This window comes from Pinus tabuliformis, chromosome 6, assembly GCF_031772625.1.
Source record: "Pinus tabuliformis cultivar Carrire ecotype Pingquan chromosome 6, CPIR1, whole genome shotgun sequence".
In the NCBI taxonomy this organism is placed as follows: domain Eukaryota; kingdom Viridiplantae; phylum Streptophyta; class Pinopsida; order Pinales; family Pinaceae; genus Pinus; species Pinus tabuliformis.
The window spans coordinates 524,944,612-525,016,700 of NC_142292.1; positions in this window are offsets into that span (position 1 = coordinate 524,944,612).

The window sequence follows — 72,089 nt, forward strand, 5'->3', positions numbered from 1 at the left end:
GCATGTGCTTTTGTTTTATCGCTATCAAATTCAAGAGGCTCAAGTATTTTTGTTGCCTTCATTGGTGGTATTGGGAAATTAAATCTGCAATTAGAATTTCTATGCTTCCTACAACTTTTTGTGTGACAATGGTGTTGTAGGGCTCTAAGTTCCTTTGCAATGAGCGATGAATTAGTTGACAAGTATTTATCAATGAAATTTTTTATTTCAATGTTTGTATTTTGACCATAGATTGGTGCAGATTTTATCCAAAATAAGTTGTGTTCATGTTCACTGCCCCGATTTTGGAATTTTGTTACATAGAAGTAGTCATTGATCTCTCCATAGTACTTGTGGTCATGAGATATCAATTGATGTAGTGCGTCTCTCCTAGACCTATAGTAACGTACACAAGTAACGAGGTCGTTTCTTATTAATGAGCAAGGCTCATTTTCATCTAGTTCATTTGTGCTTGGTTTTCTAGTGTTTTGTTTTATGTGTCTCAACGCACTCATTAGAGGATCCCAAAGATGCTTTGCACTACTAAAGGACACAAAGAAAGTGGGTGGGCCTAGTTGTCAGATCATTTCATAAAGTTTGTTGCACATTTTCTGGTGGTAGTCAGGGGAAGTACGAATTGTTTTCAAGTCCATGTACCCAATTTTAGACTTTAAAATGCGATCTAGATTCGGTTTTGACTTAATGTCTTTCGCGACTAGTTTTCTGCCCTTTAACTAGCCTTTTCTAATTCTAATCCACATTGTATTCAATACCTGATTTATGATAATGTGAATTGCTTTATAGAAGACGTTAGTTGTATGATAAGAAAAATCATGGTTTTTATGAAGGAATTCCCACTGAGAAATCTTTTGATACATAAAGTTTTTGGAGATATCGCTTGGGCATTTGTTACCATAGAAAAGTGATGGAAAACTCATCTCATCTGAGTACTTATCTTTGAAAATCCCTAATGGCATGTATCCTCAAGTAGGTGCAATATTAATTTCTTTATTTACAAGGTCATGGATAGTATGTGCATCAATGAATCCATGAACTAATGTTTTTGTTATCGGTTCATCATTTTCTAGCTTATCATGTTCATTATCTTCAGCTTCACTTGAACTTTCATATGCTTCTTGGTTTTGTAGGAACGCTTCCTTACAATTGTCATCTATGGTAGCATTATCCAACTTGTAAAGCATTCTTTTGCAAAATTGTTTTAATGGTTTCATTACTTTGTGAACCCAAACTCTGCCAAATGCAATTAAGCACTTTTGAATCTTAAACTCTTTTTGACAACAATGGCCACTGTGTCAGTGTATTTTGTAGTTCAAGGCAATGCAGATTGAATTCTAGAAATATTAGTGGGGAAATTGATGACACCTCCAGTTAAGCCTAGTTACGGCTTTTTATGTCGATGGCCCATTTCATTTATTTGCAAGAAGGGCAATCTTAATGCAACTAGTCTTTCTTCTAGTTCAGTGAGTTGTGTGAGTGTCCTAGTAGCATTGTTTCTTCTTATCTATTCAGGAACTACATATTTATTGATTGTGTCATCTTCAAATGCTTTTTTGTAATGTTTACAAATATAGGCATTTGCAACACTAGGTCTGACATTGTTGAAACTAGTCAATAGTTTCGTAATCTTATTTCCTTGTGTTGTTTGATTTACTTGTTTCACCAAGAAAATGTCTCTTTTGAAAAAATTTCTTTCACATGGCGAACAATTGAAAATAGGTGTGTCAGTTATTTTTTTTCGATATTTATGTTCAAACTTTGACAATTCTACTGGTTTGTTCATTAATCTTGATTGAATCAATGGATCAGATTTTCTTGATCTCTTTGTCTGTCTTGAAATATCCTTTGATGTTGTTGCAGATGCACTGCAGTCCAAATTTTCTATGACTACGTCTTGTTTCATTGTTGTTGTGTTGTATGCAAGTTTTATTTTCTGTGTTTTCAATTTTTTCTAAATAACGCCTTTAAGCAAATGTAGAGATAACCTTTTTGTCTGTTTTCTTGAGGCACAAGAAGTTACAATTTATGTTTGTGCTTTGTTTCTAATGTGTTTTTTCAAGTGTCCAAGTGACTGAAATCTCATTGTGTCACTAACATGTTCTAGGTTTTCTAGAACTACTTCTTGTTTCATTGTGATTTTGTTATATCCAAGGCCTACTTTTTGCCTTTTCAAATTTTTCGAGCAATGTCCTTAAGCACATGCAAAGATAAACTTCTCTTGTGCTTGTTTAAGTCACAAGATGGTTTTAATTGACTTCTGACAAGTTGAAATTTTGTTTCAGGTTGTGTTTTAGTATTGTTCTTTGAAGAATGTGTTGAATGAAACATCACAATGTCCTCAGTATTTGTCTCGATTGTTGCATCAGATGTTTCAGCCTCAGCATGAGATATCTTTATTTCACTTGTATCTTTTTTACTTCGAAGACGACATGTTTCTATGTTATCTTGTTTACTGGATAAGTTCATTTGTTCATATGAGGTGTTTCTTTGTTGTTGGAAGGTACAATCCATTATAGAGTCTGGCCTACGAACCAAAGGTTCAAAGTGCCCATTTAGAGGATCCTCGTCATGGAATAATATGCCATGAGTATTTGTTCCAACACTTGAATTGAAGTGTAAATAAATTCTCATGTTCGTTTTGGACCAAACATTAATTGGAATTTTCAGCCAATTTGACAGTCAATGGATACAAAAAATATCTCCCCATAGACCTCTAGATTCTAGTGGTATATTGGTTGACGTCGATCTAGATATTTTGTTTAAATACAATTCACAGTTGCAAATGTTGTGCATTTATTTTAGTGACTCTTCATGCAGTTCATGTTTGTAAGACAAAATTGCTTCTCTATCTTGTTTTTCTAAACCGTTTCTAAAATACTTTATTTTTCATTTTCTTAGCTCTACTGATGTGTATCTAAAATCTAGTAAAAGTTATAAACTACCGAATAAACAATCTCCAATCAGATATAAGAAATTGTTCACGCGAAATAAGTGATGCTCTTCCAAGACTAGTTCCAATTTGTCTTTTTAAGATAAAGCAGAAATGATGACCACTAATTGTTTAGTACAATTATATATTTAGTAATGCAATGCAATTATAAGTCACAGAATCATAACAGTAAGTTAAACAATGAAACTCAATGTAGAAAAGGAAGTAATTGTTGTGTACCTTTCATATTGCAAGTGGAAATGTCTACTCAGCTGCTCAAATTTCCAATGTGAGCATTAACAAAACTCGATGTAGAACAGGAAGTAATTGTTGTGTACCTTTGGAAGTGGAAATGTGTACTGAGTTGTTCAAATTACCAATGTGGACATCCAATGAATAGGTTCAGTAAAAGACATTCAAGAAAAAATGTATTGATGATTAGTGCATAAATTGATGATGAGTGTGCTAGATTAATGAAATAGTGAATTGCTTTAAAACTGTAATTAATGAGAACTATTCTAATAGGATATTTCTGAGGAAACCTGCACTGCAGAATTCAACACAGTAACTAAAGAACTCCCTTATAAATAAAGATGTGTAATTCTTGATGTAAATCCAAGCTCCTATAGCTACATGAACTACCAGCTAATATGACCTAAGAAATCACCACCTAAACCAATCCTAAGCATCTTATAGTGCACTAATTAGTCAGTAATCATCATATTGATAGGTTTTTCATATTGCAAACAATCAGAGTTATGGCCAACCACTGAAATGAGTGTCCATAGCACTGAGAAATTGAAGATAGCATAAGCCTGAGTTAAACCGGTATAAGAAAGGTTGTAGAAAGAGAATCAATTAGTTAGACCAAGTGTATGAAAGGTTATAGTTTAGCCCAAATATTAGAGCATTAGAGGTAGGATATTGTGCAAATTGGATAGCAGTAATACCCGGAAAAATGTCAAAACCACTAGCTAAGAATTTTCCTAGAATTTGTAGTAATGCAATGCACAGATCAAAGTTGCATGTGGCATTGCGATGTATAGGGTTTTCATTTCTGTATACACAATCCATCTAAGATTTCATTAAGGGAAGAAAATCTAATATAAGGAAGGAAATACTTACCAGGGCATCACATCAATCTGGTAATTGTATTGAGGTCCATATTGTAAGTGACAAGATACTTATAGCTCATTTATGCAATTCAGATGGGGCAGAAATAATAGGGTGGATAGTCTTGTATCCACTCCTATCAATAGTGTGTAGCATCCACCGATTCGTTGAGTAGTAGAAGTATATTGATTGGGGAGAGAATTTTAGTATACATGGTCAGTTGAGTATTGGATTCAAAAGCCATTTCTAATTTCTTTTTATTGTATTTTGTCCAACATTAAACCAGGAAAGATAGTATAATAACACGATATTTCTAAGGAAACCTACGTTGCAGAATTCAACACAGCAACTAAAGAACTCCCTTATAAAGAAAAATGCATAATTCTTGATGTAAATCCAAGCTCCTATAGCTACGTGAACTACCAGCTAATATGACCTAAGCACTCACTAGCTAAACCAATCCTAACTATCCTATATTGCGCTAATTAGTCAATAATCATCATATTGCTAGGTTTTTCATATTGAAAACAATCAGAGCTATGGCCGACCACCGAAATGAGTGTCCATAGCGCTGAGAAAGTGAAGATGGCATAAGCTTGAGTTAAACTGGTATAAGAAAGGTTGTAGAAAGAAAGTCAATCAGTTAGACCAAGTGTATGAAAGGTTATAGTTTAGCCCAAATATTATAGCATTAGAGGTAGGTTATTACACAGATTGGATAGCAGTAATACCTGGAAAAATGTCAAAACCACTAGCTAATAATTTTCCTAGAATTTCCAGTAATGCAGTGCACAAATCAAAGTTGCCTATGGCATTGCGATGTATAGGGTTTTCGTTTCTGTATACACAATGAATATAAGATTTAATTGAGGGAACAAAATCTGATATAAGGAAGGAAATACTTACCAGGGCATCACATCAATTGGGTAATTGTATTAAGGTCCATACTATAAGTGAAAAAATACTTATAGCTCATTTATGAAATTCATAGGGGGCAGAAATAATAGGGTGGAGAATCTTATATCCACTCCTATCAATAGTGTGTGGAATCCACCGATTCGATGAGTATTAGAAGTATATTGATTGGAGAGTGAATTTCAGTATACACAGTCAACTAATTATTGGATTCAAAAACCATTTCTAATTGATTTTTATTGTATTTTGTCCAATAGTAAACCCAGAAAGATAGTATAATCACAAATGAAAGCGAGCAAGCTCTAACTTCTCACTATTGAATTCAAGTTGTCATTATCAAGGCAGCTCTGAATTCAGAGTTTGACTTTCCACTATGCATTAGATAAATGAAAAAGTACTCAAGACAATGCATGCAAGGGAACGGATTCCACTTAACAAGCTATAATATTGTAAGTGACAGAATACTTATATTTCATTTATGCAAGCAATAATGATAACAAGAAATATCATATAAGAATTAGAAGAAGAATCTCTTCATGTTGCTTGTTTCCTCAACCAAAGGAGATAATCAGGCTACATCTTGCCTCAATCAAATGTGAAGAATGCAAGAGATCATGGTGCACCTAACTTTATTGCAATTGTCGAAACTAGAAAGCAGAGAGAATATGTTGCATTTGCTTGGCTCTTCTAATTATTTCCACTTGGACTCGCTACTATAACTAAATATATATCCAAATATAGGAGATTGAGAGCTTCTCTTCTTAAAAAAAATGAGTTAGACCATGGGTGAAGGAGCAACCCTATTAAGCCATGTCTTCTTTGAGGTCCTAATTTGAGCCTCTAGATTTTGACCTTAATCAGAGGTCAAACCTATTTACATAGTAACGCTTAACCTGATATGTATATCTCCATATTTTATTACACTTAATTGAACCCGTCCTATGTAGTATGGAAACAATGATCTTCTGAAATTTTTGAAATCTCATAATGGTGTTTTTTCCCTAAGCCTCCCCAACATAAAGATCTTCTCTGGAGCATCTGAAAAGTGACCTCCCAAGAGCGAGCATAGAGAATAAGCAAGACGATCACCCTACAATTTTGCTTGGCCTAGAGCCCTTGGAACACAGGAAGAAAAGCACAATTTCGGTTAGGTCCAAGTAGTCATAACTAAGCCATATGATAACCACCTCACTCGGTAAGCAAACCTTCCCCAAAATTGGCTTTGTTCCAGGATATAGAATCCATGTTGAACCATCACTTAGCAAGGTAATAAATATGCAAAATAGTAGTGAGGAAAGTCTTCAAAATGCCAATGTCTCTAGAGATCTTGGCCATGAACAAAAAGAACAGGTCGAGGGTTAAGAGCAACAACCAAAAAATTTGGATTCCATTTAGCCAAAATGATAATAAGTAGGGCCTCAAAAACTAGAGAAACTCCACCCTCAAAGATTCGGTTTTCCATTGAGCCAAAATGATAATAAGTAGGGCCTGATTGGGTTTCACGAGCTTTCGGTTCAGTCACCAATGGGGCAACCCACTGATGGGTACACAAACAAAAACAGTAACAAAAGGCCCTTTTCACTGTAGTTATTAGGTACTTGTTACATAAGTCATGGCAACGCTCACGTTCCAAGCACCCTCTGGCTGGGGAAAAACCATATGACTTCCAAAGAAGATACGACGTTCCAATGGGAGTGTGAAAGCAAAAGCAATAGAGTGGCTGGTTAAAAAATGTCCTGCAAAAATCACATATTTAGAGTTTAATCAGTAATTCTTTTACTTACTTGATATACACCAATGGAGTCAAGCCCAAGCAAAAACAAAAGTGGAAGCGTTCAGGTCACTACTGATTGATTTTTAGACAATAGAACTTTATTGATAGTAACCTTATTATATAACGATAACAGTAACTTACATGTATCACATGTATCACGACTCTGCATGGATAATGTTGAATTGAATGAAATGTGTTCACAATGAATTATTAGCAAGGAACACATATAAATGATCTGATTTGTGTTAACCTCTGTCAAATCAGCCTAACCAGCTTAACCAGTACAGATGTCATAGGTTCCCAAACAAATGTCATATTACCTCATTATTCAGTTCTGATAATAAGCCTTGTTGCTCCGCTTTCTTTTCCTTCGCTCGTCATTCCTCGCATAGATAAGAAAATCCTAGCCTATAAAATATTACTAGGGACGTGGCAAGGCTAGAAGCCCCATAAATCAAGTGATCTTTCCCCTGCCTGGAGGAACTAAATAAACCCAGGCTTATATGGATAGAACGGGAGTCGGGACATGCGAAACCTAACTCCGGAAGGTAAGGTACCTAGCTTCCGATTTCTTTTGATTCAACTGGAAAGAAAGAGCAAAACCCCCTGGCCTCCTAGATGTCCTTAGTATGAGAAGCGATAGAATCTTTCTCTTCTGCCTGGACAGACCAATTCCTGCCTGAAGGTATATAAGAGAGACAGGTATCAAGAGATAGCAGTGGATAATGATCAAATGTTCCATAGCGCTTAGTGAGTTTGAGGTCTCTGGTTCTGTCGAGGGTATAGATATATTTATCTAGCTTTGTTTTTGTAGCAGATCCAGTTACGACGGAGGCCGGAGATAGGGAAACTCACATCTCACTAAAAACAATCCAGTCCTAATAGCCAGAAGTTTTTGAATCATGCCCTGACTTTGTCAATTCACCATGTCAATTCAGTGATGTTGATATGCACCTTCGTGTCGAAGAAGAAAAAGTAGCAACCATCTAAATATACCTGACCTTAATGTGCTTTAAGGTTATTCCTGCAGTATGGGTGTGCCCTCCCTATGATTAGGCCCCTCCCTATGTAAACCTCTTGGTCAGTTGGGTAATGAGGGTTTACTTCGCCTTCCTCCACCAATCCAATTATTCTCAATCCAATAATCCCAATCAAGTTGTTTAGGTGAATCTTTGCCTTTCTTTCTGGTGAGGTGGGCTAGGTTGACCAAGAGTTATGATAGTTATAAAAGTAGAGAGAGAAGGGAATGGATTCTCACCCAATAGTTAGCCAAAGGCAGGAGGAAGGCCTCTGACCTAACCATAGAGTGCGTAGAAGGCCAGTTGAGTGTGTGGAAAGAAAGCCAGTTGAATACAGTCTATGATTGAGTCTCAGATGGCCCAAAATGTCGATACAATCTCAGCAAGAGTCCCAGAGCATCCATCCACCTGGATTTGCATGCATACATACACCTGCAATCCCTACACCTGTAATCTTGTAGGGGTTCCATGCAACTACTTATGACTACCTGCAACATAGAAAATAAACAAAATAAACCTTAATAAGCTCCATGCAACTACCTGCAACCATAGAAACTCAAATTAATGTTAACATTAGTTCCCTAGTGCAAAAAATTTCAAAAAAATGAACTGCCTAAACCCAGAATATCATATAGTCCAGCCTCTTCTGCCTCAGGAAGAGGCCAAATAAGACAGTGAAGTTGAATGAGAAGGGATTAATCTCAAAATAACAAACATGAAAGAAAAAAACTTCGGAAACATGAAGACCAACTAATTTCAAATGCATCAAACTAATTACTATAGTCCCATACCATTGCCATATGGAAGGGACTAATAAGGCAAAATTAATTATTGATTTTGTTATATTTTTGTTGGATGATTAAATGTATGTAAGGGTTCGCAGCAAACATCACAGAGATCACCTATTGTGAACCAGGAAATTTTCAACCCCTTGTTGGTACAAATTATGCATAAAAAATAGCATTGCACCTTCCGACATCCATTAGCTAGGGCTATAAATTTGACATTCTGGAAGCAAACTAAGTAAAGTAGGGAGAAAACCATGCATAATGAATTTTATAATTCATTCCGGCACCCATTTGCTAGGGCTATAAATTTGACATTCTGGCAGCAAACTAAGTAAAGTAGGGAGAAAACCATGCACAATGAATTTCATAATTCATTCCAACATCCATTTGTTAGGGCTATAAATTTGAAATTATGCCAGCAAACTAAGTAAAGTAGGGAGAAAACCATGTAGAATGAATTTTATAATTCATATTTTAATTTTCAATTTGACTAGTAATGGTCCCTACAAAATATATGAGGTTATATCTTTCCCATCAGCATTGTCATTACTGGGGAAGTTTATTGTGTTGATATCCTTCACATAATGAACTTCAGCACAATAAACCTCCACACTAGCATTCATGGCAGCGTTATGCATCTATGCTCATAAGGTTACAATATTTTGAAATCTATATGTATGAATTAACAATCCATACTTAATAACTTAATAACAGTCATGAATTATGTGGTGCGGGGGTTAAACTTAATAACTTCCTACCCATTGACAACAAAAATTCTAGAACACAATGCAAGCTGCTCATTATGCTTTAATCCACGAAATATCGTGATTGAATGAAACTTGAATCTCTACCTATCGACTCAAACGTGCATCAAATTGGATCGCTTAGATCTAAGAAATTGTAAATAAAGCTCAATCTCTCTTGTCAGTAGTTTTTACAAGCATCAAATTTGATCAGTTATATCTATGGAATTTTCGATAGCTTCTATCTTTCTTGTCAATAATGTGTGCCAACATCAAATTTGATGACTTAAATATAATTAAATATGTCATGTTTGGGTGAGTCGTTGTTATGAAACCAGCTCAAGAAAAGATAACAAAGATAGATCGACGCCTTAGAATTCTGCCTCTTCGAGGGGGCAACCTCCTTTACATTACACAAATGAACAATTCTTCGATGATTCAAATGAAGAAACCTCCTTTCTATATATAGGAGTCTAAGGAGTCACAATATAAACCAGCTGACCTAACAATAATAATATAAAGCCACAAAAATAACAATAGAGGGATTCTATGGGGCACAGTAATAACAATATGGGGACAATAGGGGCACAACAATATTAATAAGGGATACAACTACAATAGTAATAGGGTAATCACTAGTATTATAGGGACCCAACATGCCCCTCTCCTTCAAAAAAGTGTTGTCCTCAACGCTTGAGTAGTTCAGGATGCTTTTGTATTAAATTCTCATCCTCCCATGTGGAATCTTCAGCGGATAAGTTCTTCCACTTGATAAGATACTCCGAAATTGATCGATTTCGTAACTGTCGAGTTCTTGTTTCTGTGACTGCTTCTGGTTCCAATATAATTTTTCCTTCCTCATCAAGTTCTGGCAATATTGTTTGAACTGGGAGCTTGTCACCTATAACCTTCTTTAAACATGAAACATGGAAAATTGGGTGCAATCGAGAAGCTACAGGAAGCTCCAATTTGTATGCCATAGTACCAATCTTTTGCAACACTTTGTACGGACCATAATACTTTGGTGATAATTTATTATCATTCTTAGCTTGCTTGAGGGATGTTTTCTTATATGGTTGTAGCCATAGGAATACCCAATCACCTACATCAAAACTTCTTTCGTTGTGATGTTGATTTGCCTGTTGTTTCATTCTATTCTATGCCAACACGAGGTTATCCTTTAAGAGTTGGAGGACTTGTTGTTGATGTTCGATGTGATGTTCCACTACTTGAACCTTAGAATTTTCTCTTAAATATGATGTGATGGATGGTGGCTGATATCCATAAAGTGCCATAAATGGGGTCATTTTTGTTGCTGTATGGAAGGAAGTGTTATACCACCATTCAGCTAGAGGCAACCATTTGACCCATTGTGTCTGTTTATCATATACAAAGCAACGAAGATATCCTTCCAAACATTTGTTTACTATCTCAGTTTTCCCATCAGATTGAGGATGATAAGATGAGCTATGAGCTAACTGAGTACCAAGACAATAAAATAATTCTGTCCAAAAATTTCCAGTGAAAATGGGATCTCTGTCACTTACAATAATCTTTGGGTTTCCATGTAGCTTTTGAATTGTTTCCATAAATGCAGTAGAAACTGTACTAGCTTTAAATGGATGTGATAATGCACAAAAGTGTGCATACTTGGTAAGTCTGTCAACTACCACCATGATGACACTCTTTCCCTCAGACTTGGGTAAACATGTGATAAAATCCATTGAAACCTCCTCCCAATGTTGGCTTGGAATGGATAAAGGTTGTAATAGACCCGGTGTCTTAATTGTTTCAACTTTATTTTGTTGGAAAACCAAACATTCTACCACAAACTTTTGAAAATCTGATTTAAGGCCCTCCCAAAAAAAATCCTTCTTAACCCTGTGGTAAGTTTTTAAAAATCCTGAGTGCCCTCCTAAGGGAGAAGTGTGCAATTCTGTTGTTGGGAAAAGTATCCAATACGGAATGACCCTATCCCACTCTAAGGGTGATAGTACCTCAGCAACAACCGAATCCAAAGCTATTCAAGATTACTTCTTTATGAGATGTAAGAGAGAGGAGGAAGAGATCCACTAACCGTTATCTTCCGCTAATGATTGATCCAATCTTCCCTCTTTGCTGCTTGCTCCCAGCTCCTTGCTCTTTCACTGGCCCAGCTACACAAAGATCCTGCAAAAGCACAAGAAAGGGAAACTACAAGAAGCATACATCCATAATTGATTCAAGGATTAGAATAAATCAAATATACAAGCATCAATACACCATTGAGACACATGCATATAGAAGAACCTCAAATGCTTTATTAATGGAAGAAGTAAAGTTCTGAGAGTGTTACAACCGTAAGAGGCCCAATCCAGCAACACCTCCCAGCAGAAAGAAATCTCCTCTTCACCTCCTTCAAAGCAATCACCCAATAGTTCTATGCACAAACCAACAGCACTTCCTTACATTCACCAAATTCCAGCCTCCCTAGACCTCATGAGAGAGCTCTATATATAGGAGTTTTGGAGAAAGGATGAGTCAGCTTGAGGTTGGCATGAAGCTGACTAGTGTCCTCTCCCACTTCAGTTATACTTCCGTTCTTGAGTCCACTTGGAGTTTCTTGCTTCCACTTGGAGATCTAGATCCTCTTACTCATCACAAGGCGAATTCCTTGATCCAAGTGTCATTTTGGAAGCTTCCTGGGCATTTGACACCTTGCAGAATGATTGTGCCACTTGGCCAATCTCGCCCAGCGCAGGTAGCCTTCATTAGATTTGACATTCAGCGCAGGTACAGAGTGGAGCAGTTGACATTCAGCGCAGATGCTCAGTGGAGCAGTTGACATGATCCAAAATTAGCTTGTTTTTGAGTGTTTTCAGGTGGAGAACTGATTTTCAGTGTTGTGGTTTGCTGACCTTGTTCCTCTAGGGGTAGGAACAACATGTTTAGGGACTTTGGATCCCTTAGCTTATCGACATTTCATGCTTCATGCTGTAAGGCACAAAAATGTCTATAACAGTTGCCCCCTAAAGTATGAGGTCGTTTATCGGGTGAAATGCTTTATCAGGAGGATCCAAAGTTCATTCAATCGCTGAGAGGTGCCCTGTAATAAAATACAATACAATACATTATTTTTCATTCTGCTTTCATGATCTAGCTGAGGCGGGCATTCCCATGCTCAGCTTTATAAATTCATTTTGGTACATAGAACAGACGATCGTCTGATGGTAGACTGATAATTCTCTGCTGAAATTATCATCCTTTGAGTAGGATGATCATCTGCTGCAATGATGTACATAACAAATGTCTTTATATTTCCTGAATATATATCGCAGCCCGGATGGATGAAACTAGATCTGGGGTCTTCAAAACTCGTTCGATCTTCACTCTAAGTACAAGTCGATCCATGTGAGAATTGCGCTGAAGTCGAACATGGAAAGACATCGCTTGATTACCGGTCAATAATGTAAACCGTTAACAAGCGCGAGAGGAATCACCAATAATGACAATGACCCTCAAGGTACTGCAGTACAATTCACGTGGTGTGAATAAAGGACTTGGTGTCGAACACCACGCAAAATCTTCTGGTCGAAGGTCATTGATGTATACCTGTCGCCGGAAGTGAGAAACTTGCCATTGAGGCATGCAAGCTTCAAAGTACTGGGGGGTTTGTTCCTAGATCAACTTCCTGGATAATGAGCTGAAGTCGACAAGAAGCGATCCGTCAAAGGAGGGCCTTAATGAATCCCACATCAATGACACGGAACAGAGCTAATGATTTTAGTGGAGGTGAAAACAATTTGTGAGATATGATTCAGGGTGGCGATCATGGGTGGATGAAGGATAATGTATGGCAGTGGATGGGACACGGTTGACTCTTTCTGAACACATCTCTTGAACATGTAACGACACTGATGTGATGGATTGGTAGCATTACCCCAAATGTGGATGGTTTGGCGAGGACCATGGTGATGAGACCGGTGAATGAAACAACCCAACCCGATGTGATACGGAGGACAAAGTGTCATGTTCAAGAGCGACTTGCTACCATTAAAGCTTTGAGGTTCTCCCAATTTTTCCCCAGTCATTTCTGACCAGTACCTCTTTATTTTTGTCAAGATTGAGGAGGATAACATATGCTTGTTCTATAACCTGCCCTTTGGGCAAGCCCATCGCTATGTTTTAACGAGCCTAGCGATAGGGAAACTCGTTCTTGTCTAAAGACAAGTTTGTCGCTATTTAATCATTTTAACGAGTCTAATGACAAGGAAAACTCGGTCCTTTTCATTTTTAGAGAGTCTGAAAAGGTACAGAAAGTTAACTCCAAAATTCCTTTTTCGTCATCTAATCCCTTAAGTCCGAAAAAGTATAAAACAATACAGAAGGGATGAGTTTTCGATAACTTTAACGAGCCGAATAAAACAAGCGCTCGACCTTTTTGTGCAATAATCCCTCAGGTCCAAAAAGATTAAAATCTAGAGGAGGGATAGCTCTTCCGGTCATTTTAACGAGCTGGAAGGCCAAAACTCGGCAAAATTTTCATATTTTACGAGTCAGATGAAAAGAGCTCAAAGAAGACTCGTCTTTTGAGGAACGAGTGATAAACAAGGATAGCGGCAGATTCTAGGTACAGGTTGGAATTTTCCAATCACGGCAGTGTCACAAGGATGGCTAGGTGAAATCACTCTTCACAGCTGTTCCTCAAAATAGGTAAACAATCATATGGAGGTGAACGATTGGCCAAATGGAATGGAGGTGGTGGGTGCAAACACGACCAAGGCTTTTTATGGCTAATAATTTTACGATCACAAATGGTTATTTACTGGTACTGGGTTCATTTTTTAAAGAGCTTGAATGCGCCAAAACACTGCTCAATCTTATGTTTATTTTTTAACAAGCATGAACTATGTGCTAAAACTGCTCGGATCTCGATTTTCTATTTTTTAACGAGCATAAATTCCGCGGTAAAACTGCTCGATTATACTAGTCGTAAGATAAGAATGTCTCCTGTGAGATAGCTATTTTTTATGGAGCTTTATCTCACGAAGCTATGCTCCTAATTTGGCAAATTTTGACCTTTGCCCCACATCCTTTCTTTATGCAAGTTAGGAAATGACTAATCCAAAAAACAGATAAATAACCGCTCTTTGCTTGCACTCCAAAAGGTTTGCATGCCCCTAGGTATAAAATACAATTTCAAGGCTGCCCCTACTTATCCGATAAAACATTTGTTTTAAAGGGTGAGGCTTACCTCTTTCAGGTTACCCAAAGATTGTTCTGTTAATCTTTCAAACTGAACACTTCTTCAGCGATGTCTACCGAAATAGACAAAGGTGGGTGAAAAACAGATTATTCCACTCACATAACTTTGACAAAAGAATCTTATTCCAGAACAACCCCTCTTCCTAGACGGACGGGGTACAGACTAGTCATATTCTCCCGCAGAAATCTACTCTATACTCAAGGTTTTCTCTGCCCAAAGCAGACCAGGATGCATGCCCCCTGGGTTCCAGTCCCGTCTTTCCGAATCACTCGCACTCGTCAGGAAGGAGGATTGGGGGTGGAGACATTTCTTGGGTGAATAGACCATTGAGGGTTGGTATGTGACTATTTGCGATGCGTGATCCCGGAAATGAAAGTTGGTCTACGAGCTTGACCATTCTTCCTTCGTGTGGAAAACACATTACTCTAAAGAGTGAGGAGACTATAGCTCCCATGCAATATATATAGTCTCGTCCAAGGAGTAGGTTATAATCCAAGGGTCCTTGAACAACCATCACGTTCATCTGAACGGTCTTCCCTTTCAACGTAACAGGTACATTGGGGAGGATCCCTAATGGTCGACTGGTTCCTTTATCAAAACCTGAGAGATTTCTTATCTCAGGCAAAAGCTCCGGGGAACCCAGTGCTTTCCAAGCAATAGAGGAAAGGATACTCACAGATGCCCCTTCATCAATGATAGTTCCAGCCATTACCATCCTATAAATTTGGACTATGATTCTGAATGGTATACTGGCTGGTAACCGGGGTCTGCCTAGTTGGTTCCAATCAAAGGACACAACCAGGTTGCTTGGTGGTGGGACCGAATACACGGCCGGATACGATCCTGACGATGTTCCTTCCTGCGATAAAGGAATGGGCGCATTGCCCTGATGCTCATCAGAATCTGTGTTGATGAAAAGTTTCTGAATGGTGTTGTTATCACAAAATCAAGCACTGAAGGCTACCAATCAGCAAGATTCTGTGTAACTATTTCAAACCAGGTTTTGGACTAAGGCTTAGCCTCCTTAGTCTGAGAGGGCTCTCTCACAGATTATGAATATTGACTAATGACAAGAAAGATGGCTAACTCTTATAAGACACATGAAAAATAAGCTGGCTGGACAACATTGAACTGATTCCCATTGGGCTTATGGAGTCTCTCATATCTCAGCAAACAAAAACACTATCTTTTCATAGAAGTCAGGGCACTTTACATCTATATGTTCAAACATAACTTTGAAACGATAGTTTGCCAAGGCATACAGGAAGTCAGAGCATGATTCATGAGTTCTGAGTGATTATGCATTAACAAAACTGTAAAAGAAACTTAAAGAAAGAATACCATCACACATTTGAACAAGAAGATCCATTGTGGATCCTGAGAAGAAAACACAGTCATTTGCAATACTGAAATTTGTTTATACATAAACCAAAAACAGTCTTCTCCAAAACATCCAACCCTCATTACATCAAAGTCTGATCTATATATAGAGATATAATCTTAACCACTATGAGCTTCCTCCTCCAGCATGAGGGGAGCTCGAAGACTATCACTAATTACCCCTATCTATCAATTAACTAATTCATTAAATACATCAAGTGCTGACTGTAATTACAAAGAGTGCTAATTAAACTACATATCTAATTCTATCTTCCTCGTATCATGATCCTTCTTTGCTCTTGGACACCTGTCTCCTTTCAGTTTGGCCGAGATAACTGAGAAGTGGATGCAATGAACAAGGTTAGCATTGGATACTGAATGCGTTGATGGTTCATTGATCATAAGAACAAACCCCTGTTTTTCCGGTCCTTGTCTCCCACCATCCTTCGAAAGTTAAGCAACATGTTCCCAGCTCTTTAATACCCCAAAATTTATGAGCATCACCATATTTCAGATGTGTTGGAGGCTTCGTTGGTGGACATGTGTATAAACCAAAACAATACTCCTCGTATGCCATTTCTGCCAAACCCTAACTGGTCATAAAGTACCTTTATAAAAGTTTTAACTTGAGACAAAATATTTCACCTTTACAAAAAGGCACACTTGTCATTATCTGAATGGCTAGGATAGCCTCATGTGGTCTCCCTTATGCTCCTTAGGTGTTTCCTTCAAAAATTTGCTGATCTTACCATTGAACTGTTTGTCTTCATCCAAAAACAGCACCTACAGCAGTTTCGTAGCGCGCTACGAAACTGCTGTTTTTGCTAAAACAGAGTGTATTTGCAGTAAGGAAATTTTTGCTTGAACTTCTAATTTTTTAAATCTTCTTTACAGGTGACAGAGACCTATATGTCTTCAAAACAATGGAGCTTTAACAAAATTTGCCAAAATTTAAAAAAAAAAATGACCTCTCTCATCATCAATGAGCAGCTAGTTAACCTAGCTGTGCTTTTAAATTTGCAATCTCCCTCCTCAGGGCTTTGTTTTCAGCTCTTAGAGTCATGTTCATTTTTCTGATGAATTTAGCTTGTTTAATAGCTGGAACTGTCCATGTATACACATCAGCCACTGAATCCACTTGACTCACTAGGTTTTTACTACCCTTTAACACAGCTCTTCGATAGTTGGCATACCTGACTGCACGCTCTCTAATGACATTCTTTGCTTTGGCAATTTCATCTTTTGCTGTCCCCGCTTGATTCTTTATGGCTATAACATTTCCTCCTTGGGAAATAATAACTTTTCTGTTCTTGTCTTTATGCTTGACTGCCTCCACTGTTTTGGACAATACTTCAATTACCTCTGTTCTGGGCATCTTTACAACTTTCTCTCCTTTATGCACTTTCTCAGCTTCTCTAACTTGTTTCCTTGTAACCGGCCTTCGTGGTTTGAAAATAAACTCCTCACTAGGTTCATCAAACCTTAGTCTCTTCGAAGCTTTGGATTTCTTAGTGCTCTCCGGTGATGATTTAGTCAAATCAATATGCATGGGTTCAACATACACCGGTTCTACCTGCTCAAACTCAATGGCCTCAAGCAAATCACTTAAGCTGGCCTTTGATATTGGACTTTCCTCAACAGCTATTGATTTGCCCTTCTCTTTGCTTAATTGACTCCTTGTTTTAACTCTTGATACTCTTTCAGACCTACTTGATCCAAGTACATCTTTCTTGTGCTTAACCTTTTCCTTTGATGATGGCTGAGGTGGCTCTTTAAGAACCAAGGGCTTTACTGGTTTTTTCAACTGAGACTTGGTTTTCTTTTTATCCCTAGCCTCTTTTCTAAGCTCAGCTATTGTAGGTTCCTCCACTGATTCTTCTCTTTCTCTAACCGGCTGTGGGGTGAGGCCTGTCTTACTCTGGAAACCAGCCATATAGATGAAAGAATTCCAATCCCTACCAATCTTCTGAAGACCATCCAGCACTAACAGTTTGACTAGACCATGGTGAAATAATGATGTCTCGCAGTCATCCTTCCTTAATTGAACTTTATCACACATTTTGCTGAGACTACGAAACAAGTAAAATGGAATATCTATAGAGGCTTTACCAGTAAAATGCAATAACAACTTAAAGTGATAGGAGTAAACCTTGTTATATCTACCCTCACAGGTTAAATACTTTTGAATACCAGTAAGCAGAAGGGCATAGTGTTCTTTAACATAATTTCTAGGTATAGCCTTTGTTAAATCCTCATTCACATATGCCTCTTTAAGAAATTCTTTGCAGGGGTTCAAATCAAATTTAAAGTTCTTAAACCACTCCTGCCCTCCTCTTGGAATTTCAGTTACATTAGCAATTGCCTCTGGAGATACTTGAAATTCTAACATAGATACTTTAGAATTTAAACCTGTAAAGTTCAAGGCAAACTCTTTTGTTACCTCAGCATGGCCACCCTGCAGCTTCTCACAGAAATTCCAACAGCCAGCATCCTTGAAAGCTTTCCTAACACCTTCATCTCTTAATGCAAGGTCCAATCCTTCAGGCTCTGTTCTGTGACATCTTCCAGACCGATGCTCCTTCCTCTCCATTCCGCTTTCGAAAATTTTTGCACAGAGAATCACCACCAGCTTCAACTCAAATGGAAAATTCAAAAAAAAAATTAGAACGCAGGCTCGCTTGAAAAAGAAACTCGGGCTCGTTTGAACTCGGGCTCATTTGCAATTCAAATATCTTATCACACAAGCTGGCCACTTTATGCATCATTTACAAACATCATAAAACATTCATGCATGACAAAACCGTTAGAATGATTTTTATGTGCATGCCTATGGATCTATTGGTGGAGTGATGGCTCATAAGTGTTTGGGAGGTACGCCAACTGACAATAACCGGACGGAGACAATGACTCATCCCCAGATGTGACCCTTTAGGAATCTGCGCTGCAAAATGCCCGAAACTACGATTTCGTAGCGCAGACAGTTATAAATTAGCAAAATGCGCTGCAAAATGGCTGGATGCTGACGCGCTGCGAAAAGGCTAAAACATCATTGCGCTACAAAATCAACCAATAAGACTGCGCTGCGAAAATACGGAAAGGACCAGTGACATGTACAAGATAAGACATGGCTTATGCAATCATGATGGAGGATGACCAATAGTATTAGATAATGATTCACATCAAGACCCTTTAGAAACATGACCCCTAAGTAAGAAATATAGGACAAAACCCATTTGACACCAATTTTTGACAGTGAACCTTGGACAAAAATTATATACATGTGACTGTAGTTCTAGGTGATAACAGGTGTCATCCTTATTCTCTTCAGTGAGGGTGCCATTTGAAGATGAATCTTCAATGATGGTGTCATTTGAAGATGAAACCTCTGAAGGCGGAACCGGGTCAACTGCCGTATCAACCTTTAGACTTTCGTCTGGTCTGGATTCAGTAGGTTCATTTTCAATGACTGACACTTCAGCTGACCACTTGAGCGGGCCAGCTGTATTTTCAACCAACGAAGGACTTGGCACGAGTTTTTTGTATCCAAGAGGAAGTCTCAACGATGAAACCGGGTGATCTTCCAAAACTCTCTTCGCTTCGTCTAAGAAGGGACAACGGTGAATGGCGTGATCGCCTTCACACAGTCTGCAGGGGGATCTTGTTCCCCCTCTTTGTCTTGAACCTTCACTTTCGCTGGTTGACGGTAAGCAATCAACCTGGCTATCAGAGGTTGATGCTCCCGAATTGTGCAAACGAGGTGACCAGTCCCTTAGTATCCGGGGAATACAGGGACAATCTCTATGGAAGTGGTCTCCTCTACATATGACACATGGCGATTTAGGCCCGGTCTGTGCTGTGTGTGGATTTTTGTCAGATGTCTTTTGCTTGCCCCCAGGCACCTTAGGCTCCTTCTTCTTCTTCTCCTTCTTCTTCTTTTCCTTCTTCTCCATGGGAGCTTGGCTTTTTCCGGCTCTACCTCGCGAAGATGAAGGATTAGAAGAAGAGTTATAGGAAGTGGAAGGCTGGTGGGCAGCTCTAGACTCATCTAACTGTTGACTCGAATGTTTAGGAACCATGGTGGTCTGAACTACATTGGTTGAGAATAGCCAAATAGGTAGGCCAATTGTCAGTCCTGGAAGCGACAATGTGGCCATGTGGGGCGCACCAACTTCTCCCCAAGAGGAGAATGGACTAGGATTTCCATCATGTGGAATTCCTTGGTTGGGGCGTTCCATGTTCTCAACCTAAGATCAACGCGGGAATAAGAGGTGATTATGTTCCATTTAAAATAAATTTTATAACGACGCTTAGACACAACTTGCTTTTTCACTTTTTAAGAGTCGAGAAAAAGCTAAAGATGACTCTAGTCTCCTTCGATGTTTTAACGAGCCCGAAGTGACAAATGCTCGGATGGACTTTTTCAGTTATAGAGTTTGAAAAAGGCCAAAAGAAACTGCTCTGGAGTTCTAGGCAGAGGGTGTGCCAAACTTTTCGCAAAACCACAGAATACGTTTTACGGTACGAGTGGTCGATCTTCGTGAATGTTGTGTTCACTGCATTGCGATCAGTAGGGCGGCCGACACGGTTTCCTATTGGATAAAGGCTTTGTTCCTATAGGGGTCTCCCAATATATACGCGACGGTACGTGGGAGCACAAGTCCGTATTGATACTTATCGCTTCACCGTGGAGGAATCACCCAACCACTCAACGCTAAGATATCACGTTTAACGACGCCGGAACACGTCTCTAGCTTAGACCTCTACGTGTTTGCGTTATGTTTCAATGCGTTGTTATGTAAATTCAATTTATTTTAAGGTTGATCTTCTTTAGCAGTTTGCCTTTATGGATCACCACGAGATGTATGATAACACTCCTAAATGCAGTCTAAGATGATAAGCAAGCTTTTCAATCTTTCAACTTTGAAAATCTTAACTACTGAGGGAAAAGAAAGATAACATCTTTTCACACAGATCATAGAGCACACACTAATGCACTTTTTCCTTAAATCAACATGCAAGCTGTCATAATGCACATGCACAATGCAAGTATTTATTTTCCCTTTCTTAATGTTTGTGCGACACAAAAAGAAAGCTGTTGTATAACTTTGAATTCAATTTCAAGTGAAAGCAAACAAGCTTGTCCAAAATCAAAAGACACCTTAAGATTTACTTGTTTCGACACTAGAAATATATAAATTCAAACCATATGACGAAAGCAAAGCTCAATCAGCTATGAACAGCAAACAAACTAACTCTTAAGATCAAAACGACACTTTATCACAGGTCTAGATCTAAGAGGTCACAGCAAGACTAGTTCACTTTCGTTATGGGAAACTGTAAATGATACAAGAAATACACAAAGAACAAACACAGTTTCTTTATACAACCGAGGCGGAATAGTGGTAAGGAAAGTTGATTTCAGATAGGCACATTGACTGGTAACATGCAGCAAAAACAAGAGTGAAAACAGGGCAAGAAACAGCAGGAAACCCCAGTAGCACAAGGCAAGACTGGTCCAGCGCAGGTGGGACACTGTCTGTTTGGCCTTCAGCGCATGTAGCCCCTTCGGGAACTGCGCTGAAATGTAGACAGCCTTCACAGCAGCTGCACTGAAGAACGAAACTTTCGTTTCTCTTGGTTTCCGGGTCACAGATTGCTCAAAAATTCACAGTTTTTGGCCAAATCAGAAGCTATCAGTCAAGGACACACTAAGGGATGACAAGGAGGATGAAAAGCTATCACTAAGAGCTTATTAGAGTCCTTGTGGATCAGCTCTTCAAATCATAAACTTGCCCAGAAACTGAGCTAGAGTAGCTTCCCTCTACTTTGTATTTGAAAGATTCAAATACAGTTTGATTCGGTACTCCCTTTGTTTATGAAATGAATAGCAAAAACACAAACAACCAACAAGATACGATCCCCAGTTGAGTCGCCAATTTGTTGTTGGGAAAAGTATCCAATACGGAATGACCCTATCCCACTCTAAGGGTGATAGTACCTCAGCAACAACCGAATGCAAAGCTATTCAAGATTACTTCTTTATGAGATGTAAGAGAGAGGAGGAAGAGATCCACTAACCGTTATCTTCAGCTAATGATTGATCCAATCTTCCCTCTTTGCTGCTTGCTCCCAGCTCCTTGCTCTTTCACTGGCCCAGCTACACAAAGATCCTGCAAAAGCACAAGAAAGGGAAACTACAAGAAGCATACATCCATAATTGATTCAAGGATTAGAATAAATCAAATATACAAGCATCAATACACCATTGAGACACATGCATATAGAAGAACCTCAAATGCTTTATTAATGGAAGAAGTAAAGTTCTGAGAGTGTTACAACCGTAAGAGGCCCAATCCAGCAACACCTCCCAGCAGAAAGAAATCTCCTCTTCACCTCCTTCAAAGCAATCACCCAATAGTTCTATGCACAAACCAACAGCACTTCCTTACATTCACCAAATTCCAGCCTCCCTAGACCTCATGAGAGAGCTCTATATATAGGAGTTTTGGAGAAAGGATGAGTCAGCTTGAGGTTGGCATGAAGCTGACTAGTGTCCTCTCCCACTTCAGTTATACTTCAGTTCTTGAGTCCACTTGGAGTTTCTTGCTTCCACTTGGAGATCTAGATCCTCTTACTCATCACAAGGCGAATTCCTTGATCCAAGTGTCATTTCGGAAGCTTCCTGGGCATTTGACACCTTGCAGAATGACTGTGCCACTTGGCCAATCTCGCCCAGCGCAGGTAGCCTTCATTAGATTTGACATTCAGCGCAGGTACAGAGTGGAGCAGTTGACATTCAGCGCAGATGCTCAGTGGAGCAGTTGACATGATCCAAAATTAGCTTGTTTTTGAGTGTTTTCAGGTGGAGAACTGATTTTCAGTGTTGTGGTTTGCTGACCTTGTTCCTCTAGGGGTAGGAACAACATGTTTAGGGACTTTGGATCCCTTAGCTTATCGACATTTCATGCTTCATGTTGTAAGGCACAAAAATGTCTATAACAAATTCCATAAGAATCTTTTGTTTTAGCTGGGAATTCTTACAAAGGTATAAGCGATCTTTGTACCATAACGAATCATTTTTCCAACTAAATGTATCAAACGTACTAGAGTCTTGATGTAACTTTCGAATAAGTGCCCACACTTCTTCGTAATTCTTCCATTACTCCCTTGCTTCGTTTATCCAATCCGGTTGGATAATAGAAATGGTGCACAACAATGCTTCCACATCCTCATCTTTTCTTGGGAGTGCATTTGCCACCACATTTTGCTTCCCTTTTTTGTAGATGATTTCAAATTCATAACCCAACATCTTTGTGACCCACTTTTGTTGCTCTTCAGAGGATAATCTTTGTTCTAAAAAGTATTTAAGGCTATCATGATCCGTTTTTACCTTGAAGTGTCTTCCCATTAGGTAGGGTCGCCATTTCTTAAGTGCATGGAGTATTGCCAACATTTCCTTCACATAAATAGCTTTGTGCAAAAACTTTCCCTTGATTGGACGACTTTCAAAAGCAATGGGTCTTTCATCTTGCATTAAAACAGCACCAATTCCATTTCCTGAAGCATCACATTCCACAATAAAGGTTTTTGTGAAGTCTGGTGTAGCTAAGACCGATGCTTGGCACATTGCCTCTTTAAGATGCTCGAAGGCCTTTGTTGCTTCTAGAGTCCATGAAAATGCATATTTCTTCAATAATGTTGTTAGAGGTGCTGCTATTCTCCCATAATTCTTAACAAAACTGCGATAATACCCTCTCAACCCGAGAAATCCTCACAGATGCTTTATGGATGTGGGGATTTTCCATTCCTTAATGGCTTTAATTTTGCTAGGGTCTACCTTAACTCCTTCATGAGAGACAATATGACCCAGATATTCCACCTCTTGTACTCCAAAGACACATTTGGATCTTTTTGCATATAATTGTTTCTCCTCCAATAGTTGTAGCACCCTGTCAACATGTTCAACATGATCCTTCCAAGACTTGTTGTAGATTAGTATATCATCAAAAAATACTAACACAAATTTTCTAAGGAATGGTTTGAAAATGGAATTCATCAAACCTTGAAATGTTGAAGGTGCATTGGTAAGGCCAAAAGGCATGACCAAAAATTCATAATGACCCTCATGAGTTCTAAATGCTGTTTTCGGAATGTCTTCAGTCTTCATTCTGATTTGATGATATCCTGAACGAAGATCCAACTTGGTGAAGTAAATTGATCCATGCAATTCATCCAGTAATTCATCAATGACAGGAATGGGAAACTTATCTTTAATAGTGAGCTTGTTGAGCTCCCTATAATCCGGACACATGCGCCATGATCCATCCTTCTAGTGCACCAATACTACTGGAGCAGAGAAAGAACTTTGACTCGGTTGAATTATACCAGCCTCTAGCATTTCTGCAACCATACGTTCAATTTCACTCTTTTGGGCATAGGGATATCTGTACGGCCTGATGTTTGGAGGAACACTTCCTGGAATCAGATGAATAGCATGATCAAAATCACAAATAGGTGGGAGACCTTTGGGAGTCTCAAATACCTTGGAATGATTGTCCAATACTTTTTGGAGATCTGGAGAAATAGATGATTCCAATGTGGAAACATCTAGTGAACATAATTGTGCAATTACACCTCTTTGTTCCTTTTTTAGAAGTTTTGTCATACCGTTAGAGCTGATTATCTTTCCTGGTTTCCCTGCAATACCCCTTAATTCAACTTCCTTTCCTTCCATAGAAAATTTCATGAAAAGTTCTTGAAAATTAAATGGTATTGTACCCAAGGATTGTAGCCATTGGACTCTTAGTACAACATCAGCACCTCCCATTGGAATGGAAAGCATTGGGCTAGTCAATACATATTCTCCCATGGATAGCTTGATATTATGGCACTTTCTAGAGAAATTTATTGTTCCTCCATTTGCAACCATCACTTGACACTCTGGTGTTGGATATAAGAAGCAATTCAATTCTTTTGCTACCTTACAATGAATAAAATTGTGGGTACTTCCTGAATCAATCAACAAGTCTATTACCTTTTTCTTCTTGATTTGTCCTTCTATCTTGATGGTTTGAGGAGTGGTAATTCCCGCCAATGCATTACAAGATATGGTCGGATTCATTTCTTCTTTATCTAGGCTTTGTTCCTAGAGTATATCCTCTTCTTTTAACCTTTCTTGCTCCTTTTCTTCTTCCTCTTCACAATCTATGTAGAATAATTTCTTCTCAGCACACTTATGACCTTTAGTGTATTTGCTATCACAACTGTAACAAAGCCCTTTTGCTCTTTTTTCTTCTAATTGTTGTGGTTTCAACCTTATAGGTTGTGGAAGACTAGGGACAACAACACTTCCATCTTTATAGTTGTGAGTGGTATGCTTCCTGGTTGCCATAATTTTGCTTTCCATTTTTCTCTCTAACCTGAATGCCTTCTCTAATGAATCAGGTTCCCAAAGGCGAACACCATGTTGGATATTATCCTTTAAAGTCCCTATGAACACATCAATCCTATGCTCCTCTAGAATATTTTTTACCCTTATGTTCAATTTTTGGAACTCCTCAATGTGCTCCATTATTGAACCCTTTTGTTTGAGACTTATCAATTGGCTAAAAAAAGTGTTTCATTTTGTATCCCCATAATGTGCTGTCAATTCTTCCGTAAAAATTTCCCAAGTGATAATTTGTTTATGAGAGCAAAGTCATTGATACCATACAAACTGATTTGGTTCCAAATATAAAGTTGCAATACGTACCTTTTGTGTGTTTTGCACATTATTGAGATCAAAAAATTGCTCCATCTGTAATATCCATGTTGCGAGATCCTTGCCATCAAACTTCCTCATATCGATTTTTGGAATATGGTGGGTCTTTGATCCAACATTAGAGTCTATGGAATCATGATTAACATTTCTTTTTTTCTCATCATGAGTTTCCTTTACTACCCTTTCACCATTAGTGACCATTTCTTGTAGCAACGTATTCATATTTATCTTCAATTCTTCCATCTTATCATCCATGCCATCAATTTTAGCGTCCATGCCATTCATCTTAGCTTCCATGCCATCAATCTTAGCTTCTACGTCTCTCTTTAAACATCCATCTTAGCTTCTACACTTTCTTTAAACCATCCATCTTAGCTTCTACATCTTTCCTTAAACCATCCATCTTAGATTTTGTGGCCTTTTGTGCAAGTGACACTTGTTGCACTTGGTCTCGTAATTTTGATATATCATGTTGCATTTCTTCCTCTTCTTCATGAATCAAGATAGAGCTTTCAGGTTGCTTACTAGGTGTTTGCATTTTTTTTTTTCCTCGGGGCATCAATTACTGATTCAAACTAATTTTTCAAACCAAGCTTATGCAAAAATTTAAAAAAACTACACACCTTTTTTCACTTTGTAGAAGCTTGATATTGAATCTGATGTATCTCTGCAATTTCGGATGATCCAATTCTGAAATTGCGACCTGTATTAGCCCTCTGTGTCCTCTTTCCAATGCCACCAGTCTGATCCAAATTGGATTCTCCAAGGAAGAGTTATGCACAATCTCCCAAGATGACTTGATTATAGACTAGTTCAGTAGAGTGAACTTGTACGACGTGCCACGAATCACTGTTTTGACCTTTGGCTCTGAAAAATATACACGAGAAACTAAAGTCTATCCTCTTTCTGTACCTTCTTATGAAATTTCAATCCAATGCTCAGAGAGAAAGTTATGACGATTTTCCCTAGGTCACCTGTTTGGATTGTAATTCAGGAGTCTGCAAAAATACCAACTTCCTCAGATCATATCTCCACAAATATAGCGTGAAAAGCTCTGAAATTCGGATCCAAGATTCAATGTGATTTCTTCTCAAATGGGTTTTTTTTAGCTTTTGAAACATTGCAGAAAAAAATTTATAGCGAAAATTCCACGATGACCTGTTTGGAGCAGCGAAACCCTAGAATCCAAAGCTCTGATACCAAATGTTATGAAACCAGCTCAAGAAAAGATAGAAAAGATAGATCAATGCCTTAGAATTCTGCCTCTTCGAGGGGGCAACCTCCTTTACATTACATAAATGAACAATTCTTTGATGATTCAAATGACAAACCCTCCTTTCTATATATAGGAGTCTAAGGAGTCACAATATAACCCAGTCGACCTAACAATAATAATATAAAGCCATAAAAATAACAATAGAGGGATTCTATGGGGCACAGTAATAACAATATTGGGACAATAGGGGCACAACAATATTAATAAGGGATACAACTACAATAGTAATGGGGTAATCACTAGTATTATAGGGACCCAACAGTCGTTATGATGAACCACCTATGTTGTTATTAATTATTTTAAATGAACATTTTTTGCTCTCATTTCCACTGAATTTAGTGATCGGTCAATGGACATAACGTTAAAAGGAGAAATTATGTTATAAATGATTTCATATTACCCGACTTAGGTTCATGGATATCTAATGGTCATGGGTGGGTTACAGATAGATAAAAAGTGAACTCAAAAGTGTGGTATGTCATAGATAAAATCCACGTTTGATGTTAAAAAACTGCATATTCAAAAAGTGCAAGGAACATAAAACTCTGCAATTAAACTTCCACACTTACTAGGACCCATAAGTCAAATACTACACCAAACACAGTGGTTGGGGGCTTTTGGAGACACATTTCTTAACTTGGCACTCTTACTAAAAGAAAATTGGAGTACAGTCACAAATAGGGGATTTGGGAACCAAATTATAAAATCAAATATCTCCAGAACAAAGACTTCATTGACTGGATTCAAGCTGGTGCACTAGATCCTCAACACTGCTCGTTCTCATGGTGCAAATTTCTCCACAACAAGCACTATCTATTCAACAATCTAAAATGGGATGTCGAAAAGGGTTCCATTGCTAAAATCAGCCTAGATCCCCTATCCAGACTAACAAGTCCTCACCTATTATCCTTTCAACTTATCAATTTTTTGCATAACAATGGTTTATCTGTGATACAAGACATTGCAAACAAAAATCTCTCATCCTCCATATATACTCACTAGAAAGACGGGGAAGAGATGGAAATCCTTGCTCATCTGATCCAAGAATGGAATTCATACATCATTGATCTAAGACTATCAGGGATTGTTCTCTCCACTAAAGAAGATAGATTTACTTGGTGTGGCGGATCACAACAAGATAGAATCACAGCATCTGAGGCATATGAGATAATCCACCAGCCTCGCTGAAACAATCTTATCTTTCCTTGGTTGGTCAGAAGTTGGAAATTGAATTTCCCACTCAAAATAAAATGTTTCTCTTGGCTAGTGGCACATAACAGGATTTTGACTTGGGACATTCTTAAAGAGGGGCTTCTAGGGGCCGGGAAGATGTTGCCTCTGTAAATCTGTAGGAGAGGACATTAATCATTTATTCATACTATGTCCTTTCACCTCCTCTATCTGGAAAAATGTGATCAGAATGACTAATCCCTCTACAACCTGAGACCACTGTGACATCCTTTCCTGCCTTGGTTGTTGGCCTGAGGACCACCCAAAACACCAATCGCTAGATTTTTTCATCATATGGGGAATTTGGAGAACCAGAAATGCCCTCACTTTTGAGAATATCCCTTCCAACATCTGGCAAACCAGCTGCAACATTTTCTCATTCTATCTAGAATACTCTCTTGTCAATCAATCGACCCCTCAAAGCCCTTCACCTCCTCGTAACATCTGGTCTTCCTTTCCAATGGGTTTTTTTATGATGCCTCTTCTTTTGACTCCTGTGGATGCAGAATGGTTATCTACCTAAGTCCTGAGAGACTCTATAGGTTCCATTGGCACTGTGGTTTTGGATCTAATTCACGAGCAGAACTCCTTGCTCTCTGGGGGTCCTTTTCTGTGCATCTTGGCTTGAAATCTCAACTCTCACTATCTTTGGGGACTCCAAATCCATTATAGATTTGGCAAAAAATCAAGGCAGATTGAATTCATCAAACCTAGATACATGGAAATGTCGAATTAAAGTCCTTCTCCAGGCTTTCAACTCTGTCTCCATCACTCACATCTAACGGAGACAAAATGGAGAAGCATATCGCCTCTCAAAGGAAGGTTGCAGCTCAGATACGAACAAGATCTTCTTCAAATATTTTTCCTTTGGTTAATTACTACAATTGTGACATATTCTGATTTAATTGAATGCACCGGCAAATGATTTACGAACTAACAGAGGAATGTGTAATAGAAACGATCCAACAATCTATGTTAGGGCAATGATTAATCGTCATAAGAATTCATTTTTTCTTAAACACACAGGACAAACTAGTGGGACCCTAATCCCCTATTTCATTGTACTTTCTTACGTCTATTAATTTGAAAGCATTTTTCTGTTTTGGAAAAAAAATCATATACCTTCTCTAGAAACAAAGGTTACAAGCTTCACACCATTAACACCCCCAAGTAAATTCTTCCCTTGATATCACAGTGTACTATTCTACGTTAATGTATACGGATAGCCAAATTAATCTCATAGATATGATAGTGCATATGGATGAATTATGATATCTACTAGTGACTCTTTTGTGGCTTTGAGTTCAATACACATTTGTGGCCTCTTCCGACCTTTTCATCGTCTGAATCGAAGCCATTTTTTTTTACTCCAAAAAGTAGTCTACAATGCATTCTACAAGTGCAAACACATAAATGAATGAATATTCTCATAAATCTACAATATTGTAGATTTAGGAATATTTGGGAATCTGCATTTATGCACTTTCAAGGTTGTGCAGAAGTGTTGTGCGGAACCTCCCGAGCACAACCTCCCAAGCCTGATTCGAACTTAAACAGGAATGCAACAAATTACAGAAATATTCATAAATACAAAGATGCAGTAGAAAAACACTTCATTTCATTGATAGAAAAATATTGAACTATTTTTACAAAGAGAATGGAAATGAGATAGCTCAGGCGATGGTAGTTTGTCTCTGAGAAGAGATGTGGAAACTACATGCCAACTGAACTATGTTACAATGAGGCTCAAGGGCCTATTTATTATTGAAAAACCTGAGAAAACCCTAAACAACCAAAACCCTAACCCTAGGAGATGTAACGCCAAGATTTTATGGGCCCCGTTGGGGTTAGTTGGGCAGCCAAATTCTCGAGGTCGTAACTTGGTCATATTATCTCCATTTGGCGCACACGATACCTTGTTGGAAAGGTCTATCTGAGTACTACAGTTTTTTCCGTAGGCCCTTGCATATGGCTATGGGCTTGCAATGGACCTCAAAAATACGTCGTTTAGGGGGTCAAAACTGCTCCAAAAGTTCAGGACCTGAAAAATGCTAAAAATAGTAAATGCTAAAATAAACAAGGAAACATATGAAACTGACTGGAGGGTCTAGGTGGAATACATGGGTGGCCACCAATATCCACCTAGATCATCCCCCCACCCCCCCCCCCCCCCCACCCCCCAGGAAACAACGGTCTCCATTGCATGCAGAGCCTCCATGAGGTGAGGAAATTTCTGTTGAACCTAGTCCTTGGTGAACCACTTGCCCTGGTGAAGGAGTTGGCCTCCTTTGAAAACTCAATATCATTGTACCCTCTGCTGGCGAGTGTTCTTGATCTGTGTGTCCATGATCTGATCATTTGTGGCATGTTCCATGCAGTCTGGTGTTATGAAACCAGCTCACAAAAAGATAGAAAAGAGAGATCCACGCCTTAGAATTCAGCCTCTTCGAGGGGGCAACCTCCTTTACATTACATAAATGAACAATTCTTGGATGATACAAATGCAAATACCTCCTTTCTATATATAGGAGTCTAAGTGGTCCCAATAAAATCAAAGCCTACATAACAATAATATTGTAGGGCACAACAGTAACAATGGTGGGCTTCTATGTGGCATAATAGTAACAATATGGGCACTACATGGGTACATCAATATAATAAGTGGGTTATACTAATAACAATAAGGGGTTACACTAGTAGTATAGGGGCCTAACATGCCCCTCTCCTTCAAAAAGCGTTGTCCTCAACGCTTGAGTAGTTCTTGATGCTTCTATATAAAATTCTTGTCCTCCCATGTGGAATATTCAGCGGGTAAGTTCTTCCACTTGATGAGATACTCTGAAATTGATCGATTTCGTAGCTGTCGGGTTCTTGTTTCTATGACTGCTCCAGGTTCCAATATGCTTTTTCCTTCCTCTTCAATTTCTGGCAATATTGCTTGAATTGGGATCTTTTGCAACTTTTGAATAAGTCGCCATACTTCTTCGTTCTTCTTCCATTCATCCGTTGCTTCGTTTATCCAATTTGGTTGGATAATATAAATAGCACAAAACAATGCTTCCACATCCTCATCCTTGAAGCGTCTTCCCATTCGGTAAGGTCGCCATTTTTTAAGTGCATGTATTATTGCCAACATTTCCTTCTCATAAATAGCTTGCTTGAGATGTAGCAGTAAAAATACCCAATCATTCACATCAAAACATTTTTTACTACGATGTTGATCTACCTGTTGTTTCATTTGATTTTGCACCGAAGTGGCGTTATCCTTTAAAAGTTGGAGAACTTGCTATTGATGCTCGATATGATCTTTCTCTACTTGAACCTTTTTCTTCTTGATATGTCCTTCTATCTTTTGAGGAGTGGTAATTTCTTCCAGTCCTTTACAAGATATGGTCGGATTCATTTCTTGATGCTCGATGTGATCTTTCACTTCTTGAACATTTTTCTTCTTGATGTGTCCTTCTATCTTGATAGTTTGAGGAGTGGTAATTTCATCCATTGAATTACAAGATATGGTTGGATTCATTTCTTCTTTCTCGATGTGATCTTTCACTTCTTGCACCTTTTTCTTCTTGATATGTCCTTCTATCTTGAGAGTTTGAGGAGTGGTAATTCTTGCCAAGGCTTTACAAGATATGGTCTGATTCATTTCTTCTTTCTCTGGGGTGGTGTCCTGACGTATATCCTCTTCTTTTGATGTTTCTTGATCCTTTTCTTCCTCCTCTTCATATTCTATGTAAAATAATTTCTTATCAGCACACCTATGACCTTTAGTGCATTTGCTATCACAATTGTAACAAAGCCCTTTTTCTCTTTTTTCTTCCAATTGTTGTGGTGTAACCCTTGTAGGTTGTGGAAGGCTGGGAGAAACAACACTTCCATCTTTATAATTGTGAGGGGTATGCTTCCTGGTTTCCATAATTTTTCTTTCCATTATGTCACAAAGCCCTTTTACTCTTTCCAATTGTTGTGTTGTTGCTCTAAAGAAGGTGTTGCTCTTTATATCCTCATAATGTGCTATCATTTCCTCCGTGAAAATTGACCACGTAACAAGTTTTTTACGAGAACAAAGCCCTTTGTACCATAAAAATTGATCTGGTTCTAAATATGAAGATGCCATACATACCTTTTGTAACAATTGTACACCATGTATATCAAAATATTGCTCCATCTGAAGTATCCAATTTACCGGATCCTTGCCATCAAACTTCCTCATCTTGCTTTTTCTTGATTTTAGGAGCTCTACCTTGAAACGACTGTAACTCTGTACTTTCAGATCTTTAAGTTCTGAAATTGTGACCTGTAGTAGCCCTCTGTGTCCTCTTTCCAATGTTACAAGTTTGATCCAAATTGGATTCTCCAAGAAAAAGTTATGCACCATCTCCCGCAGTGACCTGATTATAGACTGGTTCAGTAGAGCGAACTTGTATGAAGTGCCACGTATCACTGTTTCAAACTTTGACTCTGAAAAATATATAAACAGAAACTACAGTCCGTTCTATTTCTGTATCTTCTTACGAAATTTCAATCCGATGCTCAGAAAGAAAGTTATGACGATTTTCCCCAAGTCACCTGTTTTGAGTGTAATTCAGGAGTCTGCAAAAAAACCAACTTCCGTAGATCATATCTCCGAAAATATCACGCGAAAAGATCTGAAATTCGGACCCAAGGTTCAGCGCCAATTCTTCTCAAATGGGTTTTTTTTGCGACTTCTGAAACGTCACAGAAAAAAATTTATAGCGAAAATTCCACGATGACCTGTTTGGAGCAGAGAAACCCTAGAATCCAAAGCTCTGATACCAAATGTTATGAAACCAGCTCACAAAAAGATAGAAAAGAGAGATCCACACCTTAGAATTCAACCTCTTCGAGGGGGCAACCTCCTTTACATTACATAAATGAACAATTCTTGGATGATACAAATGAAAATACCTCCTTTCTATATATAGGAGTCTAAGTGGTCCCAATACAATCAAAGCCTACATAACAATAATATTGTAGGGCACAACAGTAACAATGCTGGGCTTCTATGTGGCATAATAGTAACAATATGGGCACTACATGGGTACATCAATATAATAAGTGGGTTATACTAATAACAATAAGGGGTTACACTAGTAGTATAGGGGCCTAACATCTGGGTTGAGCTCTGTTGGTGTGAGTTTTTCTGCAATGTCGGATATGTCCAACAATGGTAGAAAGTATGGCCGAAGGTAGTCTACATTGAACACTGGGTGCAGACCAAGGAATGGTGGGATGCTGAGCTTGAAGTCATTGTCACCAATAGCCTTGGTGATGGTGTATGGTCCATATCGGAGCAAGTGAAACTTGTAGTGGGATCCAACAAGGTGCTCCTTCTACAAATGTAGCCAAACTTTGTCGCCTACCTGGAACTTGTGTGGCACTCAATGTTGATCATGGCGCTGCATGTACTTAGCATTGTTTCTATCCAATATATCATGGACCTACTGGCAAATGCATTTAATGTGCTCAATGAAGGTTTTAGCCCTTTTGACTCGGGACTAAACGTGCACCGAATCTTCCTAGGTGACTGCAAATGATATGTCCACATCAATAGGACATAATGGCTGAAATCCCATCCCTACCTGAAAGGGGTTGTGGCCTATTGAGCTATGGAGAGCTCTGTTGTAGCTATGTTGGACATAAGGGAGACTTTCATCCCACGTTCATGGATGCTTTAATTTGTACATGCGCAGATTGTGTATAATCATCCTATTGACAACCTCTTTTTGGCCATTAGTTAAGGGATGGAAATTCATGGACTTGGTAAGTTTTGTATGTAGCATCAACTAGAGACTAGACCAAAATGCACTTAGGAATCTATTGTCCTGATCTGAGACAGTGGATTGTGGAATCCCAAAGTGTACCCACACTCACTCAAAGAAGAGCTTAGCAGTGGCCTCTATTGTGATATTCTTCTTACAGGCCGCCATGATGGCCATTTTGGAGAATCTGTCGATGATCACGGAAAAGCAATCATTGTCATGCTTAGTAGAAAGAAGGCCTGACATGTAATCCATGGAGACAGATTCCCAAGGCCGACTAGGAGTAGGTAGAGGAGTATATAGGCCTTGCTTCTTGATGGTTGGTTTGGCAATGGCCCAAGTGATGCAGAATCTAATGTACTTCCCAACATCCCGACGAAGTTTTGGCCAATAAAAATACTTCTGCAATACCACCATTGTTTTCTCTGCTCCAAAATGTTCAGCGACCTAACTGTAGTGTGACTCCCAAATCATCTTGGCACGCTCACTTGAAGGAACACAGATGTGTCCCAAGTGGCATAAAAGTGCATCCTTAAGGTGAAATTTTGGAACTTGCTTCCCTTATAAGAGTGTCTAGTATGTGTTATCGAATTCTAGATCGCTCTTGTAAAGATGCAGCCACCCCAAAGTCTCATGCCCACATGAGTCGAGCACAATGATCAACGCCATGACTGGTGGTCAGCTAAGGTAATCAGTGACATTATTGGTGATTCCCTTATTATACTTAATGTTAAAATGGAATTGGTGTAGGTAGGTGGACCATTTCTAATGGCGAACATTAAGCAACTTCCACTGTGTCTTTATGAACTGCAGGGGTCAGTGGTCTGTGTGGATGATCGTTTCCTTCCCCATAATGTAATGCTTCCATTGACCTGCACATTGGAATACATTTCTTTGCCGTAAGTGGGATAGTTTCGTACTGTGTCTAAAAGTGTCGCACTATGGTAAGCCACTGGATGCCAATGTTGAGTAAGAATTGCACCAATAACATCGTCAGGGGCAGTTGTCTCAATCTCAAATGGTGTTTGCAGGTATGGTAATCTGAGCACTGGCGCAGAGTAGAGGTGATGCTTCAACTTGAAAAATGCCTATTGTTGGGTTTCATACCAAAAAAAATTGTTTTCGCTCCGCCCTTGGTGACTTGACTTAAAGGCCAAGTGATATGAGAGAACCCCAACACGAAACTGCAGTAGAAATTGGCAAGACCCAAAAAGTTGCGAAGCTCTGTTAGAGTGGTTGGGGCTGGCCAATACCGAATGACTTGTATCTTGGCTAGGTCCACATGTACACCCTTCTCATCATTGATGTACCCTAGATATTGAGCTTAGGTCAAGCCAAAAGTACATTTCACCAAGTTAGCACACAGCTTGTGTTTTCGCAGGGTTTGAAGGACCTATAGAATATGGTGGATGCGCTCTTCCCAACTCTGGTTGAAGATATGTGTTATCTAAATACACCATCATGAATGTATTGGTGAAGGGCTGCAAGATGTCATCCATCAGTCTCATGAAGGTTGCAGGGGCATTCGTCAATCCGAATGGCATGACCAACCATTCATAAAGGCCCTCCTTGGATTTGAAGGTAGTCTTCCACACATCAGGTGGTTCGATAAGCACCTGGTGATAACCTAACTTCAATTCAATATTACTGAAATATTTGGCGCCCTTGAGCTGGTCCAGAAGGTCATTAATCCATGGGATTGGGTACCTATTATGGACAGGGATCTTGTTCAGTGCCCGATAGTCAATACAAAGTCTCTAGATTCCATCCTTCTTTTGTACCAATACAATCAGGCTCCCACGAGATGATGAACTTGGCCTGATGTGCCCTTTCTGCAATACTTCTTAAATCTTCCTCTTGATCTCATCATTCTCCATAATAGAGCATTGATAGATCGGTCCATTGGGCAGAAGTGCGCCTGGGGTCAGATTGATGAACTGCTTGACTTAACAGTGTAGAGGTACCCCTGTAGGTGAGGCGAAAATATCCCTGTACTCCTCCACGACCTTATCCATTTGTTGTTGTTGTGCAGAGGAGCCCTACTTGGAAGCCATGGCCACTATTGAGAAATTGCAACAAGAAATTCCAGTTTAATTTGTCCTTGAATTAAATTGAGAATTAAAATCGAATTGTATTCTCATAGCAACCTGTAAATAGTTAATTAAGTTTAATTAATTTAATTAACTTAGGAATTTCAAGTTGCAAGTATTTCTGAAGTCATGTATATGCTCTCCCTAAGTTTTAGGGGTCCATTTTGAGTTTAAATTGAGTTGGAAATTAGATCGCTCAGTTTAATGAGTTAAGTTCAATTAAAATAGTTATAAATTGTTTTTGGAACTAATAGAAGACTAACAATTAGTTGGTGCACTCATTGATCCACTATTTATACTCTAGTTAACTAAGGATTCCCTCATGAGAAACTCATGCATGTCAGCTTAGAGAAAGACCCAGTTGAGACTAGAGTGCAAGGATAGTGTACTATCAGTGGTATTATTTACTGGAGTGTACATATCATGCATGCATCAAAGATTGATCCTATGTTTGGATTGTACATTTTTGGAGCATGAATTCCCTTTAAATATGGGCTATTCATCCTAGGAATTACACAATATATTAGGAGCTTGGAGCACTGCAAAATTGGCTAAGTGTTGGCCATGAGCTAGCTTGTGACCTGAAAGAGTTGAGCATACTTGTGCGGAATTGTTCTAGTGAGAACAAGCTTTGTATCTTCACTCATATTTTTGATATATGTAATACAGATAGTGGGGTTTTGAGTAGTGGCTTTCCCTAGATACATCTTGTTTTATGTGCCATTGATTTATCTTCTTCTTGTTCTTATTTTTTTCATCGATCTATTGGCTTCCGCTGGTTGAAAGCAGAAGTAGATTCTTGTCATGTGCTTTAGTAAATCGCATGAGCTTGGGAATCTACAGGATTTTCTATGGCAACAACCTTCTTCTTTCACTAAGGGAAAATCATAAGGAAAACAAATTTCCTGCTCTAGGAAATGATCTTACTGCATTGCTTTGCAGTTATTAAAGGGATATCAGTAGGCGAGGTTACCTCCAGTATCTTATACAACTTATTGGCCAAAGTAATAATCATAGAGCAAGGTCTAGGCTCATATACAACATGTTTCTTCCACAAGTATGGTTTTCCTAACAATACATCACAAACTTCAAGAGGAGAAACATCACACAGTACCTCATCTGTGAAGGGCTTGATGTTGTAGGGAAGGTGACACTGCTCGCTGACGCAGAGATCGTGTCCTTGGTGAAGACACCCGATGGTGTACAGTTGTGGATGTGTTGTAGTCTTTAGGCCCAGCTATTTCATGACCTCTACTGAAATAAGGTTCTTCTGGCTCCCATTATCAAAAATGAACTGTAGCAAAGAACCCTTCACTCACATTTGTGAGTGGAAGAGGTGTTCCCCCTCCGTTGGATCTTCAAGCTTAATCTTCTAGATCTTGGTGGTGGCCATGGTGGCACTGGGCTCCGCATCAATGATATGCTCCCCTTTTTCATTCCCCTTATCGAGTTCTGATTCAGATTCAGAACATACGTATGATTCGGAGGCCTTCAGCTCGGCCACCAGTGACTTCTTGGCCCGACACTCATTTGTGTTGTGAGTGGAGCTCTTATGGAACTCACACCATTTTCCCATGTCCTTCTTTGTCTTCGTGGTGTTGTTCTTTTCTTACGACTTCAGCAGGCTATCCTGGGTGGCCTCACCTTTCCTCTGTGGTTTGTGGGTACCTTTTCCTTGCGTTGGATTTTGAGATCCAAATTCCTTCTTCTTCTATTTAAACTTCTGCTCAATTTTGACAGCGTATCTGTACGTCATGTCGAACGAGGAAATGTACAGGAAATCCATCTCGTCCTAGATGTACTTATGTAGATAACCACAATGCTTGAGTACCAAATGACGCTCAGTATCCTTGATACCTAGCTTCGTCCGAAGGGTATGGAAAATATTTGTGAACTTTGGCACATCTTGGTCCCTTCCCTACTGTAGTGTGGTCCACTTTATGTATTTATCTTCATAGCTACCAACAGGGTAATATTTTCCCTTGATGGCGTCTTGGAAAGAATCCCAAGTGGGTGCAACTGAAAACAATGAGGATTCACTCTTGTCCTTTTGTTCATAGTAGGTTTCCCACCAGTCCTTGATGTGTGGGGCGGATTTCAGAAGTGCAAAAGTAATCTTTTCCTTATTGGAAAAGTCATGAACTGAAAAATATCCTTCCAACAGATTTAACCATTTATCTACAATGTTTGCATCTATCAGGCCCTTAAATATGGGAATATCGAAGTTAACTTGTACCTTAAAAGTAGTGGTGCTTCGAGAGTGGCTGCTAGATGAAGATGCATCGCCTATGGGTAGCCTTCAAAGGATCTGGGAAAAGTTATCCATCATCATGTTCCTCTGTCGCTCGAGGGCTTCCTCGAGCAACATTTTGAAAGGATCTCCTGCCCCCTCGTCTTTCTTTTCTTTTGCCATGTGAGGTTGTCAAGGTTTGTGAGGCTGATCCTGCAACGGTTCAATCAGATTGAGCCCTAACTCCTTATACCCTGACCTTGTTGGGGACATTGAAATAAAAATAAAGAAAGAGCAGACTGATCTAACACCATTGATCTGAACTTAAACAAGAATTCAACAAATTATAGAAATAATCATAAATACAGAGATGCAGCAGAAAAACACTTCATTTCATTGATAGAAAAATATTGAACTACGCTTACAAACAGAATGGAAATGAGATAGCTCGGACAATGGTAGTTTATCTCTGAGAAGATATGTGGCAGCTACATGCCAACTGAACTATGTTACAATGAGGCTCAAGGGCCTATTTATTATTGAAAAACATGAGAAAACCATAAACAACCAAAAACATAACCCCAGGATATGTAAAACCAAGATTTTGCTGGCCACATTGGGGTTATTTTGGAAGCCAACTTCCCGGGTTCATAGCTTCCTGCAGTGAACCTCAAAAAAATGTCGTTTAGGGGGTCAAAGTTACTCTGGAAGTTCAGGACCAGAAAAAATGCTAAAAATAGTAAATGTTGAAATAAACAAGGAAATAGATGAAATTGACTTGAGGGTCTAGGTGGAATAGGTGGGTGTCCACCAATATCCACCTGGATCAAATCCATCAATAAACTAGACCATCCTTCCATATGCTCTCTTCTTACTCCCAAATTCTACACTTTATATCTACTTTTGTTGCACCACCAAAACATAACATAAACTTTTGTGTGATGACAATATACAAGATCAACTTATTATAAAAATAGAGAGATGCAAAATAATGAAATCAAATCTCATTGATCAAGCTGCTTGGACAACCAATACATTATATAGGCACACGTAGACAACCTCTAATACAATCTAAATCAAAAAAATTTGGATCAACAACTCACAACAAAAACTACGAAAACACAACTCATGACAGATAGACTCAAACACTAACTACAAGAACACAACTTCTCAACTCTATCTGGACATATCATTTATACATTATTCCAACATCCCCCCTTAATGGATAAATGGATTTTTAACAATTCCTTGTTGTTGTCTACATATTTCCAAGTTCATCTTTCCAAGAGGCTTGGTAAAAATGTCAGCTACATTCTCACTTGTATTACAATAGACTAAATGAATCTCATTTGATTGTATCTTTTCTCTTACAAAATGATGTTTGACTTCAATAAGTTTTGTTCTGGCATGATGAATTGGATTATTTTCTAGCTTCATGGAACTCTAATTGTCACATTTGATGTGTGTTGTTCCTCTTTGTTTTTCTCCAACATCTTCAAGAATCCTCCTTAACCAAATAGCTTCACAAGTTGCATTGGTCAAGGATTTATATTCATCTTCTGTGGACGACACAGAAATAGTTGGTTGTTTCTTGCTACTCCATGATATGATCCCTGATCCTACATTGAATGCATATCCAGAGGTCGATCTTCTACCATCAGGATTTCCAACCTAATCTGAATCAGAAAAATATTCCAACTCAACATCAAATTCATGTGTACAAAATACAAAAATAAAGTGTTCCCCTTAGATATCTAAGGACTTTCTTTGTTGCTTTCCAATGGATTTCACAAGGCTTAGCCATAAACTGACTAAGGATGCTGATAGAATACGCTATATCTAGCCTAGTAGTGGTGAGGTAGTTCAAAATTCCCACCAATTGTCGATAAAAGTTCTATTCACTTATTTAGATCCATCATCACTGTACAACTTGGAATTATATTCCAAAGGAGTAGACATTGGTTTTCATTCAAACAAATGGAATATTTCAAGGATTGTCTTTGAATATTTGCTTTTTGTGATGATTGTCTTAGTATATTCCCTCCAAATTTCAAGACCCAAACAATAATGCAATTCAGTGAGATCCTTCATTTCAAATACCTGTGACAAATGCATTTTAATTTCTTCAATCAACCTGAATGCACTTCTTATTATGATAAGATCATCAACACATAAAGATATCAAGGAAATATTCCCATCTTCATCTCTCTTGATGTACAATTTAGGATCACTTTTTCTTCTCACAAAACCTTTTTCATAAAAGAATGAAACAATATTCACATACCAATATCTTGGTGCTTGTTTCAAACCATACAAAGCTTTCTTTAACCTGTAAATAAGATGCTTCTATCCCTTCTTTACAAAGCCTTCAAGCTGAACCAAATAAACTTCTTTTTTTAATTCACCATTCAAGAAATAATATTTGACATCTAACTGGTGCATTTTCCAATTTTGTTTTGTAGCTAATGCTATCATGATTCTAATTGTATTCAGTGTAGCTACAGGTGCAAAAGTATCTTCTTAATCAATGCCTTCTTTTTGTGAATAGCCTTTTGCAACCAATCTAGCTTTATACTTATCAATACTACCATCAACATTAAACTTTGGTTTGAACAACCATTTGCATCCTATGGGGACTTTATCTTTCAGAAATTCTATCAATTCCCATGTGTCATTCTTCGTTATAGAGTTGTATTCTTCATTCATTGCATCTCTTAATTCTTTATATTCTTTAGCTTCTTCATAAATTGAGGTTTCTATAACATTCATTACATGAGGCATCAATGCATAATATTTATACCTTATAGGTGGTTTAATTTGACGTGATGACCTCCTTAGAGTTTTACTGCTTTCATCCTTATTTCTACTTTATGGAGTCTCTTGTTCTCTTCTTGGAGTGTTGTGACTGTTGGATGCTACCTGCTCTTGAACCTGTACATGTTCTTGTACTTATTCTTGTTCCTATTCAAAACTTGCCTCTATTTTGACATAATCATCAATATCATGCCATACACCTGTGTTATTCATTTTATCACCTTCATCTACATTTTCTTGAAACACCACATCCCTACTTGCAAGAAGTGTATGTGAATTAGAATCAAACAACTTGTATGCCTTTTAATCATCACAATAGCCAATGAATGTGCACTTAATTTATTTTTCATCAAGTTTTCTTCTTTCATCTTTTGGAATATGTGCAAATGCCTTGCATCCAAAGACTATTAAATGATTCACTTTTGGTTTCTATCCATAAAATGCTTCAAAAGGTGTTTTTAGATCTAAACTTTTGGTTGGACTCCTATTTTTCAAATAAACAGCAGTATTAATGGCTTAAGCCCAAAAACCATTAGAGATAATTTTACCTTGAAGCATGCTTCATGCACATTCCACTAGTGTTCTATTTTTCCTCTCAGCAACTCCATTTTGCTGAGGTGTATGAGGCACTGTAAATTGTTGCAGAATCCCATGACTTTTGAAATATTGATTAAAAGCTCTTGATTTGTATTCTCCCCCTGATCAAATATGAGAATTTTGATGTATTTCCCAGTTTGTTTTTCCACCATGTTTTTGAATTCCTTAAAGTACTCAAAAACATCACTTTTCTTTCTTATGAAATAGACCCAAGTGTATCTAGATCTATCATCAACAAAATAAGAAAGTACAATTCTCTTCCAAGATATCTAGTTTGCATAGGTCCACATACATCAATATGAATTAATTCAAGTATTTCTCTTTGCCTTTTTTCTTCATGTACAAGAAATTCCTCTCTATGTTTCTTTCCATGTGCACATGCTTCACATTCAACATGATTATTCTTCATAACAGGAATACCTTCAACCATTGTTTTTCTTTGAAGTAACATTAAATCATTGTGATTTAAATGCCCATACCTTTGATGCCATAACTTTTATATTGACATTGTTGTAGATGTCAATGCTTGATGCCCTGTCCTAGTCACATCGAGCTTATATAAGCCCGCAACTCTGGTACTTGTGGCAATAACCTTGTAGAGATCCTAGATATCTTTAACAACACACTGTGATTTGACAAATTCCACCTTTAGACCTTGATCAGAAATAGTAGAAACAAAAATTTTATTCTTTTTATACCAGGAACGTACATCACATCATGGATCTGTCTCTCTTTTCCATTAGGTAACATCACACATATTATTCCATAACCTTTAACTTTAAGGGATTTGTTATCTCCTAGATAAACACATGTTCCATCAATGTTCTCATGATATTCATCAAACCAATCCTTATTACAAGACATATGGAGTGATGCACTAGAATCAATGAACCAAGCATTCACATCATCAGTCTCAACTGACAATGCAACATCCGAAACAAACAATTTGAGATTTTTAAATCCATCATTTATTGAGGTGTCTTTGTCCACAAAATTCCCATTATGCCTTTTGTTTCTCTGTTTAGACTCGTTATATTTTCTTTTATAACAAACTTTAGCATGATGTCCAAGTTTGCCACAATAATAAAAATCATCGTTTCTTTTATCATGAAATGGAAATTTAGATTGTTCCATACCTTTCTGATTTTCTTGAAACTTTCCTCCTTTTCTTTTGTCACGTGGCTTGCCTTTGTATGGTTGTTTACCCTTGGCTACCAATGCCAAATCTAAATTGTTTGAGCCCATATTGAAATTCTTCGTCCTCTCTTCCTCTTGTAGAAGAATACTTTCCAATTCATCAAAAGTAGGAGGCTTCTCTCTAGCTGAAAGACTTGAAACAAAAATTTGATAATCTTGCACTAAGCCATTTAATGTGATGGTGACCAAGTCAGTATTGGACACCTTTTCACCAATGTCTCCTAACTTATCACTTATCTCTTTGACATGGGAAATGAAATTTCTTATACTTTCATTAGCCTCCATTTTAATTGACAAAAGCTTGGTCCTCAAGAACAAAATATGGTTGGTATTAGATGTTTCATACAATATTTTTAGAACATCCCATGTTCCTTTAGATGTTTTGCAATCCCTAATATGAGGAATGATGTTGTCCTTAAATGAAATTCGTAGCAACACCTTTGCTTTTGTTTCCCTCTTTTCCCAATCTGGAATGGTTGGAGCAGCAGTGGGTTTGGGCTCCGCCCCACTCACTATGGGCCACAAATTATTTCCCTCTAAAATTGTTAATAGCCTGAATTTCCAATTTGCATAATTTCCTCCATCTAGTCTTGTGAACTCCTTGAGATAAGTTTCAGCGAAAAAAATGACATGATAACAAAAAAAATGCAACTAAGTCCACCCGATTTGCACCCAAATCCACCAAATCTACACCCAAATTCACTAGATCCAAAACCAAATGCACAGGATCTAAAAAAACAAGACTTAATCTTGCTTCAAATAAAAAACAAAGCCAAAAAATACTCCTTATTTCTTCTTTTCACCCAACACAATTTATGCTCCCAAAAAAACTTTCAAATAAATTCTTTCACCCAAACAAAAAAAAACACCCAACACCTTTTTAACTCTCTTCATTAAAAATAACTATAAAATTAATTTTCACCAATAGATAAAAACAAATTTTTCACCCTACTTTTGTTTTCACCAAATTTTTAACTCCTTATGCCTCCATCCCTCATCCGCAATTTTCTCTCAAAATAAAAAATAAAACAAATTTAAATGTGTGAATACGTGATAAGAATTCACATCTTTGACCGGGCTGCCAATTTACTTCTCCATGAGAAATTAACTTCAAGCTTATGGCTTGGCTTGATTTAAAAAATTAAATCATACCTTTCAACTTAGACAGCACCGTGGCACGAATGATGGTGAATAAATTATTCAATTTCCAGTTAATTGTAATCCACACCCTCTAGCACGATGATTTACGCAATGTGACTTCGGCCAATAGACTCCACACAGTTATTATGGTTGTGGCGGCTATATACTTCCACAAGCTTCTTACTTACGAAGATTGTAGTTATATATAAACACAACGATTACAGACAACATCATTCAACAATATTCCTCAACCAAATAACATAAAGAATTTGGGAGCAACATCGTAACAACAAGATCTCATAACCCTCTATTTCACAATCCTCATAGATCTGGCCCTCTTTCTCAGATCTGAGGCTTTACTAGATCTTCCTTTCTGGCTCTGATACCATATTAGAAAAACATAAAGATGCACAAGAATGAAATCAAATCTCATTCATAAAAATGCTTGGACAACCATTACATTATATAGGCACAAATAGACAATCTCTAAGATAATCTGGATCCAAATAATTTGGATCACCAACTCACAACACAAACTACAAAGACACAACTCATAACAGATAGACTCAAACACTAACTATGAGAACACAACTCGTCAACTCTATCTAAACATATCATTTCTACATTATTACAATACAACTAACTACCATAGTTAATGTTTATCATATTCATATAAAAATATTTCACCATTCAAACTATCATGTTGAGGCGGTTAAGAAAATTTTGATTTGATTTTGCATGAAATGTGCTTGCACACTGAATAACTTGTTGCATTACATATATATGAATAGAGTTAGAAATATCTATAGATTATTATATTAACCTTGCATCTTACGCGAAATCAAGGATTCAAAGCTTCAAGACCGAAACTTACACCAAATTGAGAAAAACTCGAAGCTTCAAGCTTCAATCTTACGCTAAATCAAGAAAGATTCGAAGCTTGAAGCTTACGGAAAATCAAGAAGGATTTGAACCTTAAGCTTTAATATTCTCCAATGCAAGAAGGATTTGAAGCTTTACGCTTGTGCCAAACCTAGAAAGAATCGAAGCCTTATTCTTGAAGGTCACGGTAAATTTAGAAGTATTCAAAGCTTGGATCTTGTTTCAGTTAAAGGAGCTTCACACAGGCCCATGATTTTCCAGCAGGGTAAGGGCTACTCTACATTGTAAATCAAATAGGTTAAATTTAGATTACCGACCAATCCATAACATAGCGTTTTTTACAATGCAATCCATTGAGGAATTTTGTGAAGGTCAAGGTCAATCGAATTGAAATTACTTTAAGCGTAGTTTTGGAATTAACTTTATTTTATACTAGGAGGAAATACCTAAACGAAGTTATGTGAGATAATTGTAATGCTTTGAAACAATGCCATATTGTGTATGTGATGGAATTGGTCGAAATTCAGGTTAACAGAGCCCACATTATGCACACACTATTGAATTTTGACTTGGCCTTTCTAGAATGTGTAAGGTGCCAATGATATACGAAGGAAAATTTTTCACTAAGGTACCTGATACTAGAATTAGATTATTAACAGAGTAAATAAACGAAAGTAAATGGTTAGATTTTCAATGAGGGCCACATAGTCTTGAGTGGGGAATTGTCATAAGGTTTGTTTGCATAAGAAAGGGCATAGTCTTGAGTTAGCCCAAGGTCTCACTCCTGGTGGGCTCCAGTATTGTAGCAATAATGCTACAACTCCTGGGGCTTCCTGTCTCTCATTTTATCAACCCGGTAGTTCGTACAAACTTGGAAGCGACGGTGCCATATGCACAAGTACTAGCTCTTGTCGCAGCTGTCACTTGGTCAGCTGGCACAAGTCCGCTAGGGCTCAAGCCAACTTCTATAGGCTCTCAGAAGAAGCTTTCTAATTGATGGACGAAAGCTAATCTCAAAGGAAAGCTATTCTACTTGACAAAAATGAACTGAAAGCAAATCAAAGCATGTAAACCTAGGAAACCCTAATTCAACTAGTCTGACCTCTACAATGCATGGAATGTGAATGCAACTTCTACCAATGCTGTCACTACCTCTGATAAATGAAAATGCATCATTCTAAACTACTTGCATCATGAAAGTTATGTTTTTGTATTTTCTTTTAAGTGTGTGTGTGATGATGGTGATCTTGAGCTAACTAGGGTTTGGTTGTGCAGATGGGATGGAGAAGGAAGGAAGGCGTGGGATAGGTTGGGGAGGCTAGGAGAGGTCCCTAGGGATCCTTAGCACCCATCCACAGAGGTTCCTCGCATTCAGATGCTCAGCAACCGAGAGAGTGGCCTCCTACAGGATGGCTGTGGAGAATCCTACAGGATACTCTGTTTTCTACAGGATGTCTAGAAATGGCTACAGGATGACCTACCGTGAGTGGTTGGAGTGATGGAGGGATGATGAAATGGTAGAGGGAGATGTGGAAGGTAAGGATGAGGCTGGTGATGGCTTTAGAAGTGAAAGACTAGGATGGGAAGTGAGTGTAGGAAGGAGGATGGAAGGTGAAGGGCTATGTCAACGAAAGGCTAGAGAATGGAAACACGTGAGGAATGAAAGACTTGGTGAGGTAACAGAGCGGAGCAGGGGTTAAAGAGATGTCTGCATGCGTGATCAAGATGGAGGACAAAGTGATGGAACGAGAGAGAGAGAGAGAGCAGTGTAAGTGAAACAAATGATTATGACTGTTACTTAACCAAAAATGCATCAACCTAAACTACTTGTGCTTGTAAATTCAATGAGCAGCAATCGAAATGTGAAAGAGAACGTGCATGAAGCTGTGGTAAGGAAGTGTGGTGCCTGTGTGAATCATGTAAAAGCATCTAACTTAACGTGTCTGTGTTGGCAGCAATCATGGAATCAAGAAATGTGTATTTTTGGTGGTTAATCATGGACTTCACTCCAATCCCAGATGAGACGGCAGTGAGCTTTAACAACCTTTTTGTTGGAGCTCCAATCGATTATATTTATCCTCTGCTACACTAAGCAAATGGAAACAAATTCACTATAAGCAATCTCCTATCTAACTCATGAAAAAGACCAACTCATCAACCTGTAATTCGAATTGCATGTGTAAATGGAAAGCTCACAATGCTGAAATGAAATGGAAATAACACTACAGCAGAGGGGATCTATGGCTCTCAGGTTGGGCCCTAACCTGAGAGCTATAGTCTCCTTAAGAAAAACTCAGAACTAGATCACAAACTGCCTTCTTTATTCATAACTGATATCATGCCAAATTGGCTTACAAAAAGGAACGAAAACTGAACTGTGCTCCAAAATTACAATAGCAATACGAGAGGTTCAACAACCTATCTAAGGCTAAAGCCTTCATACTTATACAAAAACGATGATCCAACAAGTGGCCTACATTTTAGGAGCTCGGCTGTCCAACTAGAGTCTAACTGCTGATCCTGTAGGATGGTCATAATTGCTGTTCCTGTAGAGCAGTTTATAACTGTTGTTCCTGTAGAACAGCTGGCCGTTTTTTAAGCTCGGAGGGGAGATGGATTAGAGCTCGGAGTTCTTGATGGGAATCACGAGGGATGTCCCTAGAACCGTGGACATCCTCTCCCAAAACCCGCAGTGCCACCTCGTTGTCTCCTTAACTCCTTTTTCGTTGTCTTTTGCTCCCTTTTTAATGCCAAAACCTGTAATCAAAATGCATCAGTCACGTAGAGAGAGTGCCTACCCTTCTTCCTACAAACAACATGAATAAACTAAGAAATGCATGCATAAGCAATAAAAATGAATGGTTTGAGCAAGAAGAATAGGCCAAAATGAGCCCAAATTGTACCAAAATTGGGGCTCATCATCACCCCCCAGCTGAACCATTTGCTCATCCTTGAGCAACCTTGCTCCTGCTTCTCGTCCTTGGCTGAGGACTCGGGACCGGAACAGGCTCTTTCTTTTCTGCTTTTGATGGCCCTGCCTTCTCTGCCCCTGGTGGTAATGAAGGTGACGCTTCCTTCCCCTTTTCCATTTCCTTGAGTCGGGCTTCGGAAGGTGACTGGCCTATCTTTCGAGTCCAGGAGGTTATTTTTGGGCTCCCCTTTTCTGGGGTGGCTGATGTTTTAAAGGGGGTCCTTGGACTGGGTGAAGTAGGTACATCCCCTGAAGTGGTTTGGCTGCTGGGTGGAGGCTGTGGCTTGCCCGTGGTCATCCTTTTGCTCCTCCTGACTTCAGGTGGTAGAGGGGTCTCCCTCTCCCTTTTCTCTTTCGGTTTTGGAGGTGTGCTGAGGGCAGCCAGTGCCACTGCTGCCTCCTTCTCAAGAATGCCAGCCTTCTCTTTCTTGCGATTTGCCCTCTCGGAGCTCCTTGTAGAAGGCCTCTCCTTTTTAGATTTCGGGCTTCTTGTGGAAGACCCTGCTTCCGGGCTTCCGGTAGAAGACTCTTTCTTTGTCTTCGGACTCTCTATAGGAGGTTGTTTCTCAATGACCTTCGGGCCTCTTGTAGAAGCCCCTCTTTCCAATCTTGGGCTTCTTGTAGAAGCCCCTGTCTCTGTCTTCGGGCTTCCTGTAGAAACCCGGGGTTGCACTTTCGGGCTTCCTGTAGAAGCCTCTTTCTCCGTTTTTGGGCCTCCTGTAGAAGCCTGTCCTCCAATGATTTTCGGGCTTCCTGTAGAAGCCTTGGTTGTTGCTCTTGGGCTTCCTGTAGAAGCCTGCTCCTTACTGATCTTCGGGCTTCCTGTAGAAGCCTTTGTCTTTGTTTTCGGGCTTCCTGTAGAAGCCTGTTTTTGTGTTCTCGGGCTTCCTGTAGAAGCCTGTGCTTGCGTTCCTGTAGATGCAACTTCCGCCACCTTTTCTTTCTTGGCTGCATGGATTTTGCTTTTGGCTTTGCCTGCAGGAGCTGACGAGGTGCTTGGGCCGGCAGGGACCACCTCAGTTTTGACTGCCTTGCTTTTCAACCTCTGTTCCCTTGCTGACAGGATGGGGGTGTCTTCTTTTGCTTTGTCATCCTTTCCCTCCTCCTTTTCTTTTCGTTCTTTCTTCTGTGATGGAGTCGGGGTCTTTTTGCTTTTCCCTTTCTTACTCTCGGCTACGGGCTCTTCTTCTTCACCGCTAGAGGACCCCGTCTCTCCAAGCAACATTTTTATGTCCCCTTCTCTTGTTAAGTTCCTAAATGATTCCCATGCGAGGGGGACTTTATATGAGTGGAGAGCGTCCTCCACAAGTAATTTTATCAGCCCATGATGGGCTATCTGATCAGGGATTCCATCCTTGAGCTTTGTAGAGCACTCTATCAAGGACTGCAGTAAAAAGTAAGGAATGCTCAGCCTCTGTGCTGCAGGGAGGTCAATCTAGTGTCGTAGTTCATTGAGCAGCCTGAAGTGATACGCATATATGATGCCGTAACAACCCTCACAGGTGATATATTTCATAATTTGAAAACTGACTTCGTGCCACGGTGGTGACAGGCTGGTCCTTTTCACCCCATTCTTGTCCTCTGTGAATGATTCTTCAGGTGGGAAGAACTCCTTCTTTGCTTGCTGGCTCTGCTTCCGCTCTTCTTTATCCCACGGCAGACCCAGGGGCAGTTCCGTGACTCGACTTATGTGCTCTGGGGTGAGTTGGAGGTTGAGGCCTCGGAAGCTTACCGTGGCCAGTGTCAGGGATTTAGGCTTCAAGGCCTGCAAGAATTCCTCGGCTACTTCATCATCGTAGCCTCGTAGCTTATCACAAAAAGGCATCCATTGTGCCCTAGTGAAGAGCTCAACCACTGCTGGGTTTCTCCTTAATTTGGCGGGATCTGTGGGTTCTCGCCTGATAAACCCACCAGGCATGACGAACACAGTGGTTTTGGCAAAAGGCGGTAGATACAAAGGAAATTCGGTCTTATAGACAGAGTATGCAATGAATTCACAAAACCACAGTCTAATTATGCTGCTATCCTGTAGAAGCGATAGTATAGGCACGGTAATCCAATATCTTTTATGACCAGACTGTGAATAATAACCTTGCCACCTTTGAAAGCCAATTGCGGAAGGAGTTTCAGGGTTACCTCTTTTCCGCCACCTTTTTTACGTGAAGACTTCACCTTCCTGTAGATACTGCTTTCCTGTAGATACTGCTTCCTGTAGAAACTGTTCCTGTAGGAGCAGTGCGCAGACTTCGGAGGGAGCTATAGTTGGACAGCGGTCGAGAGGTGCCTTACCAGCGTTCAGGTAGCCGAGAGCTTGGCGTATCAACATGCAGAGGTAATCAGAGGAGCCACTCGAGTCTTGAAGTGAGGTTGATGGATATACACGCTCAATCGAGCCGATTAGATTTTGAATCGGCGCAGCTCGTGGCGCGGGGGGTGAGTTTTCCCCGCCGGACCGTTGGGTGACGTCACCCATCATCCGCCTGCACATTCGCTTGCTGCCGCATTCATTCCCACAGATCTGCCGCCGCCCTTTTCGGTTAAACTCGTTTCACGGTTGACGGGACTGATCTTCACGTGCGTGCTGCGTGTGTCCTTTGTTGTGGCTGCCACCTCATCATCCTACTATCCCTTTACTAGCCGATGTGGCCAGTCAACTGGCCTTACGGCCGCTCAACCATTCACCTTTATGCCATGCAAAACAAATCAAAGCAATATCCATGCGATTTGATGGAGAGAAGGATTAGAACACTTACCTGCGCGCGTCTGCATATGATTTTCAGGTTTTTGGACGACGGATCTACCTGCTGCATGTAGCTTACACAATCCGGAGGCTCGTGGTCACGGGATGCTGGCGCTGTGGTGGACGTTCTGGTCGCATGCGCCCGCGTTTCGCTTGCAGATGGTTGGGCGATGAATAGCATCCACTCCTGCAGGTTTGACTGCTACAGGATTCCCGTGGGAGCCTTGCAACAGTCTCACCTCCTGGGGTGCATGCTGCATGCTGGCGGTTCTGGCTTCTCGATCACGACCCCAGCGCTTCTGATGCACAACGTGGATGTGGTATGGCTCTCGGTGCTTGGTTTTTTTTTTCTTTGACCGACGTTTGTTCACGAGAACTCATTGCTTTGTTGTGCTGCTGCAGGGATCTTGTTTGCATGGCGACGAGGATGGTCGAGCAAGATAATAGCAATGTTCATGGGTGCCATCAGTGGCATGCATGCATTCAATCCATTCCTCAGTCACTAGATCTTCATTTAAAACACATTTCGGCCGTTGCAACCTTCTACAGGAAGTTTCCTGTAGAACACAGAGCTTCCTGTAGAAATTTTGCACTTTCCTGTAGAAGATCTGCGTCTTCCTGTAGGAAGACTGTCTGTTCCTGTAGAAAACTGTATCTTCCTGTAGAAGATCCAAATCATGATGAAAATTGCACATACCTTGAAAAGCATTGTTATTCTTGGAGGAGGTGTTGATGACATCCTTTGATAGCATGATGAAGGCCCCTGGCTTGGAGTGGAGAGGCTTCTTCTCCTCCATAGAACGTCTGCATGCAAAACTTTTATTGTGCTTATTGTTTTTTTTTCTCTTTTTTTTTTTTGAAAAGATAGCAGGGGCGCCCTAGAGAGTTTTTCACCCTTGCTACCTGCCCTGAGCGCCTCAGGGAGGTTTTCACTCAAGGATCCTTTTTTCTTGAACTTTCTTTTTTTTTTTTGAAAGACAATAGGAGCGCCTCAATGAGGTTTTCACTCCTACTGCCTGCCTTGGGCGCCTCAGAGAGGTTTTCACCCAAGGATCTTTATTAATTTTTTCCTTTTTTTTCTTTTTTTTTTCCTTTTTTTTTTCTTTTTTTTTTCTTTTTTCTTCTTTCAGGGCATGCCCAAAATGGAGGCAGAACCCTTCTCTATGACCAAAACAGACTTCTCCATAGTGCTGATAAACTCTTGTCTTGAGGGAGGCTTCCTGTAGATCTTCAATCGGTGCCCATTGACAAGCATGGGAATGGCTTCCTCATCAATGGTTCGAATGAGGACAGATCCATTGTCATGGCACTGCTCCACTACATATGGCCCTAGCCATCTGGTTCTCAACTTCCCCTTGAAATCTTTGAATCTGGAGTCATACAACAAAGCCCAATCTCCCGGCTGAAATTGCTTGTCATGGAGATGTTGGTCATGCCACACCTTCCTCTGAAGTTGAACTACTTCTGAGTGAAGGAGGGCCTGCATGCGGTGCTCATCCAGTCCATTCAGCTGCAACAACCTTTCTTGCTGTGCATGGCTGAGATCTAAGTCCAGCTGAGCTGCCATCCTCAAAGTGTTATACTCAAACTCAATGGACAGCAAAGCTTTCTTCCCATAGACCAGCTCATAAGGTGTGAAGCCGGTGGTGGTCTTCCAAGTGGTGTTGTAAGCCCAGGTGGCTTCAACCAGGCGATCTGCCCAGTCCTTTCTGCTGCTGCTCACCACTTTGGTCAAGATCCCCTCTAATGCTCTATTGGTGACCTCCACCTGCCCATTTGCTTGAGGATGATAGGGAGTGGAGGTTCTATGCTTGATCTTGTGATGAGCTAGGAGATCTTCAACCAAGTGGGAGGTGAACTGGCTCCCTTGATTGGTGACCAGCTCTCTTGGATAGCCAAACTTATAGAAGATGTTCTCTCTCAAGAACTCGGCCACTTTTTCTTCTGTTGCTGCTTTGATGGCTTTGGTCTCTGCCCACTTCGTCAGGTAGTCAGTGCATACAATGATGTAGGATCTTTGCCTCGTAGAGGGATTGATTGGACCCACAAAGTCCATGCCCCACTTCTCAAATGGCTCAAGAGTCACTTGAGGTTGGAGAGGCATCTCATCCCTTTGGGTCGGTTTTCCCATTCTTTGGCATTGGTCGCACTGGCTGACATATCTTCTGACATCTTGATGCAGTGTGGGCCAATAGTAGCCTGCCTGCAGAATCTTGAAGGCAGTTCTCTTTGCTGCAAAGTGTCCTCCACAAGGCCCATCATGACAGGTGAGGAGGATGTCAAAGACTTCCTCTTCCCTTACACAACGCCTTAAGATCTGATCGGGGCCAAGCTTGAACAGGTTGCCCCCAATCCATGTAAATGAGGCACTCTTTCTGATGATTTTGCTCTTCTCTTTTGAAGAGAGCTGCGGAGGGAACTGAGCTGAAACAAGGTAGTTTGCTATATCAGCAAACCATGGAGAGAGTACTGATATAGCAAACAGATGCTCATCAGGCATCTGATCATCCACCGTCCCATCTTCATCTGCAGACAAATCCAATCTAGACAAGAAGTCAGCAACAACATTTTCTCTCCCTGGTTTATCAACAATGGTTAGATCAAACTGCTGCAATAAAAGTAACCATCTAATAATACGAGCATTCACATCTGGTTTATTCATCAAGTATCTAATAGCAGCATGGTCAGTATGTACAAAAGTCTGGTAACCTGTAATATAATGACGGAACTTGTTCAGTGCATGGACCACAGCTAAGAATTCCTTCTCGGTTACAGTGTAGTTCAGCTCGGCCTTGGACAAGTTTTTGCTAACGAAGTAAATGGCATATGGAAGTTTTTCCTCAACTTGTCCTAACGCTGCACCTATGGCTTTGTTTGAGGCATCAGTGTGGATGTGGAAAGGTAGGGCCCAATTTGGACCTCTCAAGATTGGTGCAGACACCAACTTGTCCTTTATCTCATTCAAACTCTTCTGACAATCGTCAGTCCACTTAAACTCCACATCTTTTACCAACAGACCAAACAATGGTGAGGCTAACTTGCTGAAGTCCTTAATGAATCTCCGGTAGTATCCTGCTAATCCCAAGAAACTCCGGACATCCCTTACTTTTTGAGGAGGTGGAACCCTTTTGATGAGAGCAATTTTGTTGGGATCCACCTGTAATCCTTGGGAAGAAATAGTATGGCCTAGCACGGTCCCCTCAGTCATTAGGAATTCACATTTTTCAGGACTAAGGGACAAGTTCATCTCAGTGCACTTGGTTAGGACCTTTCCCAAGTTGGACAATGCTTCCTGGAAGTTGGCCCCATAAGGGGTAAAGTCATCCATGTATATTTCCACTGCATCATGGACCAACTCCGAGAAGATGCTTAAGACAGCTCTCTGAAAAGTAGCAGGAGCATTGCATAGCCCAAAGGGAAGGACTCTGTAGGCAAAGGTACCCCAAGGACAGGTGAAGGTGGTCTTATCTTGGTCTTCCGGGCTGATTTGGATTTGATTGTACCCGCTAAACCCATCCAGGAAAGAGAAGAACTTCTTTCCTGCCAATCCATCCAACACTTGATCTATGAAGGACAGGGGGAAATGGTCTTTCTTGGTAGCTTTGTTCAGCTCACGGTAATCTACACAGATCCTCCACTTCCCATTCTTCTTGGGAACCAACACTAGAGGGGACACCCATTCACTATCTGAGATGGGGTAGATGAATCCGGCATCCAACAGTTTTTGCAACTCTTCCTTAACAATGTCCTTAAGGGCTGGATTCATCCTCCTCTGGGGTTGCCTAACTGGTTTACAATCCTCTTTGATGTATATATGATGGGTACAGACCGAGGGATGGACTCCTTTCATTTCCTTATAGCTCCAAGCAAAGGCATCTAAGTGGCTGGCCAATAGGCTACACAACTCCTTCTCCTGGGAATGAGATAGGGAGGAGCTGATCTTTAATGCTCTCTCAGGGCCAAACTCCACACTTTTGATTCTGGGAGTGACAGGGTCGGTTGTACAGAGGTCCACTGAGGTGCTAGCTTGGGCATCCTCCACCAACTCCTCTAAAGATAGTGCACTGGAAGGTGGATTCTGGATCAGGGTCTCAATCAAATCATCCTCGGTAGGAGGGTCTCTTCTATTGGCTTCTATGGTACACAGAGGTGCTGAATACACCTCGTCTTCTTCTCCTTCTTCCAACCAGAGTGGTAAATCATGCTCTAAAGAAGGTTGGGCAGGAGGGTATAGGACAAGTTGCTTGGACATGGGACCATTCTTGATGGTCATGTTTCCTGCCCGACAACTTATGTAAGCATCTGCAGTAGCTAACCAAGGCCTTCCCAAGATGAGAGGGTATCCAGTAAGCTTGGCCTTTGGTTGCAGAACCAGAAAGTCTGCAGGGTATTCCCAAGAATCAATAGAGACCAAGACATCCTCCACAATCCCTTCGGGAGTCACGGTGGAGCGATCTGCTAATTGCAGTACTGTCGAGGTCTTCCTCAAGGAACCCTGAAGATTGAGTTTAAGCATGGTATCTCTGGTCATCACATTGATGGCTGCCCCCAGATCAATCAAGGTGTGGGGGATAATGGTGCCATTGATGTGAACATCTACTACAGGGCTTCCAGGATCTAGGTACTTTGGGCAGATGACTTGTCCTAGCATAAGGTCAGACAGTTGTCCTATGACATTGATAGTTGAGGCATCTTTCTTCCGTCTGCCTGGGTGCTTGAAACACTTCTCCTTAACCAGCTTGTTATATATAGGCACATCCTTGATGGCTTGGAGAAGTGGGATTTTTACACACAACTGCTTGAGCTCACCCAAAAGCTCATCTTCTTCTGGGTTAGGTTGTGTGGTGACTGTTAGTCTCTCAGGAAAGGGTGGAATAGGCTTTGGTTCACTCTCCTGATGGTTTTCCTCATCCTCTGGGGGAGGAGGTTGGCGATCTGGAAGAGTCTTTCCAGATCTAAGATTGATCTCCTGGATCTCCACAGCATAGGTAGGGCATGAGGTCTCCCCAGTATATACCTGCTGAGCCTGTCTATTGTTGGGGTTCGGGTTCGGTTGAGCAGGCATCTGAGGTTGCCTAGGAGGAGCAGGAGGTAAAGGCTGAGGTTGGACTGGTGGTGGAGGCAAAATGGCAGGAGGGGTGTTGTATTGGGGCCTCCACCCCGACTGAGGAGCACTCCATTGAGGCTGCAACTGGGTATGTGAGGGATATGGATGAGAGGGAGGTTGAGTAGGATACTGAGGTGGATAAGACCATGGAGGAGGCATGGACCAAGAAGGATGAGCAGGGGGACCCCAGGAAGGCATAGGAGTCGATTGGTTGGGGTTGTAATAAGCTTGAGATGCCCCTTTCATCCCCTGCTGATAAGGTCTAGATCCTTGAGGCCTCCTTTGATTGATGAAGTAGAGAGGTTCAGTGGGGGCTTCAGTCCCTTGGTACATGGCTTTAAACCCAGGTAAGGTGGGACACTGATTGGTAGGATGGTCCTCCTCACAAACAAAACACACTTCAACCGAATGCAATGGGCATTCGTTCTTAGGGTGTCTTCTGGTGCACCTAGGACAGAAGATAGCCAAGGCTCTCTCAGCTTCTTCTTTCTTCTACTGGATCCTGAATGTGTCCAGCTGCATGGCAATGGTCTGTCTCACCTCACTCTTAAGATCTTCTAATTGGTTTGTAAACTCATGTTTGGAGAAAGGGACACCAGTGGAGAGGAGATTTCCTCTACCTCTTTTCCTAGCTGCCCTAGAATGATTTCGGAACACAGTCTTGATGTCTTCATAAGGCAGTTGGTAAATGTCCCCCCCAGCTAACATGTGAAGGGTGTCTAACAGATCTTCAGGGACTCCTCGGAGTAGAACCAACTTGAGGGATTCAGGGTCAAGTGTGCACCTGGCCCGTTTATAGCTAAGTTGGAACCTCTCCTCATAATCCTCTAGAGACTCATCATTCCCCATGGTCATTCGAAAGATCTCTCCCTTAGTTTCCTTGGACCTACAATAATCCCTATACTTGGTATTGAAGGCTTGTTGCATCTGAGCCCAAGTAGCTATGCTATTCCCAGGTAATCCCATGAACCAGCGCAGGGCTGCATCCTTAAGGGTGGAAGGGAAAAGCTTCAGCTTTTGCTCATCTTCAGTATAGTCATAGGTTCTACAAAGGACAGCAAACTCAAATAAGAAGGTATCAGGATCCTCAGTGGTCAGTCCATGGAAGTGAGGCAAAGCAGAGGGGCTAATGTTTTTCATTCTCATCTCTCCATTGGTCTCTCGGATGGGGAAAGCTCCTTCTATTCTCTCATCTTCTCTCCTATCATCAGCCATGGCTACAGATGGAGTGGTCTCTAACTCTTCTTCTTCTATAGGGTCTTGATGTATCTTCGGATGTTCACCTATAGGTTCCTCTAGGTCACGGTCACCAAAGAAGAGTGAAGGGTGACTCAGTGATGTGGTGGGGGTGTTTGGTAGGAATTTGCCTGATCTATCACGGTTCCTACGAGGCATGAAATGGAAAGGACTTTTTCTTTTGTTTTGAGTGCTTTTGCTTTTTCTTTGGTACCTGCAAAACTTGAAACAAAGTGATCTACAACTAACTATATTGCTCAAATGAAATTGCAAAATTGGAAAGCTAATCTAGGAAAGCAGGAAATATTAATCTAGGAAAGCAGGAAATGCTAATCTAGGAAAGCAAGAAAGGCTAAGCTACTTTTGCAAAAAGGGAAATGAAGTAAACTACTGAGTAGAAGTAAGAGTATGGAAGTAGAAGAAAAGCAACAATTACTAATACTCTGACGCTTCCCCGGCAACGGCGCCAAAAAGATGGTGGGCTCCAGTATTGTAGCAATAATGCTACAACTCCTGGGGCTTCCTGTCTCTCATTTTATCAACCTGATAGTTCGCACAAACTTGGAAGCGACGGTGCCATATGCACAAGTACTAGCTCTTGTCACAGCTGTCACTTGGTCAGCTGGCACAAGTCCGCTAGGGCTCAAGCCAACTTCTATAGGCTCTCAGAAGAAGCTTGCTAATTGATGGACGAAAGCTAATCTCAAAGGAAAGCTATTCTACTTGACAAAAATGAACTGAAAGCAAATCAAAGCATGTAAACCTAGGAAACCCTAATTCAACTAGTCTGACCTCTACAATGCATGGAATGTGAATACTTCTACCAATGCTGTCACTACCTCTGATAAATGAAAATGCATCATTCTAAACTACTTGCATCATGAAAGTTATGTTTTTGTATTTTCTTTTAAGTGTGTGTGTGATGATGGTGATCTTGAGCTAACTAGGGTTTGGTTGTGCAGATGGGATGGAGAAGGAAGGAAGGCGTGGGATAGGTTGGGGAGGCTAGGAGAGGTCCCTAGGGATCCTTAGCACCCATCCACAGAGGTTCCTCGCATTCAGATGCTCAGCAACCGAGAGAGTGGCCTCCTACAGGATGGCTGTGGAGAATCCTACAGGATACTCTGTTTTCTACAGGATGTCTAGAAATGGCTACAGGATGACCTACCGTGAGTGGTTGGAGTGATGGAGGGATGATGAAATGGTAGAGGGAGATGTGGAAGGTAGGGATGAGGCTAGTGATGGCTTTAGAAGTGAAAGACTAGGATGGGAAGTGAGTGTAGGAAGGAGGATGGAAGGTGAAGGGCTATGTCAACGAAAGGCTAGAGAATGGAAACACGTGAGGAATGAAAGACTTGGTGAGGTAACAGAGCGGAGCAGGGGTCAAAGAGATGTCTGCATGTGTGATCAAGATGGAGGACAAAGTGATGGAACGAGAGAGAGAGAGCAGTGTAAGTGAAACAAATGATTATGACTGTTACTTAACCAAAAATGCATCAACCTAAACTACTTGTGCTTGTAAATTCAATGAGCAGCAATCGAAATGTGAAAGAGAACGTGCATGAAGCTGTGGTAAGGAAGTGTGGTGCCTGTGTGAATCATGGAAAAGCATCTAACTTAACGTGTCTGTGTTGGCAGCAATCATGGAATCAAGAAATGTGTATTTTTGGTGGTTAATCATGGACTTCACTCCAATCCCAGATGAGACGGCAGTGAGCCTTAACAACCTTTTTGTTGGAGCTCCAATCGATTATATTTATCCTCTGCTGCACTAAGCAAATGGAAACAAATTCACTATAAGCAATCTCCTATCTAACTCATGAAAACGACCAACTCATCAACCTGTAATTCGAATTGCATGTGTAAATGGAAAGCTCACAATGCTGAAATGAAATGGAAATAACACTACAGCAGAGGGGATCTATGGCTCTCAGGTTGGGCCCTAACCTGAGAGCTATAGTCTCCTTAAGAAAAACTCAGAACTAGATCACAAACTGCCTTCTTTATTCATAACTGATATCATGCCAAATTGGCTTACAAAAAGGAACGAAAACTGAACTGTGCTCCAAAATTACAATAGCAATACGGGAGGTTCAACAACCTATCTAAGGCTAAAGCCTTCATACTTATACAAAAACGATGATCCAACAAGTGGCCTACATTTTAGGAGCTCGACTGTCCAACTAGAGTCTAACTGCTGATCCTGTAGGCTGGTCATAATTGTTGTTCCTGTAGAGCAGTTTATAACTGTTGTTCCTGTAGAACAGCTGGCCGTTTTTTAAGCTTGGAGGGGAGATGGATTAGAGCTCGGAGTTCTTGATGGGAATCACGAGGGATGTCCCTAGAACCGTGGACATCCTCTCCCAAAACCCGCAGTGCCACCTCGTTGTCTCCTTAACTCCTTTTTCGTTGTCTTTTGCTCCCTTTTTAATGCCAAAACCTGTAATCAAAATGCATCAGTCACGTAGAGAGAGTGCCTACCCTTCTTCCTACAAACAACATGAATAAACTAAGAAGTGCATGCATAAGCAATAAAAATGAATGGTTTGAGCAAGAAGAATAGGCCAAAATGAGCCCAAATTGTACCAAAATTGGGGCTCATCAACTCCCAAGCCTTGAGCTATTCTCTAAATAATAATCAGGTAGGTAAGGTCATGGTTCTAAGCTCTTCTCATACAAGTAAGGTCTCAGCATCAAAATATGTTCAAGAAGGTGACATCTTGGTCATGATTGTAAAGACTCCCATTTTTAGGTATTGGTATTTAGTCTTGTATATTGGTCAACTATGCATGATCAAATTACAAGATGTATTAGTGTGACAATGAATAAAGATGATGATAATTTGTGTTATCTAACTTTCTAAAAAGTATTTATAAATAACACCACTGGAATATCTTATTCGTGAGCACTTTTATTAATTGATGAGATGCATCATAACTAGCATGGATACTAATGTTGATTGGTGCAAGATCATAACATGATTACAATGTATTGATGGACCAATGGTTGACATGCAATTCCTAAATGAACAGCACCATTTTGGAAATCTAATCGAATCTTTGCAGTAACCATAAATTATGTATTTTTCGTGGACCCACTTGAGTTGCAGGTTCACACAAATTTAATCGTAAACTATGACGAGCATACTATGTGACACATGTCATGTGAATATTTAAAAAATACATATGGGTTGTATTTCATAGAAATTCACCTTGTACGGGAGTGTGGAGTTCTGCACAATTAATAATGAATTATCAGTTTTGAACAGTTTTGTGAACTAAACACTTTGAAAAGTGAACCTCCTTGAACATAAAACTTCGACGATCACGTTTCCCAGGGTAACTCCAAGCTAACCTGTTGATGGTTTTGGACTCGCCAACATTCATGGGGATCTCCCGAGTAAGAAGTGCCAACTAGACCTCGGGCCATTTGGAGCAGGAGTCCCAGCAGTGGGTGGTAATGTAGTGCCTTGACTGCAATAGTGCGCAGAGATAAGTATGATGACTTTGGTTGGAAGAAAGTGTGTGACCTTGCAGCGATTCAAGTGAGATTCATGGGGGTTCTAACACACAAGGGAAAAGGAAGTGTGTCCCTCAAAATCCTGTAATAGTACGTAGCCTAAAAGGAACACACGAGTAGAATAACATCACAAGCTAGAAGCAGAATAGTCCACAACCCAAAGTGGTGAGTTAATCCAACAACACGCCTTCAACCAGATTCATACAATTCCAAATGAAATAGTTCATAAGCAAATGCGTAAGTTAAACGACATACGTTGCTAAAGTAACCAGAAGAGTCGAACTACAATAACAACATATGCATGAAAACGTGTTGGCTCAGTTATATTATTAATAAGTGAAAGTTCCATCCATACATACACCATTTACAACCACTAGCCCCAACAATGGAACATTACAGTCAACACCACCTACTCCTCCAAAGAAGTGTACTCTCTCTATGTTGTGGAGAAGCCAAGGCTCGTCACAATACTCCCAAGCCTTCTCTAAGCCTAAGCCTAGCCAAAATCTTGGCTCCCAAAATCTTGTTCTATGAGTTATGAGGTTCTATTTATAACAAAGGGTGTGGTGACCCTTGACATTCCCATTTAACTTTTTGACTACCCTCATGAATCTTCAACTCCTTTACAAATAACTCTTTACATTACATAGTGACTGTTCACATTCCACTAATGACACTTGGAATTTCACTTACAATATATTTACAAATAATATACAATTTCCACATATACCCATGTGGGACAAAATAGGCTAGAGTTAGCCTAACAAGACAAACACTATGACTCAGAAGCTTGGGGAAATACCAACTCGACAACATCCTCTTGATGATATTCGGTGATGAACTGATACCAAGCTTGGTATTGCGCTATGGTGTCCCCATACTGTTTGGTGATGTCTTTCTAGAAACAGACTCTTACCTCCATGGCATCTGGGTATATAGTCTTGGAGACTTTGTCCAACTCATCTTGAAGCATGAACAACATTTTCCTGAGAATGGTTGGAACACCAATGTACTTATGCATGTTGTTTGTGCTCCATTACAAGTCATCATTGGTGGCCTCTCGCATTAACTTCTTTATGTACCTATCGACCTTCAGCCGAAAATGGATCTTCCCAATGGCTTGGGTGAGGGAACCGATTGAAGGGATCATGTGTGTCCTCACCATGACATCCAGACTCTTGAACAATTGTGCATATGAAGCCTCAATGCTACTGATGAGCGGAGGGAGCTACTCATAGTTCTGGATCAACATCTAGATTCGTGCTTTGTCTAGCTCTTCCTGTGGCTTCATTATCTTATGCAAGTAAAGCGGGGCTCCCTTGTATCTCATTGTCCATTCTTGTATGGGTGAAATAGCAACATGTATGTCTTTGAGAGTTTGGTGAATCATCATGTGTCGATGTTGAAAACCATATAGATGTACAACTGTCTTGTGCATGGTGACAAATCCGTCATAAATTCTCGGCATGGTGGTCTCAAGATTCGATACTACAGTAAGCATCGCTTTCGTCATCTCTGCCATATGGATCATGTGGATTGTTCTACCCTTTTCTTGGTCACTTGCAATTCCTTTTCCATATGATCATTCTCTGCTAATAATAACTTTACATTTGAGCTTGTGGATTATGCATAAGTGTTAGTGGCATTGGCCATGATAGCTAGATGCTTTCTAACATCCAACATGATCACCCTTTCCTTCATAAATGCAGATGATACTTGATCATCCAGTAAATTATTTCTCTGTGCCTGTACAATCTTTTGCTGCAACTCATCAAAGGATATATTGTACACTTCCATCATCGGATCATCATCAAGGAGAACAACCTCTCCTTGCTCACTCGGGATTGGTTCTGACACTAGAGGTGATGGATACTACGGGGCAACCTCGGATGCTCTTGGCATGAGGTCGGTATCTTGGTCCTGTGGCTCCTGTGCCAAATCTATAGCTTTTGACCCCATACAGAAATTACCTGCATACGAATTCTAAAAAAACAGAAAATAAACAATGGTGAGAGCATAAAACATAAAACAGATATACACAGAGATTTTTCCCCTGGATCCCAAAATCAAGACTACTAGATTGATTTTTCATTATATTCCTTTCAATGTTACAATACATATATACATGTTGAAATCCATAAACCCCAATCCATTAACCCTATATTAGAACATAACCGTAGTTCCCTTAACCAAATCTACAGAAAGTACCATGGACAGAAAACCATCATGCCCAAAACCATGTGCAAAAAACATGCACAAAACCATAGGTAGGTTCGCCCACCTAACACTTGTCTTTAGAACAACCTGTGATGGCAAAGTTTTAATGCATGCAACCTGCACTAGTCAATGCAGGTTGCTTTCACAAAAAGTGCGATGAACACCTAGAAATGAGGAAAAAATAAAATTAATTTCGAAGTTTCTCTCTTTGGAAGCTTTAGGAGTGGTTTTAACCATTCACTGTTAGATCAGATCTCGAGCTCCTATTATTGAGGTATTATCTCTTATCTCCTAGAACTTACCTCCCTCTAAAGAGGATCTAAGCCCTAGAATGGTAAAACCAAAGCCACCTCATGTACCGTATAAATTCAGCATCTACCATAAAGTCTTGGTTGGCTTTTGGAGACTCTAAATTATTCCCTTATGTTGCTCGTTTGTGTCTAGAGGTCCATAATCCATCCATGTGCTTTAGGTGTGATTGAAAGCTTATCATTGTGGAAAAGGAATGACAAGATCACTCGGAGATATTCACAAGGTCGAGCCCTACAAGGATTTTAATCTTTTCTTGTCTTTCTTAATACAAAAGTGTTGTGTTTATCATATACACTATGTCTCAATTATCCATATGTAGAACATGAATCATTGACTTCTTGTTTAGAGTCATTTTTATATGTTATTTGTATATTTTGGTTCTCTTGCTTGCTTTGGATGATTTGCAAGTTTTACTTTTGGAAATTGGAGTCGGAGTTGGAGTTAGAAAGTAAGGTGTAGGAGGAAACTTGCATTGGATTCCAAGTAGGTTTTCCTTCCATATTTCAAAAATATCTAAGGAAAAACATGCATTTTTGTCTTGGTTGTTTTTAGACTAATCCACTTGGTCTAAGGAGATTGCTATTGTCTGTGGAAGGAATTTATCAACAAAAAAACTTAGTCAATCCATTGGGGAACAAGACGTTCTTGAGTGGTTTTATTTGCCTATCCTTTTAGGACCTATGAAATCGACTTTATTTATCTTGTTTAGCTTATCATTGGACCTAGGAAGCTCAATTTCGAGCTTGGTTAGGGTTTAATTTGCGTGTTTTGAGCAAACTTTCCCCCATCGCACTTTTTATTCTGAGACAGAGTGACCTAGTGCACTTGTCCCATTTCGTATGTGTGGTGGTTCACATTGGTTTCCATACATTACCTGCGATGATCCTGTAAAAAACAAAAAAAAAAAACAAAAACAAAAAAAACAAAAAAAAACAAAAAACAAAAAAAACAAAAAAAACAAAAAAATAAAAAAACAAAAAACAAAAAACAAAAACAAAACAAAACAAAAACAAAAAATAAAAATAAAAAAATCCATTTTCCCTATCTTGCTCTCAATTATGTTTTGTTTGCAGTTTCTTCTTGAGTCTCTAGTTTGTCCAAGGTCTTTGTAAATCTAGCAACTTGTTTATCATTGAGTGTGATTTCCTTTTGATAAGGGTTTTCTCATTTTTTTTCTTCTTCTTGTCATTTAGGGTTTGTATCATTTTACTTATTTATTGGTCTTCTGAAGGGATTTTCATATTACAGTTCCAATGTGTTTAAATTTGTCTTGATTCAATAATCTAGCCATATTTTAATTTTTCATTGCATTGAAAATTTGAAAGAAAAATAAAATAATTTCATTTTCTCATACATTAAGGATTTGAACTTTTTAATTGGAATAGTGAATTTGAAGATATTGTATGGAATTTCTTATTTTCTACATCATTGTTTGAAACTCCCCTGCTTTAGTTATATCTTCATCGGATGAAAAGAGTTCTTTCTCATACTAGTTTCATTTTAGGAGTTCAGATGAATTCATTTCAATCCTTGAAACTGAAACCTTAATCAAGATAAACATTAAAATTTATCAATTAACATCAGGATCATTTGAAACATTAAAAACACATTTAGTGTTCTAGGCTAGAAGATGTGTCCCGACGTCTCTAAATGTAGGAATTTTCGTTACTTTTTAGTGTTACATTCTGGGGATGGTTGGTTTTCCACGTACATTGGAGTATATCATAACGTTCTTCCATGTACCTTTTGGTTTATAGGATGATTATTCATGTATAACGAGTATATTGGAATGCCCCCAACATATGGTAACGCATTAGACATCACTACTATGAATTGTGCTTCCACATACCTTCGGGTTTATTTTAGAAGCTCCCATTAGGTTGAAAACTAGCCCTATGTAATCGAGTCAGTCGCCTTTTCATCTGTGATACACCTAACACAACTACATTTGAGGAGATTTCCTACACATACCTAACAGCATATTGCAGTTCATATTGACCTGGTAATCCCTTCATACCTAGTGACCTTTTTCACTATTATTGTTTCTTTGATTGAATTCTAACTTTTTACTCCTTAGTATACCTTGGGTTGAGTCTGATGACAACAATTTCGAAGTATCCCAGACAAGGAAACCCCTTTAACGAGAATCCTAGTCTTTTTCTTTTTATTGTAAATATCGGTGCCCCTTACATGGCTATGTTTCCACTTCCTAGATTCACGATAGGTTTACCGGTATGGTTGTTCACAACCTCCTTAGTTCTAAATGTCCCAAATGCTTCACAAATAAGTTCTCCACCTGAAAAACACCAACCTTAAGTTGACCCTTTTCCTTGTTCACCCATTGTCTCTTCTTCCCTTTCTTCTTCTTCACCTAGCAAATGTCTTGATCCTAGTAACTAGGAACTAAGAAGATGAAGAAGCAAAATAAGCAAGGGGGAACCAACCAACCATTACTATGAATGTATCTAGTGCTTCTAAGCCTCATAATGTTAAATTCCCTTGCAAGATTTTTAAGAGTGGTCACCTTCTTAGATATTATCCTGGTATTCCCCAAGGATTAGAAGTGTGGTCCACATGCTCACATCATCCCTTGTTATCGGCCTCTAGAGATCATGCCGGTGACAAACCATCAATTAGTGATAATAAGATTCCCAGGAAAAAGGGTAAAGTTAGGTTTCCTTGTAGGTTATGTGAAGGGATTCATTAAACTCACCTTTTCTCTCATATGGATGAATCCCCAAAATTGTTGGAAAACCATATTGTTTCTCAATGACAACTTCCAATTGGTTACCTAAAGATTTCCCCCGATCCTCCATTAGTGTATGATGTGATTGACCCAATTCCGTGTTTAGTCAATCCCACTTGCCCTGGGAATAAATCCCATGAGCCCTTTTCCAACCAACCATTCGTTGAGGAAGTGGTCGACTTGATTCCATCTATATTCGGTCATACTCTCCCCTTAGAGAATGAATTTAATGCCGCTCAGTTTCTTCTTGTTACTTTATATCCCACCGAACAAGGGGGCATTTATCTCATTATCATAGAACCCCCTCCAAGTAATGAGGTAATTTCCTTTTATTGGAATCAATTAAATTAGTTGTGTCTCCCTTCTTATATGCCCTTCCAAATCATGGTGAAGGCTTGGGATAAGAACATATATCTCATTGTTATAGATAAAGGCGTTTCAGTTAGCATTTTATCCTCAACTTCTTGGAAAGCTTTAGGTTCCCTTCAACTTGTGTATGTTACTCAGAATTTTTTGGCTTAACAAAAAGACCAGTGAACCTTTAGGGATCCTTCCTCAGCTACCTATTACCTTAGAAGGAAAATTTGTTTGTATTGATCTTATGGTAGTCCAAGACCCCTTGGATTTTAATTTTCTCCTTGGGAAATACTATGTTTATGCCATGAACATTGTCGTGTCCACACTCTTTCAAGTGATGTCTTTCCTGCATGATGGAAAAATTGTGACTATTGACCAACTTTCATTCGTTGGTCCTAATTTGACTACCAACCATCCAACTTCCCTAAACATTCCTAATATGCAAGTGGTATCCCCCTCGCCACAGGTTAATTATGTGGAAACTTGTTCCATGCCTGCACATACTAATGAAGAAGAGTCTCTCATAGTTTGCTTGACTTATTTTAACCTAGATATAGTAGGTGATATGCTAAATTATTTACTGGGGAAATTGAAGCCTAATCTTCCTACCCTTATTATATCCCTTGATACATTCCATAGCATTGTTCTTCCATCCAATGAAAACCTTGTGGAATCCATGATCAAGCCATTGATATGTATTCCTCCCATAGCCTTGGCCTCTTGGGGAGCATGATCAAGGTAAATAGTGCCATGAACATAGTTTCTTTTATGTTTCAAGCTTGCATAAAAATGAAACAAACCTTCGAGCATAGTTCCTTTATTGTGCCAAGCTCGTTAAAAAATGAAATAAATCCCCTCTCGTCAATTTGAAACTTTGACTAGATCTTGTATATTTTGATTTTAGTTGTTTACTTGATTTAAGAGATTAACCTTCATTATCCGCCCATATCACATGATCCTCTTCCTTCCTTCATGGTGAACATATTTCTATAAATAACTAACACTCTATCTAAGTCCATGTGAAGAGTTGGCAAATGAAACAAAGTTGGGGGGGCATGCCTTTATTTTTATGTCGAGGGAAATGTACTTATCTCAAGCATAATTTTTCTTTGTTTCAAGCTTGTGTAAAAACAAAACCAATCTCAAGAATAGTTTTCCTTTTTTTCAAGCTTGTGTAAAAAATAAAACCTATTCTAAGATTGGTCTTGGTTCACCATTATTCCTCCTTATTTCCAACCCCATCAACTTCTGGCATTAGCCCTCTCTCTTATTCATGTCGTAGCTTAATGGTAGAGCATACCCAATCATGGATGCCCTAGTATAGCACCCTTTTGTTGTCTTGGTATCCATGCAGTCATTTTTATTACCTTTTCAGAATCCCTCTTTCTGACCTGCCATGACCTACAATATGAGCTCCCTGTCCTCTTCTTTGTCATATTTATGGATTTACCTTAGAAGGATTCCACACTTTATCCCACATGATTTCCACTTTTTATCAACATGTTTCTGCAAGATGAGCCTTGGTTTTCTCATTCTATCGTCACCATCTTCTTGGCAAATCCTTGGCTTTCACTTGGTGTTTTACCCTTTCCTAGAGGAACTGTTGCGATGAGTGGTCTTATTGGCCTACCTCTTGACCTCCACATGTTTTTAGCAATTCCATCATGACCTAGAACCAGTTGCTACCATTTACACCACCCATTCCTCCAGGAGGAGTTTCCTTTAATCTTTGTTCAGACTCCCAAAATATGAAAAGATTTTCTAACACTTGTCTCTTTTTCACTCGTTAAATTAAATGAAAGGACGTATGCCCAATATATGTTTAACCCTTTTTTCGGGTTGGATAGACTATTTACAATAAAGGAATACTTTAGTGAAGCATGATTAAAAGGTTTTCCTGGGTATTATTTTATGCCTTTTCAGGCCCAAGAGACCAAATTTACTAAAAGGAAACTCTTGGAGTTTTCTTTTTAGCCTCTTTTTCAAACTCTATAAATATGAAAAAGAAGTCGAGTTATACCTTCGTTGGACTTGTAAAACTGTAAATAGCATAGGACTCGTCAAGCATGATGAAACTGAACCACTCCTTCTCAGGGTTTGTTAAAATTACTCATAAGGTTTCATCCAAAGGATGAACTTACAGGTCAAACATATGTTATCCTCCTCAAGCTTATGAAAAATAAAGAGGTACTAGCTAGAAATGGTTGGGAAATTGGGAAAAACAATATGCAAAACCTATTTATGGCAATGAGTCGCTCTTAAACATGAGACTCTTTCACCTCTATGAGTGTTTTGGGTTGGGAAATCTGCTTGCCTCTATGTTGATCACACCTTATTGAAATCCTTCATGGTGGTTCTTTGAGTCAATGCTACCAACTCCATAAAAGTGTTGTTGATATGTTCAAGAGAATTCCACCCTTAGTTGACATCTGCTACAATACTTTAAGCCTTTCTTCATTTCTCTTGCCCCTAAATCATCTCTGAGTCATCACATTCTATCTCAAGTCTCGATACATGTTTCATGTCATTGATGGGGGATACATTAAGGCCTTCTTGTGGTGATTCGCTTCCTATAGACATCAACACATTATCTAGAAATTTGACTTAGAAACTCCCTTCAGTGCCTTAGAACTTGCATACCTCAATGGAAAGTCTCCTCGCTTTTGGAGACATGTTCTCATAATTTGCCTTCGACCAAGAGATTGTGTGTGGTGTTCGACTTCAACTCACGTTAGAGAACTTTTGAGGTCTAAAATGGGCCTCCTACAAAAAATTCACAACCAAAATAAACTTTATAAGAACCAAAATGATTCAATATGATGATGTCAACCATGGGGAATGATTCACAATTTTTGGGGTAAAAAAGTAAAAATATTAAAAAATAATAAAATAATAAAACTACTTTTTCAACTTGTATTTTCAACTTATCTCCCTAATATTTTACTCAAATTTTGAGCGGGATACTCGTTGGATGCAAAATTTATTTCCTCATCCAAGGATTACCCATGTTGCATACTTTCGATGGATCCTACTACACGAAAAATGAGAAACACATGAAAAAACATGATTGCAATAATGTTTTTCATGTATTTCTCATTTTTTGTGTAGCAAGGTCCATTGGAAGTATGCATCATGGATACTCCTTGGATGAGGAATCAAATGTTGCATCTAATGAGTGTTCCCACTCAAAATTTGAGTAAACCCATAGGGAGATAAGTTGAAAAAATAGCTTTTTCTTTTTTCCCTTTAAAATTTGATGATGTAATCTAATCTTATTTTATAATTTCCTTAGGAGGCCCATTTTAGACTTCAAAATTCCCCTAATGTTTATTCACACCTGATGGATTGTGTGTTAGTACCTTGAGCTCCATTATTATCATTATCGGTGGTACCTCTCGCATCTGTTAATGGATCTAATCATTGGTCGGTAATTAGATGGTGTCTACCATGTTCAAGTCCAACACATCTATTCACATGGTGTAACTCATACTATCGATTGATGGGGTAGAAGACCCTAGATCTAGTTTCATCCATTTGGGTTGCTATTTCAGGATTCATATAAGACCTATAAAGTATGGTGGCTATGGTCTACAAAAATTCATCCAATCATGGGTCCACAATATGTCATCAGTGGATGTGACTTTGAACATTGTACATGTGAAATGGCTTAAATGTTGAGTATGGGTATGCCTACCTCAGTAGTGATATAATGATGATAATGTATTGTAACAGTGAATTGATAATCTCAACCAGTTGATTCTTGATCTGGACTTTTCACATGGTAAATCACTTCAGTCCTCAACCAGAGCTTCTGAATTTATACTTTAGGGGGAAATATATTATAGGTAATTTTTTCACATTCAACCAAATGGCCCTGAACATGAATCTATCAGCATCCATTTACATTTTTCAATCATCCCCTACAAAGCCAAAAGTAGTCTCATTCCAGAAGTTACAAGAATCTTGGATTACATTTTCCAAAAACCCTAATTTTGTGGATCAATGCATTTGTCTTTAGAGAAACCTGTGATGGCACAGTTTGCGTGCATGTAACCTACATTGGTCAACGCATGTTTCCTTCATAAAAAGTGTGAAGAACACCTGGAAATGAGGAAAAATAAAAATTAATTTTGAAGTTTCTCTCTCTATAAGCTTCATGAGTGGTTTTAACCATTTAATGTTGGATTGGATCTCGAGCTCCTATTATTGAGGTATTATCTCTTATCTCCTAGAACTTTCCTCCCCCTAAAGTGGATCTAAGCCCTAGAATGGTAAAACCAAAACCACCTCATTTACGGCCTTTAAGTTCAACATCTACCATAGAGTCTGGGTTGGTTTTTGGAGACTTTGAATTATGCCCTTGTGTTGCTCACTTGTGTCTAGAGGTCCATAATTCACCCATGTGCTTTAGCTATGATTGAAGGCTTATCATTGTGGAAAAGGAAGGACAAGATAACTAGGAGAGATTCACAATGTTAAGTCCTACAAGGGTTGTAATCTTTTGCTTCCTTTATTAATACAAAAGTGTTTTGTTTCTCCTATACACTATATCTCAAGTATGCATATGTAGAACATGAATCCTTGACTTCTTGTTTAAAGTTTTTTGTATATGCTATTTGTATATTTTGGTTCTCTTCCTTTTTTTGGATGATTTCCAAGTTCCAGTTTTGGAAATTGGAGTTGCAGCGGGAGCTAGAAAGTAAGGGGAATGGGGAAGCTTGCATTGGATTCCAAGTAGGTTTTCCTTCCATATTTCAAACATCTCTAAGGAAAAATATATAGTTTGTCTTGATTGAGTCTAGACTAAGCCACTAGGTTTAGGGACATTACTTCTATCCACAGAAGGAATTTATCCACAAAACACCATTATTATCTGATGTAACTTTTTTTAGTTCTATTAGTTGATTTTGTTATTTGTGGAGATTCATAGATGTTGTGTGTCCCTGGATAACCTATTTATCTATTACTATTTCTTTATGTTGTCTATTTTAAATATTTGCATTACAAAATTTTCACACTTCATAGGGCGCAAAGATTTACCATGGCAAGGGTATCAGGTTTGCTGTACCCAATTCTCAGGTTGGTAGATATTATGAAACTTTGTATGTGTTTTTGTTAAGGCTCAAGAGTGTATCACTCAGAAAATGTTGGGTATATATATTAAGTGATTATAGGTTGTTGTTTTGTTGTTTGTCAATTCCATATGTAAGTGGTATTTTCATAGTCATTGAAAATGTCCAATATTGCATTGATTGTTATGTATCAAAAAACAATACAAGAGGATTCAATTTTTTCAAATGTCATTATGTATCATGAAGTTGATTAGTCATACTTGTTGTGTTAAGGCTTGGTTCAATTTGGTGAATGAAATGTGCATTCAGATACAACATTGATATAGGATTTGAGCAAATATATTTATTATGCTTAAGTTTGGCTACCAATTTAGAAAGTGGGACATGTTCTTATAGAGACACTCATTGTTAATTATTGCATTATTTGTTAATTGTTGCATTATATTTGTCATTGTTTCACCTGTAAAGACACAATCATTGACTCAATATATTGTATGTGAAATATGGAAAAAATATATATATAGGGACTTAGATGTTTCATTATCTATTAATTTTTTCATTGTCTTTGTCATTGTTTCATTTGTAGAGGGAATAATTAATTGAATATGTACAAACTCTGGTGTTATCATTTAAAAAAACTTGTTCAGTCAAAATAAAATTTAATTTTCTTATTCTAATTTGTTGTATTCATGTGAATGTTAATGGAGTTCAAAGATGGAAATTATCATTGTTCTATTATTTTGGAAAAGTTTCATATTGTTCTTTATTCTTTTTTGGATATATCATTACTTTATCTTTGTAGTTTTCTGTAAAATTTCAACGGTCCAAATCAAAATTTCTAAATGTTAGATTATTTTCTAATTGTTTTCGTTTTTGTCATGTTCTTTTTGAGATTATGAATACAAGT